Source organism: Apium graveolens, chromosome 10 (assembly GCF_009905375.1).
Source record: "Apium graveolens cultivar Ventura chromosome 10, ASM990537v1, whole genome shotgun sequence".
In the NCBI taxonomy this organism is placed as follows: domain Eukaryota; kingdom Viridiplantae; phylum Streptophyta; class Magnoliopsida; order Apiales; family Apiaceae; genus Apium; species Apium graveolens.
Genome location: NC_133656.1, coordinates 54256388 through 54328476, shown reverse-complemented (window position 1 = coordinate 54328476; position 72089 = coordinate 54256388). Strand labels below are relative to the sequence as shown.

General features: G+C 37.7%; 3 protein-coding genes across 3 annotated transcripts; all 3 read left to right on the top strand.

Moving 5' to 3' along the window:
• The first annotated feature begins 42429 nt into the window (after positions 1–42429).
• Positions 42430–55823, top strand: LOC141690592 (uncharacterized). The gene is made up of 4 exons (XM_074495379.1): positions 42430–42461; positions 43195–43412; positions 43491–43779; positions 55562–55823. The coding sequence occupies exons 1-4, from the start codon at positions 42430–42432 to the stop codon at positions 55821–55823; spliced, it is 801 nt and encodes a 266-aa protein (XP_074351480.1).
• An 11904-nt stretch (positions 55824–67727) lies between these two features.
• LOC141690591 (uncharacterized) lies at positions 67728–68192 on the top strand. Its single transcript, XM_074495378.1, has one exon. It carries the CDS (start codon positions 67728–67730, stop codon positions 68190–68192), a length of 465 nt encoding a protein of 154 aa, XP_074351479.1.
• A 740-nt stretch (positions 68193–68932) lies between these two features.
• Positions 68933–69472, top strand: LOC141690590 (uncharacterized). The gene has a single exon (XM_074495377.1). The coding sequence runs from the start codon at positions 68933–68935 to the stop codon at positions 69470–69472; it is 540 nt and encodes a 179-aa protein (XP_074351478.1).
• The last annotated feature ends 2617 nt before the right edge of the window (positions 69473–72089 follow it).

Here is a 72089-nt window from a genome sequence, read left to right as displayed (position 1 = left end):
AATTTTCAGCTGAAAATTTTCCATAAAATATTATTATTATTAACCCTTTAATTGATTATTCTTATTAACCAATTAACTAATAATTAAAACACCTTTTAATCATTAATCCCTTTTCTAAACACTTTAGAAAAATAATTCTCTCACTTGATTTAATTTCCAAAATTAAATTCTTAATTAATAATATTAAGAATTAATTAAATCTCATTTAATCAATTATTAAATCTGCTAATTAATTATTTATTTCACAAATAAATAATTACCAGCCATTATTAATTAATTCCTCCACCATTAAATCATTCTCTTTTATGGTGTGACCCTGTAGGTTCAATATTAAGCCAGTAGTAGAAATAAATAATAATAAAACTATTTTATCATTATTTATATAAATTCTCTAATTCATTAAATATGATTAATGAATAAATTAATCATATTTATTCTACATCGTGAGGGATACTTTGAAAGAGATATGTCCTAAGTCCAATCATGTATGAGGATTTAGGAATAACTTTTATGTAATCTGTTTTGATTTCATTGATATTAATAAAAGACTTGTTTTGTTTTTATTGCGGGCTCTATCTATTTAAATGTTTAAATAAGATATACCACAGTTTAGAGTAAAGCTTTTTATGGATTGTGATGAGATCATAATAATGAGATCTAAAAGATGATAACTCTAAACTTAAATAGTTCCTGATCGTAGGATTACTAACTGGTAATTAATAATCCGCAAAGATCGGTACATACTATGCTTGCATCATTATTAAAGATGTTTGTTCTCATAGACATTTGTGTGGTGACACTATAGCTAGTATGTAGGTGCTTATTATAGAATAAGTTCACTGAACATGACTTACACAGCTGAACAACTGATGGAGTTCACTCACGTGTCAGCAGTTGTTCACATAGTGATAGTTGTACATGTATCCTTAGACTTGAGGTCATCATAGTCATCTTGTGTACACTGAACTATGATTTGGTTTAGTTCTTAGTCTCAAGGGACAATTATAAGGGCTCTACTGGGTATAGAAATTTGTACACGAAGATACTGTATGATCAATAAAGGATCTACCCCTTCCAGTGAAGGAAGAGAATGTTCAATGCTGATCCACTTATGCTAGTTCAGGAATCTCTGGCCAGAGTGAATGAAATTAGAAAGGAGTTTCTAATTTACATTAAATAGAACTAAGCATAGTGAATGGGAAAGCAAGTGATTAAATAAGATAGGCTTGACACAAGTTCCATGCCTTGTATTTAATCGTGACATTGCGGGGCAGAAGGAATTAATTATACGGTAACTACTCACTGAATATGTTCTTGTTATTCTAAGCAGTGAATTCGTATTATCCGGATAGTCGCGATATGCTGAGAAGTATCCCTCACGATGTAGAATAAATATGATTAATTAATTAATCATATTTAATGAATTAGAGAATTGATATAAATAATGATAAAATAGTTTTATTATTATTTATTTCTACTACCGGCTTAATATTGAACCTACAGGGTCACACCATAAAAGAGAATGATTTAATGGTGGACGAATTAATTAATAATGGCTGATAATTATTTATTTATGAAATAAATAATTAATTGGCAAATTTAATAATTGATTAAATGAGATTTAATTGATTATAAATTAATTAAAAAAAGGTTCTTAATATTAATAATTAAGAATTTAATTTTTGGAAATTAAATCAAGTGAGAGAATTATTTCTAAAGAGTTTATAAAAAGGATTAATAATTAAAAGGTGTTTTAATTATTAGTGAGAATAATAAAGGGTTAATAATAATAATATTTGAAAATTTTGCCTATAAATATACTATTATAAACCCTCTTTTTGCCTCAACCAAAAAGATTTACAAAACCCTAATTCTCTCCATCTCCTCCTTCTTCATTACATCATTTTCTTGGTGGATACCGGTGGAGTGCTTCACACTTGAGGAGCAGCTACTAAGGATCTCCGTTCATCGTTTTTGGATCGCCATTAAAGACCTCCATCTTTCCATTAACGTAAAGCTTCTTAAGGTAAACATACTGAACTATGAATTAAATATTTTTTTTCGCATGGATCCTGCGGAGGGTTTCGATTTTTTTTTAAGATTTAAATTTACGTTTTCGCTGCGTTTATGTGCTAAAAACCCTTCAATGGCATCAGAGCTACTTGCGAAAAGTTTTTAATTCATTTATGGGTTTAACTATTTTCGATATATGAGCATGTACGTGATTCGCCATGATTTGATGTTGATATAATATGCTTATATATGTATGGTTTTGAATATATGATATTCATTGAGTTGTATAATCATAAGATGTTTATGTAATCTGTATATATACTGATATATACATGATTTATGTTTGTTCTAATTATGAGAATCATATTAGATACGGATTCTGAATTGGCTGTTACAGATTTGCTGAAATCTGGGTCTAGTGTCCGATTTACGCAAACGAATACCCTGTTCCATAGGTAAACGAGCGTCTGAACAAAACTGATAGCAAAAGCTATCAACGACTCATCTGTAAGGCGTTTAACGTCGTATACTGCCTGTAAACAGTGATTCTTGTTTTTCTAATTTGATTCTGATTTTTCTGATTTTTGTCATTTTTTTATGATTAGACCATGGATAATATGATATGTTAAGATCATATTATGTATTTTAACATGCTTTTATGTGTTGTATGAGCATGGTGGATGGTTATGGCCTTTCGACCTTAGTGTAATGGTTTTGGTTTTGGTTTTAAATACGACTTGCATGTCGTCAATCTTTGTAATCATAAATCTCGAATGTAACTCGAGTTATTCTTGTAAGTTCATTAGATTAGTTTTACTTTCAATCATGTAATGTAATTGAAGACTCAAGAAGGCTATCCAATGGAGGTGATACAAAGAAGAAGATGAGGCATACAAGAAGTCTAAACAAAGAAGAAGACTTATATAATAAGTAGTTGTATTTATTTCCATCACCATATTAGATTGACCTTGATCTTTATCATGAGCTTGATAAAGATCACATAGGATGGGGCCATAACCAAACACATTTACTTTATTTCACTTCACATTTACTTGTTTATTTAATTTTATATATGAGATATATGCCAATGTTTACCATGCGATGATAGATTTAGGTGAACTTAAATCAATATAAGGCGTGCTCTAGAAAATCTAGAATAGGAATCGTTTCTTGCCTTAACAATAAATATTATGAATACGATCATGAGATTCTTGTGTTTATGAAACATGTAATTGAATATGAATTTTCAATATTGAGAGAAAGGATGATTCTGTCAACAACAGATTTCTATCTGTAAGAAAGGGTTATTAAGTGACGCCTCTTGAAAATGCTCCACCCGATCTGGGAATCATCTGATTATCGATTATTAATTTGAAATATTTAATTTAAAAGGAAGAATATCTTTATAATATGATTATGATTGTAATGTAATATAATCCCTCTAAAATTAAATAATATCAAGTAGTAATTGGCCAATGACACAACGGGCTTGTGTCGGTCATAGCCTTCCAACATGGTAGAAAGTGGTTCTTATTTTTAAATCATTGGCGTTTCGTGCTACAACCGAGGGCTTTGATTTCAAAATAAGAAATACTTGTCTATTACATAGAGATGTGTACATTGAATTAGAATCTAAAGGTCGGTACGTGGTACAGCCGTGGGCCGTTGGAGACTGATTCAATTGTACGAAATGTTGGGTTAGACTTGACTTATAATATTGAGTTTGTCGTGCCACAGCCGTGACTCAATTATTCAAGAGGCTAAACTTATATTAGGGAATAACATAAGATATAATTGACAAGAGTTGTCTGCCTATTGAACATCACATGACGTTTCGTGCCACAACCGAGGTTGTGTGATGGAATGTAGGATCCCTATTCCCACTAGCATTATGAATGCTTAATTTTCACTTAGGGGGTTGAAAAAAATTAGATAAACTAGTGGGAGACACTTATGAATAAAGACCCGATTCATATAGTGTTTTGAAATGAAATTGAATATTTGCTAAGTGTTGTTATGTGTTTATCATTTACAGATTTACTATATTCTATCATGTCTTCTGCACTATCACTCCGGAGCATACTAGATGCTCACAAGTTGACTGATCCTAATTTAGCTGTTTGTTTTCACTGTAACAAGATGGGGCACTGGAAGAGGAACTGCAAGGTTTACCTTGCAGAATTGAAGAAGAAGGGCAGTGAGACTACCGCTTCTGATTCAGGCATGTTCATGATCAAAGTTAATATGTCACTAGGTCAAATTTCTACTTGGGTATTAGATACCGCCTGTGGTTCTCATATTTGCAATTCGTTGCAAGGACTAAAGGGAAGTAGGACTCTTGAAAAAGATGAGGTGATCTTACGTATGGGCAATGGAGCAAGGGTTGCGGCCATATTTGTAGGATCATTTAGTTTACATATCCCACGGGCAAGACTATTATTTTGAATAATTATTATTACGTTCCCTCTATTGCGAGGAATATTATTTCTATTCCTATGTTGGATGTGGATGGTTTTTCATTTATTATTAAGAATAATGAATGTTCTATCCTTAGAGATAATGTTCTTTTTCGACGTGGCATTATAAATAATGGTCTGTATGTATGTGACGTAGAGCATGATTTACTTCAGATTGAACAAACTAATAAAAGAAAATGAGATGATGAAAACCTGACCTATTTATGGCACTGTAGGCTAGGTCATATTAGTGAAAATAGACTGCGTACATTGCATAAGGATGGGTTACTTGACCCCTTTGATTTTGAATCATATCCTATATGCGAGTCTTGTCTATTGGGTAAAATGACCAAATCTCCATTTAGTGGACATGGAGAGAGGGCTGCAGATTTGCTATGATTGGTACACACAGATGTATGTGGACCAATGTCTATGCAAGCCATGGGTGGATTTTCGTACTTCATTACTTTCATACATGATAGATCTAGATTCGGATATGTGTATTTGATGAAACACAAGTCTGAAGCCTTTGAAAAGTTCAAAGAATATAAACATGAAGTGGAGAAACAAACCAAACACAGTATTATAACTCTTCAATCAGATCGAGGTGGTGAATACTTGAATGGAGAGTTTCTAGATTATCTCAAAGAAAATGGTATAGTCTCCCAGTGGACTCCTCCATATACTCCACAGTTAAATGGGGTATCTGAAAGGAGAAATCGAACTTTGTTAGACATGGTTCGGTCCATGATGAGCTATGCGAATCTTCCAGTATTCCTATGGGGTTATGCATTGGAAACCTCAGCATATTTACTGAATAAGGTGCCTTCCAAATCTGTTCCTCAAACACCATATGAGATATGGAAAGAAAGGAAACCGAGTCTTAAACACGTTAAGATTTGGGGATGTCCAGCTTATGTCAAGAAAGTTGACCCAGGTAAGCTGAAATCTCGATCCGTAAAATGTAATTTTGTGGGATATCCTAAAGAGACTTTGGGGTATTACTTTTACACCGATCATCGGGTGTTTGTCTCCAGACATGCTACCTTTTTGGAAAAGAGTTTATCCTTGAAGGAAACAGTGGGACCAAAATTGAACTCGATGAAGTTCAAGAAGCACAAACTACTACGGATCAAGTGGAAACACCTGTTCAGACTGAACAACCTTCTGTGGAACAGCCCATTCGTAGGACAGGGAGAGTGTCTCGCCAACCTGAGAGGTATTATGGCCTTGTCATTGAGAATGACAATGAGTTGTCAATCATTGATGATGACGACCCTGTGACCTATAATGAGGCTATGAGTAGTGTTGACTCAGAGAAATGGCAGTGCCATGAAATTCGAAATGGAATCTATGTATACCAACCAAGTATGGACTCTGGTTGAGGCGCCTGAAGGTGTTAAGCCTATTGGGTGGAAGTGGGTATACAAAAGAAAGATTGAAGCAGATGGCCAGGTGGAGACCTATAAGGCCAGGCTCGTGGCAAAAGAATTCAAACAAAGGCAAGGGATTGACTTTGATGAAACTTTTTCGCCTGTAGCCCTGCTAAAATCAATTCGGATTTTGCTTGCGATTGCTGCTTACTATGACTATGAGATCTGTCAAATGGATGTGAAAACGGCCTTCCTCAATGGGGAACTTGAGGAGGAAGTGTATATGACACAGCCAGAGGGTTTTCTTTCCAAGGGAAATGAACACCTAGTGTGTAAGCTGCTGCGAACCATATATGGTTTAAGGCAAGCTTCTCGTAGATGGAACATCCATTTTGATGAGACAATCAAAGAGTTTGGTTTCATCAAAAACATAGATGAACTGTGTGTCTACAAGAAGGTTAGTGGGAGCGCGGTAACATTTCTTATATTGTATGTGGATGACATACTTCTTATAGGAAATGATATACCGATGCTACAATCAGTCAAAGTATGGCTATCAAAGAACTTCACCATGAAGGACTTGGGAGAAGCATCCTACATTCTCGGTATGAAGATCTATAGAGATAGATCTAGAAGAATGATAGGTCTTACCCAGGGTACATACATCCAGAAAGTGCTTAAAAGGTTTAGCATGGAAAACTCCAAAAGAGGTCTCATACCGATGAGCCATGGAGTGTCCCTTTCCGAAAAAATGTCTCCTAAGACACCTGAGGAAAGAGAGCGTATGAGTAAGACTCCTTATGCTTCATCAATAGGATTTATCATGTACGCGATGTTGTGTACAAGGCATGATGTTGCTTATTCAATTAGTGTGACGAGCAGATATCAGTCCAATCCAGGTGAAGACCACTGGAAAGCAGTGAAAAACATCCTTAAGTACTTGCGAAGGACTCAGGACATTTTTCTTGTTTTTGGGGGTGAATCTGAGTTGAAAATAGAGGGTTATACTGACTCTAGTTTTCAATTAGAAAGTGATAGTAAATCCATGTCAGGGTACGTGTTTACTCTGAATGGTGGTGCGATTAGTTGGAAGAGTTCCAAATAGTCTACAACGGCTAACTCCACAGCGGAAGCAGAATATATAGCTGCAAGTGAGGCTGCAAAAGAAGCCATTTGGATGAGGAAATTTGTTGCTGAGTTGGGAGTTGTTCCTAGTGTTGAAGAGCCTATTGTGTTGTATTGTGATAACAACGCCGCAATAGCACAAGCCAAGGAACCTAGGTCTCATAGAAATTCCAAACATGTCCTGCGGCGCTTTTATCTGATTAAGGAGATTGTTGAAAGAGGAGATGTCAACGTCGAGAGAGTTGACACACATAACAACGTAGCAGACCCAGTCATAAAGCCACTTTCTCAGAGTCACTTTGATCATCATAAAGACAAGATGGGTATTAGATACCAGAGTGATTGGCTTTAGTACAAGTGGGAGATTGAAAGAGATATGTCCTAAGTCCAATCATGTATGAGGATTTAGGAATAACTTTTATGTAATCTGTTTTGATTTCATTGATATTATTAAAAGACTTATTTTGTTTTTATTGCGGGCTCTATTTATTTAAATGTTTAAATAAGATATACCACAGTTTAGAGTAAAGCTTTTTATAGATTGTGATGAGATCATAATAATGAGACCTAAAAGATGATAACTCTAAACTTAAATAGTTCCTGGTCGTAGGATTACAAACTGGTAATTAATAATCCGCAAAGATCGGTACATACTATGCTTGCTTCATTATGAAGGATGTCTGTTCTCATAGACATTTGTGTGGTGACACTATAGCTAGTATGTAGGTGCTTATTATAGAATAAGTTCACTGACCATGACTCACACAGCTGAACAAATGATGGAGTTCACTCACGTGTCAGCAGTTGTTCACATAGTGATAGTTGTACAAGTATCCTTAGACTTGAGGTCATCATAGTCATCTTGTGTACACTGAACTATGCTTTGTTTTAGTTCTTAGTCTCAAGGGATAATTATAAGGGCTCTACTGGGTATAGGAATTTGTACACGAAGATAGTGTATGATCAATAAAGGATCTACCCCTTCCAGTGAAGGAAGAGAATGTTCAATGCCGATCCACTTATACTAGTTCAGGAATTTCTGGCCAGAATGAATGAAATTAGAAAGGAGTTTCTAATTTACATTAAATAGAACTAAGCATAGTGAATGGGAAAGCAATTGATTAAATAAGATAGGCTTGACACAAGTTCCATGCCTTGTATTTAATCGTCACATTGCAGGGTAGAAGGAATTAATTGTACGGTAACTACTCACTGAATAGGTTCTTGGTATTCTAAGCAGTGAATTCGTATTATCCGGATAGTCGCGATATGCTGAGAAGTATCCCGCACGATGTAGAATAAATATGATTAATTAATTAATCATATTTAATGAATTAGAGAATTTATATAAATAATGATAAAATAGTTTTATTATTATTTATTTATACTACCGGCTTAATATTGAACCTACAGGGTCACACCATAAAAGAGAATGATTTAATGGTGGAGGAAATAATTAATAATGGCTGATAATTATTTATTTATGAAATAAATAATTAATTGGAAAATTTAATAATTGATTAAATAAGGTTTAATTGATTATAAATTAATTAAGAAAAGGTTCTTAATATTATTAACTAAGAATTTAATTTTTGGAAATTAAATCAAGTGAGAGAATTATTTCTAAAGAGTTTAGAAAAAGGATTAATAATTAAAAGGTGTTTTAATTATTAGTGAGAATAATAAAGGGTTAATAATAATAATATTTTATGGGAAAATTTTCAGCTGAAAATTTTGCCTATAAATTTACTATTATAAACCCTATTTTTGCCTCAACCAAAAAGATTTACAAAACCCTAATTCTCTCCATATCCTCATCCTCCATTACAGCGTTTTCTTGGTGGATACCGGTGGAGTGCTTCACACTTGAGGAGCAACTGCTAAGGATCTCCGTTCATCATTTTTGGATCACCATTAAAGACCTCCATCTTTCCATTAACGTAAAGCTTCTTAAGGTAAACATACTGAACTACGAATTAAATATTATTTTTCGCATGGATCCTGCGGAGGGTTTCGGTTTTTTTTTAAGATTTAAATTTACGTTTTCGCTGCGTTTATGTGCTAAAAACCCTTCATACTTCTCAGCATATCGCGACTATCCGGATAATACGAATTCTCTGCTTAGAATACCAAGAACCTATTCAGTGAGTAGTTACCGTACAATCAATTCCTTCTACCATGCAATGTCATGATTAAATACAAGGCATGGAACTTGTGTCAAGCCTATCTTATTTAATCATTTGCTTTCCCATTCACTATGCTTAGTTCTATTTAATGTAAATTAGAAACTTTTTTCTAATTTCATTCACTCTGGCCAGAGATTCCTGAACTAGCATAAGTGGATCAGCATTGAACATTCTCTTCCTTCACTGGAAGGGGTAGATCCTTTATTGATCATACACTATCTTCGTGTACAAATTCCTATACCCAGTAGAGCCCTTATAATTGTCCCTGGAGACTAAGAACTAAACCAAAGCATAGTTCAGTGTACACAAGATGACTATGATGATCTCAAGTCTAAGGATACTTGTACAACTATCACTATGTGAACAATTGCTGACACGTGAGTGAACTCCATCAGTTGTTCAGCTGTGTGAGTCATGTTCAGTGAACTTATTCTATAATAAGCACCTACATACTAGCTATAGTGTCACTACACAAATGTCTATGAGAACAGACATCCTTCATAATGAAGCAAGCATAGTATGTACCGATCTTTGCAGATTACTAATTACCAGTTAGTAATCCTACGACCAGGAAATATTTAAGTTTAGAGTTATCATCTTTTAGGTCTCTTTATTATCATCTCATCATAATCCATAAAAAGCTTTACTCTAAACTATGGTATATCTTATTTAAACACTTAAATAGATAAAGCCCGCAATAAAATCACCACAAGTCTTTTATTAATATCAATGAAATCAAAATAGATTACATTAAAGTTATTCCTAAATCATCATACATTATTGGACTTAGGACATATCTCTTTCAATCTCCCAGTTGTACTAAAGCCAATCACTCTGGTATCTAATACCCATCTTGTCTTTATAACGATCAAAGTGACTTTGAGAAAGTGGCTTTGTGAGTGGGTCTGCTACGTTGTTATGTGTGTCAACTCTCTTGACGTCTCCTCTTTCAATATAATACAAGAAATGTTACCGCGCTCCCACTAACCTTTTTGTAGACACATGGTTCATCTATGTTTTTTGATAAAACCAAACTCTTTGATTGTCTCATCAAAACGGATGTTCCATCTACGAGAAGCTTGCTTTAAACCATATATGGTTCGCAGTAGCTTACACACTAGGTGTTCATTTCCCTTAGAAAGAAAACCCTCTGGATGTGTCATATACACTTCCTCTTCAAGTTTCCCATTGAGGAAGGCCGTTTTCACGTCCATTTGTTAGATCTTATAGTCGTAGTAAGCAACAATCACAAGCAAAATCCGAATTGATTTTAACAGGGCTACAGGAAAAAAAGTTTCATCAAATTCAATCCCTTGCCTTTGTCTGAATCCTTTTACCACGAGCCTGGCCTTATAGGTCTCTACCTGCCCATCTGCTCCAGTCTTTCTTTTGTATACCCACTTGCACCCAATAGGCTTAACACCTTCAGGCGCCTCAACCAGAGTCCATACTTGGTTGGTATACATAGATTCCATTTCAGATTTCATGGCACTATGCCATTTCTCTGAGTCACCACTACTCATAGCCTCATTATAGGTCACAGGGTCGTCATCATCTATGATTGACAACTCATTGTCATTCTCAATGACAAGGCCATAATACCTCTCAGGTTAGCGAGACACTCTTCCTGACCTACGAATGGGCTGTTCCACAGATGGTTGTTCAGTCTGAACAGGTGTTTCCACTTGATCCGTAGTAGTATGTGCTTCTTGAACTTCATCAAGTTCAATTTTGCTCCCACTATTTCCTTCAAGGATAAACTGCTTTTCCAAGAAGGTAGCATGTCTGGAGACAAACACCCGATGATCGGTGTAAAAGTAATACCCTAAAGTCTTTTTAGGATATCCCGCAAAATTACATTTTACAGATCGAGATTCCAGCTTATCTTGGTCAACTTTCTTGACATAAGCTTGACATCCCCAAATCTTAACGTATTTAAGACTCAGTTTCCTTTCTTTCCATATCTCATATGGAGTTTGAGGAACAGATTTGGAAGGCACCTTATTCAGTAAATATGCTGAGGTTTCCAATGCATAACCCCACAAGAATACTGGAAAATTTGCATAGCTCATCATGGACCGAACCATGTCTAACAAAGTTCGATTTCTCCTTTCAGATACCTCATTCAACTGTGGAGTATATGGAGGAGTCCACTGGGAGACTATACCATTTTCTTTGAGATAAGCTAGAAACTTTCCATTCAAGTATTCATCACCTCGATCAGATCGAAGAGTTATAATACTATGTTTGGTTTGTTTCTCCACTTCATACTTATATTCTTTGAACTTTTCAAAGGCTTCAGACTTGTGTTTCATCAAATACACATATCTGAATCTAGATCGATCATCTATGAAAGCAATGAAGTATGAAAATCCACCCATGACTTGCGTAGACATTGGTACACATACATCTGTGTGTACCTGTAATAACCCCAATTTTTGGAAATTTTTGAAACCCTTATGAATAGTATTTTTGCTGAATGAGAAAACTTTTCATGCCACACTATGTAGGGGTTCTGATATGGATATTCTGAGATTTTATTAGTACTTTATATGGGATATAAGTGTATGTAAAGATCGTCAGAATCCGAATCCGAACACTTTGATTTTTCCCGGAAATCCAATAGATACGGAAAGAATTGAGTATAAGGTAACAGGATAAAAATGATTTAAATTAAAGGATTATAAGAGAGGATCATAAAAGGAATACAATATATTGAGAAAGGTTAAGGGAACCTAAGTAATAAGATCCCGGGTATGATCCCTCAAACGATAAACGAGAACGAAAGATAAGCGAACCGTAAAACAAATAAGTGACCAAGAGACAAGCTTGTACAAGAAGCCAGGGATTGTGACATCATCAAACCACAAGGTGTGGACAAGTGGGAGCATTATGACATGTGCAAGGTGACACAAGCATGACATGGTAAGGAAGGAGATGTGGTGGCTTTTTAACCACACAAAATCAAGGGCAACTAGGTAATTTACTAAAACAAACACAAAAATCAAACCAACCAAGCCAAGCAAATCATTTTTCATCAAAATCAAAAAGAAACCAAGGCATTGTTCTTCATGCTCTCGGCCAAAACAGAACCAGAACACTAAAACTGCTGTATCTCCTTCATTTCTCACTCAAATATTGTGTTCTATAGCTCATTGGAAAGGTATTGAGATGGCCTACAACTCTTGTTCACAAGTCTCGTCCAAATAATCATGGTAAGACCCTCATTTTTACAGTTCTTTAAATCGGACTTTTAGAAACTTCAAAGCCTAACTTTGTGTTCTTGATTTCTTTGGAAAGATCAAGCTTGTAGGAGGCTCCCTAAGGATTCCTAGCAACTTAACACCTCCCAAGGAAGGTATAAACTTCAAACCCTAGCCTTTACTTTATTTGTTAGTAAGTTTAATGGTTGGTGTTGTGAAATGAGAAGCATGGATTGTGATTATTAGTAGTTTGGTTTGATTTGGAAGTGTTTTGGTAATTGAAGCTTGATTATAGTTCATAGATCTTGATTGTGGTTTTTTGAGTTGAAAACCTTGGAGATTATGGACTGATGTGGTATGGTATAGGTGAAGTTTTGTTGTATTGATGGTTATGAGTTGGTTGGTGGTTAATTGGAGTAGTTTAAACATTGGTAATCGCGTAAACATAGCCGTCGTAACGTCCGATTTTCTTTGGACTGTTTTTGTGCATAACATTAGGATCCGAGAACCCCCTGCTAGATTATGACCACTGCCATTTTTAGATAGCTCATGTTACGAGCTTCGTTTTGATATGTAGTTCGTTCGATTCCGATGCACGGTTTAGGAGAAACGACCATTTCAAGTAACGGCGTTTCGCGAACGAAACTTTTCCCCTCGCCTTACTTTGAAACATAGGTTAAAGACCAAAAAGGGTTAATTAATGTATGAAACATTTATGGTAAGTGTGTTAGGAAGTTGGTAAGACACTCGCGAAGGAATCGCTTTAAAACTCGTAAAGGTTAAATTATTAAAAATGGTGGAGCCGAGGGTACCCGAGTGACTTAAGCGAATCAGTGAGCGCAAAACAAGCGTTAGAGTCTAAGTTAGTTAAAGTATAGATTTACAAGTGATTTTGGTTTAATTCCAACTTACTTGTTGTTTATAGGTTACCAGACTCGTCCCGAGCCTTTTATCACCCCAAGTCGCTCAGGCAAGTTTTCTACCCGTTATAACTGTTGTTGTGATGTATATGTGTATATGCATGATCTTGCGATAAATGCATATTTGTTATTAGCAAATTCTTGCGATATATTGTAGCATGTGATATGGTATATATGCATGCCTGTTTCGTATTCTTTTCATATATATATATATATCTGTTGATTCAGTTGATAATGCCTATGCTAGAGGATAGCGGTAATTTGCATATACCCTTGGTATAGGGACCCAAAGGTGAAAACATTTTCTAAAACCGGGAGTCGAGGATCCCGAGTAGATTTTGTATATATGTATATAAATATAAATATATACTTATATATATATATATGGTTATAGTTTTCAAAACTATTAATCGAATAAGGGTTATTCGATAACTTTATATTATTTATTGAATATTATTTCGAATATTATTCGAGGGCTTATGACTCCTATATATTATTATTGAATATTACTTGGATATTCATTTGAGGATGTATGACTCCTTTATTTTATTTAATGAATATTATTTATAATATTCATTCGAGGTATTATGACTCCGATTATTACTGAAATATATTCTTTATTTTATTAAAGAATAAGGTGTTAATAATCAAACTTATTTTCGATTATTCAAATAAAGATAATACTTTCATATAAGTATATCTTTGGTTATTTAATGTTTATTTCAAGTATAAGTTTTAATACTTCTACTTCAATTATTTTTATAAAGATTATTCTTTATGGGAATATTATTTAAATAATAATATTCAGATATTTTCTAATATATGGGGACTGATTTACTTCATTAAATCAGCTTTACTCCAAACACTCTTTAAAGTGTTTTCGAGTCTTCAAAATGATTTTTAAAAGTCAGAGCGGATCCCAAAACTCATTTTTATATTTAAGATCTTCCTTTTTAAGGGGATTTAAATACTCGCTCAAAACCTGGGGAATCCGGCTCTGTGGTGTATTTTATATTCGCAACGAGGTTGCAGTTTTGGTAAATGAATTGATTACTTGCCCAATGTTCGGGAAGTAAGCCCATCTAATTGAGTCGGCATAAGCGACAGGCCGGGGTACGGTCTATGAAAGTGTAAGTGGCTGGGTGGCAGTCCATCAACGCGTGAGGGGCCGGGTAACGGTCTAGCGCGAGGTCCTAATGCGGCCAGGGTGATGACCGGTGAGGAATTCATCCATCTACAGTAGAAAAGGTTACTTATTGGTATCTTTGCCTGATCAGCAAGATATCTGGTTTATGCCAAAATTCTTTTCCTTTCCAAAATTCATTGGATGTTTCAAACTCTGTTCATACTTTACATAACAGAGGTTCCAGGAAATGTTTAAGAGATATATATATATGTGGATATATATATATATCGGGACTAAATAAAGTATCTCGTAACTTTATTTCATTCAATAATATTTCAAAGATTGAATCTATTCAAATCTTGTCTTGTAGTCTCATCTATGTGATGAACTTTTGAAACTGATTATAACTTGAACGGTGGTAGTTCAAGTAGTATTGGGAAAGATATAAGTATATTGGGGTATTTGGTAACCTCATATTTTAAACTTATATCTAATTAATAATTGTCTTATGAATGACAAAGATTTTCAGAAAAACGTTGAGACAAGGTTAGATATATGAGATCACCTTGCAACGATATTTTTTATACAGTTATACACTGGGACTTTGTGTATATTATGCATGGAAGAGGACTTCCATTATTTTGAAAAGTATATATGTATATATACTGAATATTTTGCGACTTCATCGCATTAAGATATCAAACTTGGTTCATTTCTTTTGACCAAGACTTTCGTGAGTATTATGAGTAGGCTCATATACTATTAATCATTATACATATTATTTTGGTGGGCTTGCTGCTCACCCTTGCTTTCTTCTTTCATCACACAACAACAGATAGAAAAGATGAACAGAACCAAGCTCCTGATTCGCAAGCGATTAGGAGACGTTCCGCAGTTTTCTAGAAGCATTGATGCCGCCGTAGCTGAGGTAGGAACTACCAATAGGCTAGGCTTTCAACTTTTGATGGACCAGATTTATTTATATTTATGAATTGTAATAATGGCAAAGAAATGTAAATTTATTCAGAAAACCTTTTAAGGTGTATTGGCAGATAATTATGGAATAAAATGACTTGTGGTTATTTTTGGATGTTCATCTCTGAGACTATAACGTGTGGTGTGTGTGTTTATTGTGGGGTCACAGTACAGAGTAGTTGAGTAATTATTAAGATTGGGTGTTATTAAGGGAAATGGAACTCGTGACGACCCGGATCCCCGACCCCGGATCTGGGGGTGTTACAGAAATGGTATCAGAGCCAAGCGTTATAAACCTCAGAGATGATGGGACGTTAAGATAATAAGTTCACTAAGATAATAAGAACTCTTGCCAAGTTCATAGTCGGACTACCTAACGTAGTACTGACAGTTAAAACCCTTATGGGAACCCTTATAAATGTAGCGATAGAAGCGTAGTTCGTTATCGTATATGGTAGCGGGACTCCGAACCCTGAAGTTGAGGAACATCAACGCGATGATGTTTTATTACTAATTGGAGATCAGATTGTGGATCCAATAGAGCGTCCTAACGCAGGACCGGATGGTGTTGATATTGAGGATGTAGCGGTTGAGGATGTTGTCCTAGAAGGGATAGTTGCTGAGGAGGATCCCATGGAGGATCCTGACGAGATTGGATAAAGGACCACTGATGAATTGATGACCCTGGTTGGGTCGACTACCAGAGGTAGGATTGGCCCGTCACTACCAGAGGTTCGTTCAAGTTTGTAAAGATAGTAGCCCCTTTAACGCGGCTTACTCGTAAGACTGAGAAGTTCGAATGGACAGAGAAATACGAGAACAACTTTTAAGAACCGAAGCAAAGGTTGGTGACGTTCCCTATGTTGGCGTTGCCGGATGGAAAATGAGATTTTGTGAAATGTAGTGACGCTTCGCATAAGGAATTAGGGTGCTTCTTATACAGCACAGCAAGGTAATCGCGTACGCGTTAAGATAATTAAGGGAATATAAAATTCGATATCCCCACCCATGAGCTTGGGCTCGTGGCAATAGTTTTTCCCTAAAGATTGGAGGCACTACTGGTATGGAGAGAAGTGCAAGATTTACACAAACCATAGGAGCTCTAGTACATTTTTGCGTAGAAAGAGCTCAACATACGCCAGAGGAGGCGGTTAGAGCTAATCAAGAATTATGATTGGGAGATTCTTTATCATTCGGGGAAAGCCAATGTGGTGGCTGATGCCCTTAGTAAAAAGGAGAGACTCAAGATGATAATGACTCTGGGAGGGTTGATAAGAGATTTTGAAAAAAAAAATGGAAATAGATATGAAGGTAACCGGAGCCGGTACCGAAAAGTTGTTTGAGATTGCTATACAGCCCGAATTATTGGAAAGGAACATATTGTGCCAGAAAAAGTGATGAATGAAGGCAGAGAGCCAACAAATAGATATGAGATTAATACCGAGAGAGATGATAAGGGAATAATGAGGTATTCCTATAGAATTTGGGTTCCAAATGTTTAAGAGCTTAAAGATGAAATCTTAGATGAAAGCTAGTTTGAGGAATAAGAGTTAGGGCAAACCCTGAACGTGATAGTCAGGGAGGTCACCATCAAGATACAAGGAACCCATAACATAATGAAGTGGAAAATGAGAATTTAAAATGTATAAGATAACCCCAAGTATGGGAGAAGGATGAAACATTTCATACTAAGGAAACAGAAAGTCGAGTAAGGAAAGGAGACCCGAGACGGCACTCCTATACGGCAATTCATGGACCTGTCTAAAAAGGACTTAGACTATTATCCCCAACCACCACCCTGAGGAAATAATGCGGTGAGAAATTCTTTCAGGACCTTTAAGTCGCTAAGCTCTCAGAGTTCCAAGGAACAGGTTGACCCAGTCGAGGCAAGAGCCTGGCTAAAGGAAATATAGGAATTATTTGAGATTCTAAATGATTGACGAATCACAAAAGACTATTTTTATCACTTACCCTCCTAAGAGAGAGACCACCCGCTGGTGAAAGACCAAGGAAGGCACGGAGCAAGAGATTATAATAAACTGATTTAAGTTCAGTCAATTGTTTTCAGGAAAGTACTTCCCAAGGTTATGGAGATAGTGTAAAAGCTTTAGAGCCAGAACAAAGGCAGACGAGTATGATGAATTATGAATCTAAGTTGTAAAAGTTGTCAAGATTCGTTCTAAGGACACGAATCCAGAATGACGGGATGTTTGAAATCAATGCTTATGTTGTGTTGGTTCATGAAATAATGATAAGAGAAAGGGAAATAAAAAGGAACTGAAGTGGAAAGGGATATAAAGGCAAAAGAGTTTGAGGTATGATAAGGGAGTCGGGTATGAGGAAACCCTAAAGACTCATAGCAATAGAAATAGAAAAGTATGTAATCGTCAGGATGATGATGATCCACCATGAGTTAAAATTGATGGTTGAAGGCATAAGAGATACATATATTGTACCCCCTTTAAGTTGGGAGGATTCGAGGAAACCTTGAGATAATTCGAAGGATAAATAATGAGACGCGGATAGACTAAGGAGACAAGGAAGTAAGAAATTAGGAAAATTGGATAAAGGAAGTGACCTTCAAGAATGTGAAGTGTAAGACCGGTGGCTTGATACCCAGAAAGGGAGACGCCAGGTATGAGAGATATCCCAACATTGAGATGACTGTTGAGATAAACAACAAAAGTAAATAAGGAATTATTAAGAAGAAGTTCACGTTGAACACGACCAATATCTTCCAGAACATCCTTGTTATCGTTACCAAATTAGGCAAGACAAGCGGATAACCGTTGTTATCTTTTGGAGGCCATATTGATTGACCCCATTTTGAATACAGATGTTATTGTGAAATTAGACATGTACTATCGAGGTGGGAATGATTGAGTAAGACACCCTTATCAGGGATATATGACTTGATTTATCCATGGAAGGATGCAGGTACCTTTTAAAGGTGGAATTAAGGATAGAACATCGGTAACTTAAAATGAATCCTAGGGGAATGCATAAAGGTTGGCATTTCACCCTTAATAGGGATAGTGTGAGTTTTGACAGTATGAATTGGAAATGATTAAGGTAATAACAACCTTTAAGAATCAGTGGAGAAATTTTTCAGAAGTATATAGACAATGATTCTGGTATTATTAAATGGTATCTTGATATGCCCTGTATCTAGGGAATACAGGAGGAACGATTGAAGGATAACCTTAGAGGTTTTACAAGGAAAAAGGAAATATTCGAAATTCTCAAGAATAAAAAATATTGATAAAGGAAATATGACGTAATTAGAATGATGCCAAGTAGGGCACGTGTTAAACCACGAGAAGGTATGGATCGAACCAGTAATGGTCGAAATTGTTCAGGGCAATTAGGACTTAAGATAAAAGATGTTCTAAGTATGATTGAGAGTCAGTCTTGACAGTGATTAGCCTCTAAAGGCTGAGGCAATAACTTATGGAAAAATGGTGATATTTTTTTCCCATCTGATTTTAAGGAAAACATCTTCACTCAAGCAGTGATCGGAAATAAGGTAGAAAATTTATTTGGAAGTGGTTAATGTGACATTGACTGTAAGGAAATTTTACTATCAGGAAAGGCCAAAGAGGTGGCCGACACTTTAAAGGTAAGAGGATAATTATAGGTGCTTGTGCCAAAAGAATACAGTAATGATGGTTAAAACTGTGAAGGTTGTATTATGGTTTGGAAGATTGACATTCCTTCTGATGACTGTGCAATACCCAACCGTAATAGTAGTTGGTAAAATTTAATTCGTGTAATCGCCATGAACGGGCTATCTATCTTAGGAGGTCCTATCTTGGGATAAGCCAGGACCATGTTTCCAAAAGGACTAGACGAACCTTTGAGTTAAGTCTCCTATTAAAGGCATATGATTAAGAATGGTATTAACCTGCTATCGTTGCTTTGATTGAAACTCTTCTGCAATTTTATCTGCTTCATGTCATGAAAGTACGTCAGAGTTTGGAGTGTTCTTCATGAATTGTGATTGGTGGTTATGTTAACTCCTTAGGAGAATTAGATATGATATGAATGGACTCCGTATGGTTAGCTATTAAAACTTCATGGAAAACGAATGACTACAGTGGGTCAGTGGTGGACCATAGTAAGGCAGCAATGATTTTGCGAGTAACGAGCTGATTACAACCGTGAGAGTTGTATTGGAATGGATGTTGAGATTGAGTACCACTAATCGGGTCGTGGTAGTGTATAAGTTATCATTGATAGACTAATTAAGTAGAGTATCTACCTAGTGAATATTTATTCTTTCTTATCAATAGAGAGTCGTATTATTATACGAAGAAGGTTGCGGTATAGAAATGGGTTCTAGTAACGATGAGGTCTAGAATGAGATCCCAGATTCGATTTTCGATGTCGAGGGAGTTTCAAAGGTGATTGTGTATAAGCTCGAGGAAGAGCATGGGTCCATAGAATGATGAACGGAATAGAAATATTTAGGCATGGGAAATACGATGTTATAATACTTGATGCTGATATAAATACGTTTATGTTTTGTTCTCCTATGACAAACCTCTATAATTCAGAGGTAGGTTCCAAGCCAGATATTTTGTGGCAGTATATTTTTTTTATATATACAATTCTCTTCAGTTCGTTCTTTTCTCTTCTTTTCATTTCATGTAATCTGAGAAGAACAACCCTTCCAGAAAGGGGAGGTATTGCCGAATGACTATCTATATGTGTGATAGAAGCCTAGTAGGATACCATCTATTGTTTAATTGCTTGTCAAGTACTAAAGGCTGGCCACCTTCTGTACTAACTATGCGATATAACAAGTGTTCATGATCATAGTGATCTCTCAATAAATTCTTTTACTTCTATATGAAGGATTAAGCTTTCGAAAATAGAAACAGCTGAAAAAGGAGTAATAAAGTTGTGGTAGTATTCGGAATGGAAACACATTCGTGATACTAAGGTTGGCGTGGTTATTAAAAGGTTATAGAACGCTAACGAGCAAAAGTATAACCAGTATAATATTAGGAACGGAAGGTAATAACGATTACGAACTGGAAAAGAATGGGTATTAAGAAGCAAAAGCTATAATGCTAGAAGCTATAATGAGAGTCTGTGCAATAGACTTGAAAGAAATTGGAATGATCACTTAATTCGGATTGAGTTATCTTACGACAATAGATCATATGTCATTATCGAGATGTCGCCTTATGAGATCCTTGAGGGAAGACAATGTCGATCTCCCTTATGTTAGGATGAAGTTGTAGAGCGCAAGATGCTCGGACCAGCAGTGGTCTAAAGGACCAAGGATATAATAGATCTAATCAGAGGACGGCTGGTAGTAACCCAAGGTGGACATAAGAAGTATGTTGAATTGACACGAAAGGACAAAGAATAGGAAGTAGGGGACCTAGTGTTGTTAAAGGTATCCCCTTGGAAACCCTTGGAAAGGATTGATGAGATTCGGAAAGAAAGGAAAGCTAAGTCCACAATTTGTCGGACCCTTGGATATATTAAGAAGCATTGGGAAGTTAGCGTATGAGCTAGCCTTACCCCAGGACATGTAGCAGGTCATAACGTGTTTCACGTATCAATGTTAAGGAAGTGTAGTTCGTGTAATAACCCCAATTTTTGGAAATTTTTGAAACCCTTATGAATAGTGTTTTTGCTGAATGAGAAAACTTTTCATGCCACGCTATGTAGGGGTTCTGTTATTGATCTTATGGGATATTATTAGTACTCTATGTGGTATATAAGTGTATGTAAAGATCGTCAGAATCCAATTCCGAACACTTTGATTTTCCCGGAAATCCACAATATACCGAGAGAATTGAGTATAAGGTAACAGGATAAAAAGGATTTAAATTAAAGGATTATAAGAGAGGATCATAAAAGGAATACAATGTATTGAGAAAGGTTAAGGGGACCTAAGTAATAAGATCCCGGGTATGATCCTTCAAACGATAAATGAAAGCGAAAGTTAAGCGAACCGTATAACAGATCAGCGGTCATTAGGCAACGATTAGGAAGTTAATCAAAGGGATTAATGGGAATGATGTCATCCAACCAATAGAAAGAAGACAAGGAAGGAAGGATGACATCATGAGGATGAGGTAAGCATGACATGGGAAGGAAGGAGGTGTGGTTGAATAAGAACCACACAAATTTAAGGGCAAGGTAGTAATTTGCTAAATCAAATACAAATCAAGTCAACCAAGCCAAGTAAAAATCATTTCCATCAAAAAATCAAAACAACCAAGGCATGAGTTCATCTTGCTCACGGCTTTTTAGCATTTTCAAGGCATAGATTTTTCAAAATCAAAGATCAAAGCTTCCTAAATTGGTAAGAAAATTCCCTAATCATCTTCATGCTTAGTTATGGCTATATCATGAGTTTAAGCCATTAATTCTTTCTCTAACTTCTTCATTTAATCAATGAAGAAGACAATGAATAGTGTTTTCAAGATTTTTAACTTGAAGTTTGTCTTGTTTTCTTGAAGATCCAAGCTTTCTTAAAACTTCTCCAAGCTTCTTAAGGCTTCCTAGCTCCACCCACCACTTCAAGGAAGGTATACCATTTCCAAACCCTAGGTTCATATATATTATAAGGTGATTTTGATGAGTAGGATGTTATTGTAGCTTGTTGTTATGATTTAGAGTTTGAGATTTGGTATGGTAGTGAAATGGAATGGTAATTGTTGTGGTTTTGATTTAAAAGAACTTAAGCATGATTAAAGTTAAGTTTAAGCATAAGTATAAATGATTAAATTGGATTGGTTGGGGTTGTTATGATGTGATAAGGATGGATGTTGGTTGTATGTTGGATTTGAGGTTGATTTGGGTTGATTGTGGATGGTTTAAAAAATTGGAAATCGCGTAAACATAGCCGTCGTAACGTCCGATTTTCTTTGGACTGTTTTTGTGCATAGCATTAGGACCCGAGAACCCCCTGCTAGATTATGACCACTGCCATGTTTAGATAGCTCATGTTACGAGCTTCGTTTTGATATGTAGTTCGTTCGATTCCGATGCACGGTTTAGGAGAAACGACCGTTTCAAGTAACGGCGTTTCGCGAACGAAACTTTTCCCCCCGCCTTACTTTGAAATGTAGGTTAAAGACCACAAAGGGTTAATTAATGCATGAAACATTTATGGTAAGTGTTTTAGGCAGTTGGTAAGTCACTCGAGAAGGAATCGCTTTAAAACTCGTAAAGGTTAAATTATTAAAAATGGTGGAGCCGAGGGTACCCGAGTGACTTAAGCGAATCAGTGAGCGCAAAACAAGCGTTAGAGTCTAAGTTAGTTAAAGTATAGATTTACAAGTGACTTTGGTTTAATTCCAACTTACTTGTTGTTTATAGGTTACCAGACTCGTCCCGAGCCATTCGTAACCCCCAGTCGCTCAGGCAAGTATTCTATCCGTTATACTGTTGTTGTGATGAATACACTTGTATATGCATTATCTTGCGATAGATGCATGTTGGTTATTTAGCAAATTCTTGCGATATATTGTAGCATGTGATATGGTATATATGCATGCCTGTTTCATATTCTTGAAATATATATCTGTTGGTTCAGTTGATAATACCTATGCTAGAGGATAGCGGTAACTTGCATATACCCTTAGTATAGGGACCCAAAAGGTGAAAATATTTTCTAAAACCGGGAGTCGAGGATCCCGAGTAATCTTGTATATATGGATAAGGATATATATATATATTTATATATATATATATGGTTATAGTTTTCCAAACTATAAATCGAATAAGGTTTATTCGATAACTTTAACTTTATTTTATTATTGAATATTATTTCGAATATTATTCGAAGGCGTATGACTTTTTATTTTATTTATTGAATATTATTTGAATATTCATTTGAGGATGTATGACTCCTTTATTTTATTTAATGAATATTATTTATAATATTCATTCGAGGTATTATGACTCAGCTTATTTTATTTATTGAATATTATTTGAATATTCATTTGAGGATCTATGACTCCGATTATTTGCTGAGATATATTCTTTATTTTATTAAAGAATAAGGTGTAAATAATCAAACTTATTTTCGATTATTCAAATAAAGATAATACTTTCATATAAGTATATCTTTGGTTATTTAATACTCGTTTCAAGTATAAATTTTAATACTTCTACTTCAATTATTTTTTTATAAAGATTATTCTTTATGGGAATATTATTTAATTAATAATATTCAGATATTTTCTAATATTCTGGGGACTGATTTACTTCATTAAATCAGCTTTACTCCAAACACTCTTTAAAGTGTTTTCGAGTCTTCAAAATGATTTTTAAAAGTCAGAGCGGATCCCAAAACTCATTTTTATATTTAAGATCTTCCTTTTAAAGGGGATTTAAATACTCGCTCAAAACCTGGGGAATCCGGCTCTGTGGTGTATTTTATATTCGCAACGAGGTTGCAGATTTGGTAAATGAATTGATTACTTGCCCAACGTTCGGGAAGTAAGCCCATCTCATTGAGTCGGCATAAGCGACAGGCCGGGGTACGGTCTATTATTGTGTAAGTGGCTGGGTGGCAGTCCATCAACGCGTGAGGGACCGGGGTACGGTCGAGCGCGAGGTCCTAATGCGGCCAGGGTGATGACCGGTGAGGAATTCATCCATCTACAGTAGAAAAGGTTACTTATTGGTATCTTTGCCTGATCAGCGAGATATCGGGTTTATGCCAAAATTCTTTTCCTTTCCAAAATTCATTGGATGTTTCAAACTCTGTTCATACTTTGCATAACAGAGATTCCAGGAAATGTTTAAAGGGATATATATATGTGGATATATATATATCGGGACTAAATAAAGTATCTCATAACTTTTTCATTCAATAATATTTCAAAGATTGAATCTATTCAAGTCTTATCTTGTGGTCTCATCAGTGGGATGAACTTTTGAAACTGATTATAACTTGAATGGTGGTAGTTCAAGTAGTATTGGGAAAGATATAAGTATATTGGGGTATTTGGTAACCTCATCTTTTAAACTTATATCTAATTAATAATTGTCTTATGAATGACAAAGATTTTCAGAAAAACGTTGAGACAAGGTTAGATATATGAGATCACCTTGCAACGATATTTTTATACAGTTATACACTGGGATTTTGTGTATATTATGCATGGAAGAGGACTTCCAATATTTTGAAAAGTATATATGTATATATACTGAATATTTTGCGACTTCATCGCATTAAGATATCAAACTTGGTTCATTTCTTTTGACCAAGACTTTCATGAGTACTATGAGAAGGCTCATATACTAGTAAGTATATACTAGTAATTATCTTACACACGATAAAAGATTCTAGTAAGTATCCATTTAGATACTTATATTATTGTTATCACTATATATTATCTTGCGAGCTGTAAGGCTCACTCTTGCTTTATTTCTTCATCACACAACAACAGTTAGGAAAGATGGCCAGACTCCAGCAGACCCAGCGCAAGCGCGTGGGAAGCGTCCCGCGTCTTCCCGATGATGTTGTGGCTGCTATAGCTGCAGAGGTAGATCTATTGGTAGATCAGGCATTCTATTTTTGAGAATCAATTATGTATAATTATAACTTGTGGCAGATAATGGCAATTAACTGTAAATTTATCAACTAATCATTTTGGGTTGTAATAATTTAAATTGTGGATTCAAAGACTTGTACTTATTTCAATTTCATCTCTGAGACTATAACGGGTTGTGGTGTGTGTTAGTGTGGGGTCACAGCATAAGGTTATTATTATTAATTAAGTGAAGTGATATTGTGGAAAGAAAGACCGTGACGACCCGGATCCCCGACCCCGGATCTGGGGGTGTTACAGAAATGGTATCAGAGCTAAGCGTTATAAACCTCAGAGATGATGGGACGTTAAGATAATAAGTTAACTAAGATAATAAGAACTATTGCCAAGTTCATAGTCGGGCTACCTAACGTAGCACTGACAGTTAAAACCCTTATGGGAACCCTAATAAATAGCGTGATAGGAGCGTAGTTCGTTATCGTATATGGTAGCGGGACTCCGAACCCTGAGGTTGAGGAGCAACATCGTGATGATATTTATTACTAATTGGAGATCGGATTGTGGATCCGATAGAGTGTCCTAATGTAGGACCGGATGATGTTGATATTGAGGATGTTGTCCTAGTAGGGATAGTTGTTGAGGAGGACCCCATGCAGGATCCTGACAGGATTGGATAAAGGACCACTGATGAATTGATGACCATGGTTTGGTCGACTACCAGAGGTAGGATTGGCCGGTCACTACCGGAGGTTCGTTCAAGTTTGTAAAGATAGTAACCCCTTTAACGCGGCTTACTCGTAAGACTGAGAAGTTCGAATGGACAGAGAAATGCGAGAACAGCTTTCAAGAACTGAAGCAGAGGTTGGTGATGGCCCTTATGCTGGCGTTGCCGGATGGAAAAAGAGATTTTGTGAAGTATAGTGACGCTTCGCACAAGGGCTTAGGGTGCGTACTTATGCAGCACGGTAAGGTAATCGCGTACATGTCAAGACAATTAAGGTAATATGAAATTCGATATCCCCGCTCATGAGCTTAGGCTCGTGGCAATAGTTTTACCCTAAGGATTGGAGGCACTACTTGTATGGAGAGAAGTGCAAGAATTACCTAAGCCATAAGTGCTCTAGTACATTTTCACGTAGAAAGAGCTCAACATATGCCAGAGGAGGCAGTTAGAGCTAATCAAGAATAATGATTGGGAGATTCTTTATCATTCGGGGAAAGCCAATATGGTGGCTGATGCCCTTAGTAAAAAGGAGAGACTCAAGATGATAATGTCTTTTGGAGAGTTTATAAGAGATTTTGAGAAAATGGAAATAGAAGTGAAGGTAACCGGAGCCGGTACCAAAAAGCTGTTTAAGATTGCAATACAGCCCGAATTATTGGAAAAGATCATATTGTGCCAGAAAAAGTTATGAATGAAGGCAGGGAGCCAACAATTAGATAAAAGATTAATATCGAGAAAGATGATAAGGGAATAATGAGGTATTCCTATAGAATTTGGGTTCCAAAAGTTCAAGAGCGTAAGGATGAGAACTTAGATGAGAGCCATAGTTTGAGGAATAAGATTTAGAGCAAACCCTGAACGTGATAGTCAGGGAGGTCGCCATCAAGATAGAAGGAACCCATGACATAATGGAGTGGAAAATGAGGATTTTAAATTAAAAGATGACCCCAATTATGGGGAGTAGGATGAAACATTTCATACTAAGGAAACAGAAAGTCGAGTAAGGAAAGGAGACCCGAGACGGTACTCCTATACGGCAATTCATGGACCTGTCTAAAAAGAACTTAGACTATTATCCCCAACCACCACCCTGAGGAGACAGTGCGGTGAGAAATTCTTTCAGGACCTTTAAATCGCTAAGCTCTCAGAGTTCTAAGGAACAAGCTGACCCAGTCGAGGCAAGAGCCTGGCTAAAGGAAATATAGGAATCATTTGAGATTCTAAATGATTGACGAATCACAAAAGACTGTTTTTATCACTTACCCTCCTAAGAGAGAGACCACCCGACGGTAAAAGGCCAAGGAAGGCACGGAGCAAGAGATTATAATAAACTGATTTAAGTTCAGTCAATTGTTTTCGGGAAAGTAATTCCCAAAGATAAGGAGATAGTGTAAAAGCTTTAGAGCCAGAACAAAGGCAGACGAGTATGATAAATTATGAATCTAAGTTGTAAAAGTTATCAAGATTCGTTCTGAGGACACGAATCCAGAATGACGGGATGTTTGAAATCAATGCTTATGTTGTGTTGGTTCATGAAATAATGATAAGAGAAAGGAAAATAAAAAGAAATTGAAGTGGAAAGGAATATAACGGCAATAGAGTTTGAGGTATGATAAGGGAGTTGGGTATGAGGAAACCCTAACGACTCGTAGCAATAGAAATAGAAAAGTATGCATTCGTCAGGATGAGGGTGATTCACCATAAGTTAAAATTGATGGTTGAGGGCATAAGAGATACATATAGTTTATCCCCTGTAAGTTGGGAGGATTCGAGGAAACCTTGAGATAATTCGAAGGATAAATAATGAGACGCGGATAGACTAAGGGGATAAGGAAGTAAGAAATTAGGAAAAATTGGATGAAGGAAGTGACCTTCAAGAAGGAAATGTAAGACCGGTGGCTTGATACCCAGAAAGGGAGACGCCAGGTATAAAGATATCCCAACATTGAGGTGACTGTTGAGATAAACAACAGAAGTAAATAAGGAATTATTAAGAAGAAGTTCACGTTGAACACGACCAATATCTTCCAGAACATCCTTGTTATCGTTACCAAATTAGGCAAGACAAGCGGATAACCGTTGTTATCTTTTGGAGGCCATATGGATTGACCTCAATTTGAATAAGGATGCTATTATGAAGTTAGGTATAGACTATCGAGGTGGGAATGATGAATATGATAATCTATCAAGGAAATATGACTTGATTTATTCGTGGAAGGATGCAGGTACCTTTTAAAGGTGGAATTAAGGATAGAACATTGGTAACTTAAAATGAATCCTAGGGGACTGCATAAAGGTTGGCATGTCACCCTTAATAGGGACAGTATGAGTTTTGACAGTATGATTGGGAAAGGGTTAAGGTAACAACAACCTTTAAGAATCAGTGGAGAAATTTTGCAGAAGTATATAGACAATGGTTCTACTATTAGTAAATGGTATTGTGATATGCCCTGTATCTAGGGAATACAGGAGGAACGATTGAAGGATAACCTTAGAGGTTTTATAAGGAAAAAGGTAATATTCAAAATTCTCAAGAATAGAAATGTGGATAAAGGAAATATGACGTAATTATAATGATGCCAAGTGGGGCACGTGTTAAACCACGAGAAAGTATGGATCGAACCAGTAATGGTCGAAATTGTTCAGGGCAATTAGGACTTAAGAAAAAAAAAATGTTCTAAGTATGATTGAGAGTCAGTCTTGACAGTGATTAGCCTCTAAAGACTGAGGCAATAACTTATGGAAAAATGGTGATATTTTTTTTCCCATCTGATTTTAAGGAAAACATCTTCACTCAAGCAGTGATCGGAAATAAGGTAGAAAATTTATTTGGAGGTGGTTAAAATGACATTGACTGTAAGGAAATTTTACTATCAGGAAAGGCCAAAGAGGTGGCCGACACTTTAAGGGTAAGAGGATAATTATAGGCGCGTGTGCCAAAAGAATACAGTGATGATGGTTAAAAATGTGAAGGTTGAATTATGGTTTGGAAGATTGACATTCCTTCTGATGACTGTGCAATACCCAACCGTAATAGTAGTTGGTAAAGGTTTAATTCGTGTAATCGCCATGAACGGGCTATCTATCTTAGAAGGTCCTATCTTGAGATAATCCAGGACCATGTTTCAAAAAGGACTAGATGAACCCTTGAGTTAATTCTTCTATTTAGGGCGTATGATTAAGAATAGTATTAACCTGCTATCGTTGCTTTGATTGAAACTCTTCTGCACTTTTATCTGCTTCATGTCATGTATGTATGTCAGGATCAGGAGTGTTCTTCATGAATCAGAAATGGTGATTATGTTACCTCCTTAGAAGGATTTGATACGACATGTATGGACTCCGTATGGTTAGCTAATAAGATTTCATGGAAAGTGAATGATGACAGTGGGTCAGTGGTGGACCATAGTAAGGCAGCAATGATTCTGCGAGTAGTGAGCTGATTACAATCGTGAGAGTTGTATTGGAATGGGTGTTGAGATTGAGTACCACTAATCGGGTCGTGGTAGTGTATAAGTTATCATTGATAGACTAATTAAGTAGAGTATCTACCTGGTGAATAATTATTCTTTCTTATCAATAGAGAGTCGTATTATTATACGAGGAAGGTTGCGGTGCAAGCATAGAATTATAGTAACGATGATGTATAAAATGAGATCCCAGATTCGATTTTCGATGTCGAGGGAGTTTCAAAGGTGATTATGTATAAGCTCGAGGAAGAGTGTGGGTCCATGGAATGATGGACGGAATAGAAATATTTAGGCATGGGAAATACGATGCTATAATACTTGATGCTGATATAAATACGTTTATGTTTTGTTCTCCTATGACAAACCTCTATAATTCAGAGGTAGGTTCCAAGCCAGATATTTTGTGGCAGTATATATATATTTTTTTATATATACAATTCTCTTCAGTTCGTTCTTTTCTCTTCTTTTCATTTCATGTAATCTGAGAAGAACAACCCTTCCAGAAGGGGAGGTATTGCCGAATGACTATCTATCTGTGTGATAGAAGCCTAGTAGGATACCATCTATTGTTTAATTGCTTGTCAAGTACTAAAGGCTGGCCACCTTCTATACTAACTATGCAATATAACAAGTGTTCATGATCATAGTGATCTCTCAACAAATTCCTTTACTTCTATTTGATTGATCAAATTTCGGAAAATAGAAACAACTGAAAAAGGAGTAATAAAGTGGTGGTAGTATGCGGAATGGGAACACATTCGTGATACTAAGGTTGACGTGGTTATTAAAAGGTTATAGAACGCTAACGAGCAAAAGTATAACCAGTATAATATTAGGAACGGAAGGTGATAGCGATTACGAACTGGAAAAGAATGGGTATTGAGAAGCAAAAGCTCTAATGCTAAACGCTATAATGAGAGTCTGTGCAGTAGACTTGAAAGAATTTGGAATGATCACTTAACACGGATTGAGTTTTCTTACGACAATAGATCATATGTCATTATCGAGGTGTCACCTTATGAAATCCTTGAGGGAAGACAATGTCGATCTCCCTTATGTTAGGATGAAGTTGTAGAGCGCAAGATGCTCGGACCCGCAGTAGTCCAAAGGACCAAGGATATGATAGATCTATTCAGAGGACGGCTGGTAGTAGCCCAAGATGGACATGATAAGTATGTTGATTTCACACGAAAGGATAAAGAGTATGAAATAGGGGACCTAGTAATGTTATAGGTATCCCTTAGAAAGGATTGATGAGGTTCGGAAAGAAAGGAAAGCTAAGTCTACAATTTGTTGGACCCTTGGATATATTAAGATGTTTGGGAAGTTAGCATATGAGCTAGCCCTAACCCCGAACATGTAGCAGGTCGTAACGTGTTTCACGTATCAATGTTAAGGAAGTGTAATTCAGATGCCAGATAAATAGAGGCATATGAGCGCATAGATATGCAACCCGACGTAACCTATATGGAGCAACCAGGAAGGGTTATAGAGTGAAAAAGGAACAAGTGCTTAGGAGAAGGATTATCAAACTAGGCAGAGTTTGGTGGTAGAACCACAATGTGGGAAAATTGACTCGAGAGTTAGAAAGTGTAATGCTAAGCAAGTATTCCCATTTGTTTTCTATCTGATTCCGGGACGGAATCCTTTTAAGGAGGGGAGACTGTAATAACCCCAATTTTTGGAAATTTTTGAAACCCTTATGAATAGTGTTTTTGCTGAATGAGAAAACTTTTCATGCCACGCTATGTAGGGGTTCTGTTATTGATCTTATGGGATATTATTAGTACTCTATGTGGTATATAAGTGTATGTAAAGATCGTCAGAATCCAATTCCGAACACTTTGATTTTCCCGGAAATCCACAATATACCGAGAGAATTGAGTATAAGGTAACAGGATAAAAAGGATTTAAATTAAAGGATTATAAGAGAGGATCATAAAAGGAATACAATGTATTGAGAAAGGTTAAGGGGACCTAAGTAATAAGATCCCGGGTATGATCCTTCAAACGATAAATGAAAGCGAAAGTTAAGCGAACCGTATAACAGATCAGCGGTCATTAGGCAATGATTAGGAAGTTAATCAAAGGGATTAATGGGAATGATGTCATCCAACCAATAGAAAGAAGACAAGGAAGGAAGGATGACATCATGAGGATGAGGTAAGCATGACATGGGAAGGAAGGAGGTGTGGTTGAATAAGAACCACACAAATTTAAGGGCAAGGTAGTAATTTGCTAAATCAAATACAAATCAAGTCAACCAAGCCAAGTAAAAATCATTTCCATCAAAAAATCAAAACAACCAAGGCATGAGTTCATCTTGCTCACGGCTTTTTAGCATTTTCAAGGCATAGATTTTTCAAAATCAAAGATCAAAGCTTCCTAAATTGGTAAGAAAATTCCCTAATCATCTTCATGCTTAGTTATGGCTATATCATGAGTTTAAGCCATTAATTCTTTCTCTAACTTCTTCATTTAATCAATGAAGAAGACAATGAATAGTGTTTTCAAGATTTTTAACTTGAAGTTTGTCTTGTTTTCTTGAAGATCCAAGCTTTCTTAAAACTTCTCCAAGCTTCTTAAGGCTTCCTAGCTCCACCCACCACTTCAAGGAAGGTATACCATTTCCAAACCCTAGGTTCATATATATTATAAGGTGATTTTGATGAGTAGGATGTTATTGTAGCTTGTTGTTATGATTTAGAGTTTGAGATTTGGTATGGTAGTGAAATGGAATGGTAATTGTTGTGGTTTTGATTTAAAAGAACTTAAGCATGATTAAAGTTAAGTTTAAGCATAAGTATAAATGATTAAATTGGATTGGTTGGGGTTGTTATGATGTGATAAGGATGGATGTTGGTTGTATGTTGGATTTGAGGTTGATTTGGGTTGATTGTGGATGGTTTAAAAAATTGGAAATCGCGTAAACATAGCCGTCGTAACGTCCGATTTTCTTTGGACTGTTTTTGTGCATAGCATTAGGACCCGAGAACCCCCTGCTAGATTATGACCACTGCCATGTTTAGATAGCTCATGTTACGAGCTTCGTTTTGATATGTAGTTCGTTCGATTCCGATGCACGGTTTAGGAGAAACGACCGTTTCAAGTAACGGCGTTTCGCGAACGAAACTTTTCCCCCCGCCTTACTTTGAAATGTAGGTTAAAGACCACAAAGGGTTAATTAATGCATGAAACATTTATGGTAAGTGTTTTAGGCAGTTGGTAAGTCACTCGAGAAGGAATCGCTTTAAAACTCGTAAAGGTTAAATTATTAAAAATGGTGGAGCCGAGGGTACCCGAGTGACTTAAGCGAATCAGTGAGCGCAAAACAAGCGTTAGAGTCTAAGTTAGTTAAAGTATAGATTTACAAGTGACTTTGGTTTAATTCCAACTTACTTGTTGTTTATAGGTTACCAGACTCGTCCCGAGCCATTCGTAACCCCCAGTCGCTCAGGCAAGTATTCTATCCGTTATACTGTTGTTGTGATGAATACACTTGTATATGCATTATCTTGCGATAGATGCATGTTGGTTATTTAGCAAATTCTTGCGATATATTGTAGCATGTGATATGGTATATATGCATGCCTGTTTCATATTCTTGAAATATATATCTGTTGGTTCAGTTGATAATACCTATGCTAGAGGATAGCGGTAACTTGCATATACCCTTAGTATAGGGACCCAAAAGGTGAAAATATTTTCTAAAACCGGGAGTCGAGGATCCCGAGTAATCTTGTATATATGGATAAGGATATATATATATATTTATATATATATATATGGTTATAGTTTTCCAAACTATAAATCGAATAAGGTTTATTCGATAACTTTAACTTTATTTTATTATTGAATATTATTTCGAATATTATTCGAAGGCGTATGACTTTTTATTTTATTTATTGAATATTATTTGAATATTCATTTGAGGATGTATGACTCCTTTATTTTATTTAATGAATATTATTTATAATATTCATTCGAGGTATTATGACTCAGCTTATTTTATTTATTGAATATTATTTGAATATTCATTTGAGGATCTATGACTCCGATTATTTGCTGAGATATATTCTTTATTTTATTAAAGAATAAGGTGTAAATAATCAAACTTATTTTCGATTATTCAAATAAAGATAATACTTTCATATAAGTATATCTTTGGTTATTTAATACTCGTTTCAAGTATAAATTTTAATACTTCTACTTCAATTATTTTTTTATAAAGATTATTCTTTATGGGAATATTATTTAATTAATAATATTCAGATATTTTCTAATATTCTGGGGACTGATTTACTTCATTAAATCAGCTTTACTCCAAACACTCTTTAAAGTGTTTTCGAGTCTTCAAAATGATTTTTAAAAGTCAGAGCGGATCCCAAAACTCATTTTTATATTTAAGATCTTCCTTTTAAAGGGGATTTAAATACTCGCTCAAAACCTGGGGAATCCGGCTCTGTGGTGTATTTTATATTCGCAACGAGGTTGCAGATTTGGTAAATGAATTGATTACTTGCCCAACGTTCGGGAAGTAAGCCCATCTCATTGAGTCGGCATAAGCGACAGGCCGGGGTACGGTCTATTATTGTGTAAGTGGCTGGGTGGCAGTCCATCAACGCGTGAGGGACCGGGGTACGGTCGAGCGCGAGGTCCTAATGCGGCCAGGGTGATGACCGGTGAGGAATTCATCCATCTACAGTAGAAAAGGTTACTTATTGGTATCTTTGCCTGATCAGCGAGATATCGGGTTTATGCCAAAATTCTTTTCCTTTCCAAAATTCATTGGATGTTTCAAACTCTGTTCATACTTTGCATAACAGAGATTCCAGGAAATGTTTAAAGGGATATATATATGTGGATATATATATATCGGGACTAAATAAAGTATCTCATAACTTTTTCATTCAATAATATTTCAAAGATTGAATCTATTCAAGTCTTATCTTGTGGTCTCATCAGTGGGATGAACTTTTGAAACTGATTATAACTTGAATGGTGGTAGTTCAAGTAGTATTGGGAAAGATATAAGTATATTGGGGTATTTGGTAACCTCATCTTTTAAACTTATATCTAATTAATAATTGTCTTATGAATGACAAAGATTTTCAGAAAAACGTTGAGACAAGGTTAGATATATGAGATCACCTTGCAACGATATTTTTATACAGTTATACACTGGGATTTTGTGTATATTATGCATGGAAGAGGACTTCCAATATTTTGAAAAGTATATATGTATATATACTGAATATTTTGCGACTTCATCGCATTAAGATATCAAACTTGGTTCATTTCTTTTGACCAAGACTTTCATGAGTACTATGAGAAGGCTCATATACTAGTAAGTATATACTAGTAATTATCTTACACACGATAAAAGATTCTAGTAAGTATCCATTTAGATACTTATATTATTGTTATCACTATATATTATCTTGCGAGCTGTAAGGCTCACTCTTGCTTTATTTCTTCATCACACAACAACAGTTAGGAAAGATGGCCAGACTCCAGCAGACCCAGCGCAAGCGCGTGGGAAGCGTCCCGCGTCTTCCCGATGATGTTGTGGCTGCTATAGCTGCAGAGGTAGATCTATTGGTAGATCAGGCATTCTATTTTTGAGAATCAATTATGTATAATTATAACTTGTGGCAGATAATGGCAATTAACTGTAAATTTATCAACTAATCATTTTGGGTTGTAATAATTTTAAATTGTGGATTCAAAGACTTGTACTTATTTCAATTTCATCTCTGAGACTATAACGGGTTGTGGTGTGTGTTAGTGTGGGGTCACAGCATAAGGTTATTATTATTAATTAAGTGAAGTGATATTGTGGAAAGAAAGACCGTGACGACCCGGATCCCCGACCCCGGATCTGGGGGTGTTACAGTTCGGGTGCCAGATAATTAGGGGCGTATGAGCGCATAGACATGCAACCAGAAGTAACCTATATGGAGCAACCAGAAAGGGTTATAGATCGAAAAGGGACAAGTGCTTAGGAGAAGGGTTATCAAACTAGTCAGAGTTTGATGGTAGAACCACAATGTGGGAAAATTGACTTGAGAGTTAGAAAGTGCAATGATAAGAGAGTATCCCTATTCATTTTCTATCTGATTCCGGGACGGAATCCTTTTAAGGAGGGGAGACTGTAATAACCCCAATTTTTGGAAATTTTTGAAACCCTTATGAATAGTGTTTTTGCTGAATGAGAAAACTTTTCATGCCACACTATGTAGGGGTTCTGATATGGATATTCTGAGATTTTATTAGTACTTTATATGGGATATAAGTGTATGTAAAGATCGTCAGAATCCAAATCCGAACACTTTGATTTTTCCCGGAAATCCAATAGATACGGAAAGAATTGAGTATAAGGTAACAGGATAAAAAGGATTTAAATTAAAGGATTATAAGAGAGGATCATAAAAGGAATACAATATATTGAGAAAGGTTAAGGGAACCTAAGTAATAAGATCCCGGGTATGATCCCTCAAACGATAAACGAGAACGAAAGATAAGCGAACCGTAAAACAAATAAGTGACCAAGAGACAAGCTTGTACAAGAAGCCAGGGATTGTGACATCATCAAACCACAAGGTGTGGACAAGTGGGAGCATTATGACATGTGCAAGGTGACACAAGCATGACATGGGAAGGAAGGAGATGTGGTGGCTTTTTAACCACACAAAATCAAGGGCAACTAGGTAATTTACTAAAACAAACACAAAAATCAAACCAACCAAGCCAAGCAAATCATTTTTCATCAAAATCAAAAAGAAACCAAGGCATTGTTCTTCATGCTCTCGGCCAAAACAGAACCAGAACACTAAAACTGCTGTATCTCCTTCATTTCTCACTCAAATATTGTGTTCTATAGCTCATTGGAAAGGTATTGAGATGGCCTACAACTCTTGTTCACAAGTCTCGTCCAAATAATCATGGTAAGACCCTCATGTTTACAGTTCTTTAAATCGGACTTTTAGAAACTTCAAAGCCTAACTTTGTGTTCTTGATTTCTTTGGAAAGATCAAGCTTGTAGGAGGCTCCCTAAGGATTCCTAGCAACTTAACACCTCCCAAGGAAGGTATAAACTTCAAACCCTAGCCTTTACTTTATTTGTTAGTAAGTTTAATGGTTGGTGTTGTGAAATGAGAAGCATGGATTGTGATTATTAGTAGTTTGGTTTGATTTGGAAGTGTTTTGGTAATTGAAGCTTGATTATAGTTCATAGATCTTGATTGTGGTTTTTTGAGTTGAAAACCTTGGAGATTATGGACTGATGTGGTATGGTATAGGTGAAGTTTTGTTGTATTGATGGTTATGAGTTGGTTGGTGGTTAATTGGAGTAGTTTAAACATTGGTAATCGCGTAAACATAGCCGTCGTAACGTCCGATTTTCTTTGGACTGTTTTTGTGCATAACATTAGGATCCGAGAACCCCCTGCTAGATTATGACCACTGCCATGTTTAGATAGCTCATGTTACGAGCTTCGTTTTGATATGTAGTTCGTTCGATTCCGATGCACGGTTTAGGAGAAACGACCATTTCAAGTAACGGCGTTTCGCGAACGAAACTTTTCCCCTCGCCTTACTTTGAAACATAGGTTAAAGACCAAAAAGGGTTAATTAATGTATGAAACATTTATGGTAAGTGTGTTAGGAAGTTGGTAAGACACTCGCGAAGGAATCGCTTTAAAACTCGTAAAGGTTAAATTATTAAAAATGGTGGAGCCGAGGGTACCCGAGTGACTTAAGCGAATCAGTGAGCGCAAAACAAGCGTTAGAGTCTAAGTTAGTTAAAGTATAGATTTACAAGTGATTTTGGTTTAATTCCAACTTACTTGTTGTTTATAGGTTACCAGACTCGTCCCGAGCCTTTTATCACCCCAAGTCGCTCAGGCAAGTTTTCTACCCGTTATAACTGTTGTTGTGATGTATATGTGTATATGCATGATCTTGCGATAAATGCATATTTGTTATTAGCAAATTCTTGCGATATATTGTAGCATGTGATATGGTATATATGCATGCCTATTTCGTATTCTTTTCATATATATATATATATATATATCTGTTGATTCAGTTGATAATGCCTATGCTAGAGGATAGCGGTAATTTGCATATACCCTTGGTATAGGGACCCAAAGGTGAAAACATTTTCTAAAACCGGGAGTCGAGGATCCCGAGTATATTTTGTATATATGTATATAAATATAAATATATACTTATATATATATATGGTTATAGTTTTCAAAACTATTAATCGAATAAGGGTTATTCGATAACTTTATATTATTTATTAAATATTATTTCGAATATTATTCGAGGGCTTATGACTCCTATATATTATTATTGAATATTACTTGGATATTCATTTGAGGATGTATGACTCCTTTATTTTATTTAATGAATATTATTTATAATATTCATTCGAGGTATTATGACTCCGATTATTACTGAAATATATTCTTTATTTTATTAAAGAATAAGGTGTTAATAATCAAACTTGTTTTCGATTATTCAAATAAAGATAATACTTTCATATAAGTATATCTTTGGTTATTTAATGTTTATTTCAAGTATAAGTTTTAATACTTCTACTTCAATTATTTTTATAAAGATTATTCTTTATGGGAATATTATTTAAATAATAATATTCAGATATTTTCTAATATATGGGGACTGATTTACTTCATTAAATCAGCTTTACTCCAAACACTCTTTAAAGTGTTTTCGAGTCTTCAAAATGATTTTTAAAAGTCAGAGCGGATCCCAAAACTCATTTTTATATTTAAGATCTTCCTTTTTAAGGGGATTTAAATACTCGCTCAAAACCTGGGGAATCCGGCTCTGTGGTGTATTTTATATTCGCAACGAGGTTGCAGTTTTGGTAAATGAATTGATTACTTGCTCAATGTTCGGGAAGTAAGCCCATCTAATTGAGTCGGCATAAGCGACAGGCCGGGGTACGGTCTATGAAAGTGTAAGTGGCTGGGTGGCAGTCCATCAACGCGTTAGGGGCCGGGTAACGGTCTAGCGCGAGGTCCTAATGCGGCCAGGGTGATGACCGGTGAGGAATTCATCCATCTACAGTAGAAAAGGTTACTTATTGGTATCTTTGCCTGATCAGCAAGATATCTGGTTTATGCCAAAATTCTTTTCCTTTCCAAAATTCATTGGATGTTTCAAACTCTGTTCATACTTTACATAACAGAGGTTCCAGGAAATGTTTAAGAGATATATATATATATGTGGATATATATATATCGGGACTAAATAAAGTATCTCGTAACTTTATTTCATTCAATAATATTTCAAAGATTGAATCTATTCAAATCTTGTCTTGTAGTCTCATCTATGTGATGAACTTTTGAAACTGATTATAACTTGAACGGTGGTAGTTCAAGTAGTATTGGGAAAGATATAAGTATATTGGGGTATTTGGTAACCTCATCTTTTAAACTTATATCTAATTAATAATTGTCTTATGAATGACAAAGATTTTCAGAAAAACGTTGAGACAAGGTTAGATATATGAGATCACCTTGCAACGATATTTTTTATACAGTTATACACTGGGACTTTGTGTATATTATGCATGGAAGAGGACTTCCATTATTTTGAAAAGTATATATGTATATATACTGAATATTTTGCGACTTCATCGCATTAAGATATCAAACTTGGTTCATTTCTTTTGACCAAGACTTTCATGAGTATTATGAGTAGGCTCATATACTATTAATCATTATACATATTATTTTGGTGGGCTTGCTGCTCACCCTTGCTTTCTTCTTTCATCACACAACAACAGATAGAAAAGATGAACAGAACCAAGCTCCTGATTCGCAAGCGATTAGGAGACGTTCCGCAGTTTTCTAGAAGCATTGATGCCGCCGTAGCTGAGGTAGGAACTACCAATAGGCTAGGCTTTCAACTTTTGATGGACCAGATTTATTTATATTTATGAATTGTAATAATGGCAAAGAAATGTAAATTTATTCAGAAAACCTTTTAAGGTGTATTGGCAGATAATTATGGAATAAAATGACTTGTGGTTATTTTTGGATGTTCATCTCTGAGACTATAACGTGTGGTGTGTGTGTTTATTGTGGGGTCACAGTACAGAGTAGTTGAGTAATTATTAAGATTGGGTGTTATTAAGGGAAATGGAACTCGTGACGACCCGGATCCCCGACCCCGGATCTGGGGGTGTTACAGTACCAATCCTAGCAAATCTGCAGCCCTCTCTCCATGTCCACTAAATGGAGATTTGGTCATCTTAATCAATAGACAAGACTTGCATGTAGGTTATGATTCAAAATCAAAGGGGTCAAGTAACCCTTCCTTATGCAATGTCCGCAGTCTATTTTCACTAATATGACCAAGTCAGCAGTGTCACAAGAAATTGATATTTTCATCATCCCTTTTTCTTTTATTAGTATGTTCAATTTGTAGTAAATTATGCTCTACGTCACATACATACAGACCATTGTTTAAAATACCACTTCCATAAAGAACGTTATCTCTAAGTATTGAACATTTATTATTCTGAATAACAAACGAAAATCCAGCCAAGTCTAACATGGAACAGAAATAATATTCCTCACAATCAAGGGAACAAAATAAAAATTATTTAGAACAATAGTCTTGCCCGTAGGCATATGTAAATGAAATGATCATACAGCGTCAGCAGCAACTCTTGCTCCATTTCCCATCCTTAGAATCGCCTCCTCTTCTTCAAGAGTCCTACTTCTCCTTAGTCCTTGCAACGAATTGCAAATATAAGAACCACAGGAGGTATCTAATACCCAAGTAGAAATTTGACTTAGTGATATATTAACTTCGATCATGAACATACCTAAATCAGAAGCGGTAGTCTCACTACCCTTCTTTTTCTTCAATTCTGCAAGGTAAACCTTGCAGTTCCTCTTCCAGTGTCCCACCTTGTTACAGTGAAAGCTAACAGCTTTGCTCTTGGTGTCTTCAGCTTTTGGTGGAATTGGCTTTTTCTCACCTACTTTCTTCTTCTTGGAAGGGTTCTTCTTCCTTTTTTTAGGATTGGAACCTTCACCAATTAGAAGAACAGAACTCTTCTTAGGGGAAAATTCGATTTCGCAATCTTCAACATGTTGTGGAGTTCAGGCAGGCTGACATACAGCTTATTCATGTGAAAGTTCACAACAAACTGCGAGAACGAACTTGGAAGTGATTGCAAGACAAAGTCTTGGCTTAGCTCCCCATCCATGGCAAAACCAAGTTGTCCAAGACTGTTATGGATTAAAACTAGTGTATATAATTGCTGTATTTAGTACCAAGGAGCGTGAGCTTCAAGGCTCGATTTGACTGTTCTTGTATTTCGTGACTCAATCTGCCTTAACAAGATGCCTACGTACCTTGCTGATTGCCAAGGATCAAGTCAGAAAACTTAGTTCTGATCTGTGGGGTGAGACCCCTTATATAGATGTTAGGAGTCCTTGAATTGGACTTAGTGTAGGAGACTTGATGGGCAAGTCTCATAATTAGAATGGACTTTGGAGTCCTAGATAGTAGGAAACTGATTCCTTATCCTTTTAGGTCCCCTTGAGGCTAATCTATAAGGATTTATATCCTTATCGGGACTCTTCTCTATAGCTGATTTTTTCCTTATTAATTAATTACGAAATTAATTAATAATCAGGGCTTTTGGGTCTTCTTTATTCCATCAGGCCTGATCTGGTCCATCAGGCTTAACCTTTCCGGTCTGAGTATCATATATCTTTTTATTGGGCCTAGCAGCCCATACCTTGCAGTATTTAATTATACTATCATAATTTATTTATCCCTATCATTTGCCCCCCAACTTTTGGGAAACATTGATTAGGTTTCGCAGAAGTTAAATCTATTCGTTCCCTTACAGGGTTTCGTTTTTGCGTAAAGTGTGGAGCGACCTACACATTTACAATGAATCTTCCTTTTATTCAGGAATTATCTTAATTTCCAGGAATTTTTCCCTAATTTTCTGGGATTTTCCCTAATTTTCTGGATTTTTCCCTAATTTTCTGGATTTTTCCCTAATTTTCTGGATTTTCCCCTAATTTTCTGGATTTTTCCCTAATTTTCTGGATTTTTCCCTAATTTCCTGGGATTTATCCTTAATTTCTGGATTTTTCCCTAATTTTCTGGATTTATCCTTAATTTCCTGGGATTTATCCTTAATTTTCTAGGATTTATCCTTAATTTCTGGATTTTTCCCTAATTTCCTGGGATTTATCCTTAATTTCTGGATTTTTCCCTAATTTTCTGGGATTTATCCTTAATTTCTGGATTTTCCCTAATTTTCTGGGATTTATCCTTAATTTCTGGATTTTTCCCTAATTTTCTGGGATTTATCCTTTATTTTCTGGATTTATTCCTTATTCCTGAAAATATTAGTATTTTTCAGAAATTATTTAAGGAATTTCCTTATTTTTCTGTAATTTTCCAGGAATTTTTCCCTCCCTTTTTCTTCTTTTTTCTTCATTTTCTCTCTTTTTTTTTCTTTATACAGATTTCGACCAGGAATCCATTCGACCAGGATCCTGGTCGAATTAACCTTCATATTGCCCTGGTCGACAGGATTTCGGGTAGGATGGTTTTGATCAGGAATCCTGGTCGAATTTCGGCCAGGATTTTTCCCTCTTTTTGTTTTTTTTTTGTTTTTTTTATATTTCGAGCAGAATTTTTCGACCAGGATTTCATTTCGGTCAGGATTTCATGTTTTTTGACCGAATTAGCCATCTTTCTTGCCTTGGTCGAAGCAATTTCGAGCAGGATTGTTTCGACCAGGATTTTCATTTGATTTCTAGTCGAATGAGTTTAAATTCTGGTCGATTTATGCTTAGTTTTCAGCCTTGATCGACAGGGTTTTGACCTCAAGTTATTCGACCAAGATTTCCTCACGTTTTCTGGTCGAATGGGTCAGGAACAATTATTTTTATATCTTTTTACCTTGAAGTTGGGCCATGCGTCTGGGCTGGACTCTTTTGGGTCCTTGATTTGGGCCTGGATTTCTTGGGCCACCCTCTTAATGGGTCTTCATCCAGGGCCCATTTCTTAAATCTGGGCTTTGTTTGTCAACTAATTGGGCCCTCTTTCTGGGCTTTCTTGGACTGGGCCTTCTCTATATATTTTTTATCATGCTTTAATATCCAAAGCCCATTCAAACTTGGGTTGGGCTTGGACTCTTAAGCCTGACTTCCAGAACATTCTGGAATTTCTTATATCATTCCAGATTTTTCCATAATTTTCTAAGATTTTTCTAAAATAATCTGGAACATTCCAGATTCTTCCATTTTTGGGCCCAAATGGGCTTTTTGAGGCCCAATTTAGCTTTCAGGTGCCTATATATAGGTGGGGGGAGTGTGCATTCACTTCACACTCTTGACTCTTCACTCTTCCTTTCATCTCAAACCTTCTAACCTTCTCCTCTCTCAAATCCCCTCCTTTAGCTCTCCAAGCCTTTTCCAGCTTTACTAAATGGCTGATAAGAGTTCCGAGAGGGCGGCCAAGATAGCCTCGGCTTCAAAACGAGGTAAGGATATCGAGATCCGTTCTTCGTACATGTCTTTAATTGATATGATTAACACTAGGGGGGATGAATATCCCTCCACTACACATCTCGACTCTTTTAATCATTGTAATACTTGGCACAACATAGATTTCAATAAACTAAATGCTCGTTATAACGTCCTTCCTCCTCTTAGATTAGTTCCAGTCTCTGGTGGTGACCGTACTTGCCACTGGAGACCCGACACTCTCTTCATTTACACAGATGCCCTTAATGCTGGGCTTAGGTTTCCTTTCCATCCTTTTATTCCTCATCTTTTGGCTGATTTACAAATCAACCCGTGTCAGCTTCCTCCAAACGCCTGGAGGAACATTCTATGTTTTATGGTCTGCTGTCTTAGGGAGGGCTTTCCTCTTTCTGTAGCTGTTTTTAGGAAGGTCTTTCAGTGTTATAATAGTTCTTCCAGTATCTGTGGTTGGGTCTATGTCAAGCAAAGGCCCAAAAGCAAACATATCTTTAACAACGCCTCTATTCCTGATAATAATCAAAATTGGAGGAATAGTTTCGTTGGGTTACGTTGGGAGAATGGTGACTGGGGCACACTTTTTCGATCTTCCTTCGGGAAGGTCAGTGATGGTAGCCTCAAATCCATTCACTTAACTCCTGAAGAAACTATTATTTATAATGGGCTTACTCAGGATGATGGCACTACCACCAGCTGGACTCTCTTAGAGGAGTTTTCCCTGATTCATGTGGGACTATCCTCTGTTTCTCAACAGGGTATTTTTCTTCCCTTCTCAACTTTATTTCATTTCATGCATTATTAAATCACTTATTTTGTCCTTTGCTTTGTTTCAGCTGCTAAGGAGATTAACGAGGACAATGTTCCTCTGGTTGAGGAGACAGCTAGGATGAAGAAAGCTCGGCTCGCAGGCCTAGACACCCGGGGAAAGGCCACGGAGCCTAGCTTTTTGAAAAAGCACAAAGAGCCTATAGGGGAGGCTTCAACTGAAGGAGTTGGGGGCCATAGTGCTCCTATCACTACTGCTGCCCCTACTGCTGCTGCTGCTACAGGCGCCTTCCAGCCTCTCTGGGGATTTCGCCGAGGGGACACCGTGGTTGGATCCACGAAGCATGCATGGGATTGGTCCTACCATAGCGTGACTCCCATGGACTTTACTGATGTGGTGGCCACCCCTGATCTTGAGAGGATTAAGCTCATGGGAGCTCAGTCTCTAGCTTCGGTATGCCTTCTCTTTTTTGAACTTATCTTTCGTTCTTATAGCATTTTCTTGCCTTATACTTTGTTAATTGCTTTGTTTCAGTCTAACGCCTACTTTCAAGGCGCTGTGAGGCAAGCTGAGTCATGGAAGCGGGCTTCTGATAAGGCGGATAATGCCCTCAGGAGGCAACAGAAGAAGTATGCTACCCTGGAGAAGAAGCTCAAGCGCAAGGAGGAAGAACTCGGAGAGTCTAACGCCGAGCTGGTGGTACTTCGGGCGGAGAAGGATAAAGCTATAGACAACTATCTGGACTCGGAGGAATTTGTCCAATCCATGAGGATTAGGGATGATTCAGTCTTTCCCGGGTTTTTTAGGACTGGTTGGGACACGGCCCTTGGGATCGTGAACGAGGCTGGTCCTGATATTAACCCGGCGGACTATGTCTGCCCTGATGACGAGGCTTTGCTGCAGAGGTTTCGTACCCGAGTAGTTGTCTCGGGTCATGTTCCTCAGGATCCACTCCTTCCTCCTCCCGAGTCTTCTTTCAGACCTGCTGATGACGACAGCTCTTCCTCCTCCTCCGAGACGACAGAGACATCCAGCGAGAGCGGAGAGGACGATGATATGGATGCCGAGGGTACTTCAGCTCCTTAGAGCTTTTTCAGCCCTGCGTGGCTTGTTGTTTTTTTTATCCTATTTTCGAGACTTTATTTATCGAACTTTTGTAATATCTATCAGATTTATTTCATTTATCACCTTCTATGCTTGCATCCATGCATTTGATTTTTATTTATTAGGCCACAAACATACTTTGAAGAACTCATGAATTTCGTAAAATTGTCTGGGATTCGTCCCTTACACAAGTAATAATAAACTTCGTAATGAAACTAAAACATATAAATCCTAAGCAAGCAAAGCTTCAAGGTGCTTTTCAACCTACTCGCCATCCTGACGAGTGAGAATCATATCCGGCTGCCCTACACATAGTAAACCTTCAGGTTTTGTGCATGCCAAGTTCTCGGGACTTCAAAACCATCCATAGTCTCTAGCTTGTAGGTTCCTCTACCTTGAACACTCTTGACTCTGTATGGCCCTTCCCAATTCGGGGCAAGCTTCCCTTTTTGTCCTACACCAGATGCTTCTATCTTCCTCAAGACTAGATCGCCTTGTTTAAAAAACCTTTCTTTAACCCTTAGGTTGTAGTAGAATGAAGCCTTTTTCTGATATTCTACTATCTTTGCATGTGCCTTATCTCGCACTTCATCGATTAAATCCAGGGCTAACCTCTGCCCTTCCTCATTTTCTTCCTCATCGAAAGCCTGAATCCTTGGAGAGGAATGTGATATCTCTACTGGAACTACTGCTTCTGCCCCATATGCCAACATGAAGGGAGTTGCTCCTGTCATGACTCTACAGGTAGTCCTGTAGGCCCATAATATTGGAAGTATTTCATCCACCCAATTATTTCTTGACTTCTCGATCCTCTTCTTTAGTCCATCCAGGATTATTCAATTTGCTACTTCTGCTTGCCCATTAGCTTGTGGGTGAGCCACAGAGGTGAACCGTAACTCAATTTCATTTTCTTCACAATACTTCTTGAATTCCTCGTTGTTGAATTGTGTTCCATTGTCAGTGACGAGGATACGGGGAATTCCATATCGGCACATAATGTTTTCCCACAGGAATTGTGCAACCTGCTTAGTTGTGATTTTGGCCAAGGGTTTGGCTTCAATCCACTTGGTGAAATAATCAATGGCTACAATTAGAAACTTCCTTTGTGTTGTGGCCATAGGGAAAGGCCCTAGAATGTCCATCCCCCACATAGCAAAGGGAATAGGCGAGTTGATAGAGGTCAGCATCTCGGGGGGTTTTCTAACAACTGGTGCATGCTTCTGATAGCGATCACACTTCTTCACATATTCTTTGGCATCAGCCATCATTTCTGGCCAATAGAAGCCTAAACGGGTTATCTTATGAGCCAAGGCCCTGCCCCCCAAGTGTTGTCCACAAATACCTTCATGCACTTCTTCAAGAGCCAAGCGTGCCTCATCGGGCCTGAGACACCTCAAGTAGGGAACCACGAAAGATCTTTTGTAAAGAATCCCATCTATCAAAGAGTACCTTAGTGCCCGAACAGTTAACTTCCGTGCTTCAGTTGCATCGCTTGGCAACCAACCGGTCTGAATGTGAGCCTTGATGGGATCAATCCATGACGTCCCCAAGCCTATGGGAGCCACTAGCTTAACATCTATGCTTCGTGTCTTCAAAACACGGAAGTACACACTTCCTGAACTTTCTTCAATCTCAGACGAAGCGAACTTTGATAGCGCATCTGCCTTAACATTTTCTTCCCTTGGAATGTGTTCAACATGGCATTCATTAAATTGGGTCATCACAGCCCTTACTAGGCGGACATACTTAGCCATCGTATCATCCCTTGCCTCAAATTCTCCCTTTACCTGGGATATGATCAGCTTCGAGTCTCCACGGACCTTTAAGTTTTTGACTCTAAGTGTCCCAGCTAGACCAAGGCCAGCTATCAGGGCTTCATACTCTGCCTCATTGTTTGTGGTTGGAAAGTCTAGCTTCATAGCATACTCAATTAAGAACCCATCAGGGCTTTGCAAAACCAATCCTGCTCCACTGGAGTTTGTTTTTGATGCCCCATCAAAATAGAGAACCCAATATTCTTTATCATCCTTCTCTTTGCCCCCATCATCGACTTTCTTGTCTTGAGGTACGGCATCTTCCTGCCCCCCGGCTTCTTGGTTGGGTATGGTACATTCCACCACGAAGTCAGCTAGTGCCTGGGCTTTTATTGCCGTACGTGGCTTATACTTGAGATCGAACTCTCCCAGCTCTATTGCCCACTAAATCAATCTCCCACTTGCCTTGGGACTGTGAATGATATTTCTCAGGGGCTGATTTGTTAGCACCTCAATCTGGTGAGCCTGAAAATAAGGACGCAGTTTTCTCGAAGCCATTACTAAGGCTAAAGCGAATTTCTCAATAGCTGAATAATTCAACTCAGCACCATGCAGAATTTTGCGGACATAGTATACGGGTTTCTGGACTTTCAGTTCCTCCTTAACCAACACCGCGCTCAAGGCGCTCTTTGAAACAGCCAAGTACAAGAATAAAACTTCATTTAGAACTGGCTTGGCCAACAACGGGGCCTGGCCCATATACTTCTTTAACTCTTCAAATGCCTTCTGATTTTCCTCACTCCATACAAAGCCTTTGATGTTCTTTAGTGACTTGAAGAATGACAAGCACTTGTCTCCTGACTTGGAGATGAATCGTCCTAGCGCAGCAACCCTTCCTGTGAGCTTCTGAACATCCTTGATAGTTTTTGGTGGTTCCATGTCCAGGTGCGCCTTGATTTTATTGGGGTTAGCCTCAATTCCCCTTTTTGAGACCATCAATCCTAAGAATTTTCCAGATCCTACTCCGAAAGCACACTTCGTAGGATTCAACATCATCTTGTGGTACCTCAGGACCTCAAAAACTTCCCTCAAATGGGTTATGTGATCAGTCTTTACTAGACTCTTGACTAACATGTCATCAACATAGACTTCCATAGTCTTACCAATAAGATCCTTAAAAATTTTGTTTACCAACCTTTGATAGGTGGCTCCTGCATTTTTGAGACCAAACGCCATAACAAGATAACAATAAACACCAAAGTCAGTGATGAATGATACCTTTGGAATGTCATCCTTATGCATTTTGATCTGGTTGTATCCGCTAAATCCATCCATGAAACTCAGCATCTCATGTCCAGCAGTGGCATCAATCAAAGTATCAATCCTCAGCAACGGAAAACAGTCTTTAGGGCATGCATCATTCAGGTCAGTAAAGTCTATACACATCCTCCACTTTCCATTAGCCTTCTTCACCATTACCGGGTTTGCTAACCATTCCGGGAATTGAATCTCCTCAATAAAACCAGCCTCTAAGAGCTTTTCTACCTCCTGTCTTATAGCTTCTTGTCTTTCCGGGGCAAAATTTCTTTTCTTTTGTTTCACGGTTTTCCGGCTTGGATCCACGTTTAACTTGTGAGTAATCAGCTCCGGGTCTATGCCTGGCATATCAGCTGCAGACCATGCGAACACATCACTGTTTTCTTGCAAAAATTTCATCAACTTCCCTCTAAGGGGCTCCTCTAATGTGGCTCCAATGAAAGTCATCCTCTCAGGATTCTTGGGGTCTAAAGGAATCGAAACCAAATCTTCTACTGGCTTTCCTCTCTTCTCGTCATTTTCTCTGACATCCATATCTTCAATAGGAAGAACCTGCCCCCCGACTCCATCTGCCCTCAAAGAGGCCACATAACAGCTTCTAGCCATTTTTTGATCTCCTCTCTCTTCTCCAATCCCGTTTCGGGTGGGAAACTTCATGACTGAATGGTAGGAAGAGGGGACTGCCTTGAAGGCATGTATCCCTGTTCTCCCCATGATAGCATTATAAGTTGAACTAGCCTTTACCACCATGAAATCCAGCATCTGCGTTGCTTACCTTGGCTCCGTACCTATGGTGGTCGGCAATTTAATTATCCCTTCCACAGGACATTCTACTCCAGCAAATCCATATATCGGCATGTCGGTTGGTGTCAACTGGGAGTCGTTATACCCCATCCTTAGAAAGGTATCGTGAAGCAAGATATCCACAGAAGCACCATTATCCACAAGGACCCTCTTAACCGGGCTATTTCCTATTATCGGTGTTATGACCAGCGGGTCGTCATGGGGAAACTTCACACCCTCTAGGTCGGAATCATCAAAAGCCAATGTTACTCCTGTCCTGGCCCTCTTCGGGGCTTCGCCAACAATATGCATAACCTCCCTGGTGTATGCCTTTCTGGAATTTTTGGACAATCCTGCAGCAGTTGGACCTCCAAAGATCTTGTTTATCACAGGTCCTCGAGGGCATCGTGGCCCTCCAAAAATTACATTTATAATCGGTCCTCTAGGTTGGGGATTCCGCCCCTGATCGTCCTGGTCCCTCCTACGATCTTCAAAGTTCTTCCTTCCATTATTATTTCTGTCCCCTCCATCTCCAGTATACTTGTTCAACCTTCCTTTTCGAATCAAAAACTCAATTTCATCTTTCAATTGCCTACACTCATCGCTGTCATGGCCCACATCCTTGTGAAACCTGCAATACTTGTTCTTATCTAGCTTGGCGGGATCAGCCTTCAAGGGCTTAGGCCAGCGAATATCTCTATCTTTCTCAATCTCCATCAAAATCTGACTTCTAGGAGCACTCAGCTTAGCGTATTCAGTGAACTTTTGCCCAGGTCCTCCCTTCTTGGGGGTTGAATCAGGGTTTTGTTCGGTTCTAGGATATTTTTCCTTTGCAATATATTCTAAATCAGTTTTCCGCTTCTTGCCTCCAGTGGGCTCATTACTTACTACGGTCTTCCTCATACTTTCTTCAACCTTGATATACTTCTATGCCCTCTCTTGGAGCTGCAACATGCTTTCAGGGGGATGTTTGGCCAAGGACATCTTAAAAAACTCGTCCCTAGTTCCTTGTTGTAGTGCTATCATGGCTACCTTATCATCAAGGTCCGGGACTTTTAAAGCCTCCTTTGTGAAACGATTCAGGTAATCTCTCAAGGATTCCTTAGCTCCCTGCACAAGACTCATAAGAGATGCTGAACTTTTCTCATGGACTCTTCCACTGATAAATTGCTTAATAAAAGCCTGACTTAATTCTCTGAACGATCCAATAGAATTTGGGGGCAGGCGACTGTACCATCTTTGAGCCATACCCGACAGGGTTTGAGGGAAGGCCCGACACTTTATAGCATCATTCACGGGTTGCAGCAGCAGTGCATTAGAGAATGTCCTAACATGATTAGCGGGGTCTCCCGTGCCATCATAGGCTTTGATAGTGGGCATCTTGAATTTCCTTGAGATATGGGCATTCATTATCTCTTCTGTGAAGGGTGGAGTTGGATCATCAGGATCTCCAAGGGGAAGGAGATTGCTTGGATCAGTTCTTGGGACAGCAGCCCTTCTTCGTACCGGACCATCCAGGTCTATGACAGGAGGAGGATTTCTCCCCCTAGGAGGTATCTGGGGTCTGGTGGCCTAGTGAGCCTCCAAATCACGCCTCAGCCTTTGGATTTCAGCCTCATGAGCCCTGATCCTTTCCTGCACTTCTTGGGGATTCGCCCCTGGGGTGCTTTGGGGGCGTTGCCTTCCATCGGCCATTGGCTCTTTTCCAGGACGCCTCCTTCTCGGGGCCACTTCATCATCCGAAGATTCGGAGTCTCTCTCAGTGTAAGGACCAGAAAATTCCCGATCCTCAGGGATAGGACCCAAACCTCGTATATAGGGGGGCGACTGCCCTCATGCTTCGCCCAGCATATCCGCTTCCTCCAACCTCAGGGTGAAGGGGCATCCCATAAGGGGGGTTAGTAGTAACAATAGTTGAATATTCATACCCGACGGGTCGAGAATTCACAGGTATATGTACTTGTTGAACTTGAGGATTCGTACCTTGAATAGTTGGGGGAGTTGTCCCTTGTGGCTGAGGTTGAGTTGCCCCTATCTGGGCTTCCCCCTGAGTAGATGCATAAGTCGAATGGGGAGGAACCTCCACGGTGGACGAAATCACCTGGGTTGTCTCTGATGGTGTTCCTTCCTCTAGAGCTCCAATTGTTCTCCGTGTTCTCGCCATGGTTGTTGTTTTCCCACAGACGGCGCCAAATGTTATGGATTAAAACTAGTGTATATAATTGTTGTATTTAGTACCAAGGAGCGTGAGCTTCAAGGCTCGATTTGACTGTTCTTGTATTTCGTGACTCAATCTGCCTTAACAAGATGCCTACGTACCTTGCTGATTGCCAAGGATCAAGTCAAAAAACGTAGTTCTAATCTGTGGGGTGAGACCCCTTATATAGATGTTAGGAGTCCTTGAATTGGACTTAGTGTAGGAGACTTGATGGGCAAGTCTCATAATTAGAATGGACTTTGGAGTCCTAGATAGTAGGAAACTGATTCCTTATCCTTTTAGGTCCCCTTGAGGCTAATCTATAAGGATTTATATCCTTATCGGGACTCTTCTCTATAGATGATTTTTCCCTTATTAATTAATTACGAAATTAATTAATAATCAGGGCTTTTGGGCCTTCTTTATTCCATCAGGCCTGATCTGGTCCATCAGGCTTAACCTTTCCGGTCTGAGTATCATATATCTTTTTATTGGGCCTAGCAGCCCATACCTTGCAGTATTTAATTATACTATCATAATTTATTTATCCCTATCAAAGACATTCAATCAAATTGATCATCTTAAGTACATGGTCATTCACAGATGATCCCTCAGACATCCTACAACCGAACAGTTCCTTCGATATCTCATATCGAGCTGTCCTCCCTGCCACATCATACAACTCTTGTAGATGCATAAGGATAGTGTGAGCATCCATATGCTCATGTTGCTTCTGTAGCTCAATGTTCATGGAAGCTAGCATGATGCATTGAGCAACATTTGCATCATCTATGCACTTACGATACACAACATGTTCATCATTATGTGCATCGCTAGCAGGTTCAGTAGGCTTAGGTGAGTCAAGCACATATTCCAGCTTCTCAACCTTGAGAACATTTCTCAAGTTTCGAAGGCAGTCAGCAAAATTAGGACCAGTCAACTTGTGAGCATCTAATATACTCTGGAGTGATAGTGCAGAAGACATAACGAATATAGTAAATCTGTAAATGATGAACACATAACAACACTTAGCAAATATTCAAATTCATTTAAAGACACTATATGAATCGGGTCTTTATTCATAAGTGGCTCCCACTAGTTTATCTAATTTATACAACCCCTAAGTGAAAATTAAGCATTCATAATGCTAGTGGGAATAGGGATCCTACATTCCATCACACAACCTCGGCTGTAGCCCGAAACGTCATGTGATGTTCAATAGGCAGACAACTCTTGTCAATTACATCTTATGTTATTCCATAATAAAACTTTAGCCTCTTGAATAATTGAGTCACGGTTGTAGCACGACAAACTCAATATTCCAAGTCAAGTCTAACCCAACATTTCGTACAATTGAATCAGTCTCCAACGGCCCACGGCTGTAGCACGTAATGACCTTTAGATTCTAATTCAATGTACACATCTCTATGTAATAGACAAGTATTTCTTATTTCAAAATCAAAGCCCTCGGCTGTAGCACGAAACGACAATGATTTAAAAATAAGAACCACTTTCTACCATGTTGGAAGGCTATGACCGACACAAGCCCGTTGTGTAATTGGCCAATTACTACTTGATATTATTTAACTTTAGAGGAATTATATTATATTACAATCATAATCATATTATAAAGAGATTCTTCCTTTTAAATTAAATATTTCAAATTAATAATCGATAATCAGATGATTCCCAGATCGGGGGGAGCATTGTCAAGAGGCGTCACTTAATACCCCTTTCTTACAGATAGAAATCTGCTTTTGACAGAATCATCCTTTCTCTCAATATTCAAAATTCATATTTAATTACATGTTTCATAAACATAATAATCTCATGATTGTATTCATAATATTATTGTTAAGGCAAGAAGCGATTCCTATTCTAGATTTTCTAGAGCACGCCTTATATTGATTTAAGTTCACCTAAATCTATCATCGCATGGTAAACATAGGCATATATCTCATATATAAAATTAAATAAACAAGTAAATGTAAAGTGCAATAAAGTAAATGTGTTTGGTTATGGCCCCATCCTATGTGATCTTTATCAAGCTCATGATAAAGATCAAGGTCAATCTAATATGGTGATGGAAATAAATACAACTACTTATTACATAAGTCTTCTTCTTTGTATCACCTCCATTGGATAGCCTTCTTGAGTCTTCAATTATATTACATGATTGAAAGTAAAACTAATCTAATGAACTTACAAGAATAACTCGAGTTACATTCGAGATTTATGATTATAAAGATTAACGACATGCAAGTCGTATTTAAAACCAAAACCAAAACCATTACACTAAGGTCGAAAGGCCATAACCATCCACATTGCTCATAAAACACATAAAAGCATGTTAAAACACATAATCTGATCTTAACATATCATATTATCCATGATCTAATCATAAAAAAAATATGACAAAAATCAGAAAAATCAGAATCAAATCAAAAAAACAAGAATCACTGTTTACAGGCAGTAAACGGCGTCAAACGCCTTACAGACGAGTCGTTGATAGCATTAGCTATCAGTTTTGTTCAAACGCTCATTTAACTTTGGAATAGGGTATTCGTTTGCGTAAATCGGACACCATACCCAGATTTCAGCAAATCTGCAGTAGCCAATTCAGAATCCATATCTAATATGATTCTCATAATTAGAACAAACATAAATCATGTATATATCAGTATATATACAGATTACATAATCATCTTATAATTATACAACTCACATGAATATCATATATTCAAAACCATACATATATAAGCATATTATATCAACATCAAATCATGGCGAATCACGTACATGCTCATATATCGAAAACAGTTAAACACATAAATGAATTAAAAACTTTTCGCAAGTAGCTCTGATACCATTGAAGGGTTTTTAGCACATAAACGCAACGAAAACGTAAATTTAAATCTTAAAAAAAACCGAAACCCTCCGCAGGATCCATGCGAAAAATAATATTTAATTCGTAGTTCAGTATGTTTACCTTAAGAAGCTTTACGTTAATGGAAAGATGGAGGTCTTTAATAGCGATCCAAGAACGATGAACGGAAATCCCTAGCAGCTGCTCCTCAAGTGTGAAGTACTCCACCGGTATCCACCAAGAGTACAATGTGATGGAGCAGGAAGAGGTTGAGAGAATTAGTTGCCTCCCTCTTGTTCTACTTTAGAATTAGGGTTAATTATTTTGGTTGAGGCTAATAGGGTTTATAATAGTATATTTATAGGCAAAATTTTCAGCTGAAATTTTTTCATAAAATATTATTATTATTAACCCATTAATTGATTATTCTTATTAACCAATTAACTAATAATTAAAACACCTTTTAATCATTAATCTCTTTTCTAAACACTTTAGAAAAATAATTCTCTCACTTGATTTAATTTCCAAAATTAAATTCTTAATTAATAATATTAAGAATTAATAAAATCTCATTTAATCAATTATTAAATCTGCTAATTAATTATTTATTTCACAAATAAATAATTACCAGCCATTATTAATTAATTCCTCCACCATTAAATCATTCTCTTTTATGGTGTGACCCTGTAGGTTCAATATTAAGCCGGTAGTAGAAATAAATAATAATAAAACTATTTTATCATTATTTATATAAATTCTCTAATTCATTAAATATGTTTAGTTAATAAATTAATCATATTTATTCTACATCGTGAGGGATACTTCTCAGCATATCGCGACTATCCGGATGATATGAATTCACTGCTTAGAATACCAAGAACCTATTCAGTGAGTAGTTACCGTACAATCAATTCCTTCTACCCTGCAATGTCACGATTAAATACAAGAAATGGAACTTGTGTCAAGCCTATCTTATTTAATTATTTGCTTTCCCATTCACTATGCTTAGTTCTATTTAATGTAAATTAGAAACTCTTTTCTAATTTCATTCACTCTGGCCAGAGATTCCTGAACTAGCATAAGTGGATCAGCATTGAACACTCTCTTCCTTCACTGGAAGGGGTAGATCCTTTATTGATCATACACTATCTTCGTGTACAAATTCCTATACCTAGTAGAGCCCTTATAATTGTCCCTGGAGACTAAGAACTAAACCAAAGCATAGTTCAGTGTACACAAGATGACTATGATGACTTCAAGTCTAAGGATACTTGTACAACTATCACTATGTGAACAACTGCTGATACGTGAGTGAACTCCATCAGTTGTTCAGCTGTGTGAGTCATGTTCAGTGAACTTATTCTATAATAAGCACCTACATACTAGCTATAGTGTCACCACACAAATATCTATGAGAACAGACATTCTTCATAATGAAGCAAGCATAATATGTACCGATCTTTGCGGATTACTAATTACCAGTTAGTAATCCTACGACCATAAAATATTTAAGTTTAGAGTTATCATCTTTTTGGTCTCATTATTATGATCTCATCATAATCCATAAAAAGCTTTACTCTAAACTGTGGTATATCTTATTTAAACACTTAAATAGATAAAGCCCGCAATAAAACCAAAACAAGTCTTTTATTAATATCAATGAAATCAAAATAGATTACATAAAAGTTATTCCTAAATCATCATACATGATTGGACTTAGGACACATCTCTTTCACTACCAACCTGGATCCATCCCAGTCCCAAGATCACCCAGATAGAGTAGACCCGAGGGGGGCCCTACAAGCACATGGACGCCCCACAACCTGCCAAGGAGGGGTACGTGGGCACGTGACAATGACAGATATCAACAACCAACATATCAGACAAATGCGACACATACCGTTAGGACACCCTGAAGGTGGTCCTCGCCAGGACACGTGTACGCAATCTACCAAAGTCAGGCGTCTTCCGCCTCCAGCAACCGACGACCCTGATCTAGAGGTATCAACCCCTAAACCCTACCTTTGGGCTATATACCCCCCCAAAGATAAAGGGTTTAGAGGTTAGACACATTTTCATTATAAGCACTCACTTACACACATATTATACACACACAGCCACCCTTATGCTCTTTATCTTCATCTTCCCCAACCAGACTCTTATTCTTGCATCGGAGGCGCCGCAAAAAAAAAAACCCCCTTCGATGTTGTTTTGCAGATACCTAACAGCAACTACACCTCATCCACACCCAGAAGGTCCAGGCACGGCGTCGGAAGGAGCCTCCCCACTCACCGGAGTTATCATTTGGCGCTAAATGGAGGGGCGCTCCATCTTTGGGTCTCGGTGCCCCTGGATTCACTTTCATCAGCAAACTCTTAAGAGAGTTCACATCTTAAACCTGTAAGAACACAAGCAACCATACCCTCTCTTGAATATGAATGCTATTTATTTAATCCACGTTTGTGTGAGCCCGTTCTCGTTCTTTAGTTTTGATTGTTTTAGGTTTGACAGTTTTGATAGTCTTAAAGCCTTGGCTCTGATAATTTTGATAGTTTTAAAACCCAGATTTACTTTAGTTTGCATACTGTCTTTGTGCTTTGGAGCCTGCTGTTCTTGTTCAGTAATATTGTTAGCAAAACCCAGAAAGTTTGTTTTGTGTTATTCTGGAATTTTTTTGCTATCTTTAAAAAAGCAACATTAGATCCACATTTTTAGCCTCAAATCTTGGTCAGTTGTTTGTACAATTGTGGTAATGGCAAGAGCAGGAAATAGTATGGCAGGTAGGCCCTTAGCTAGTACCCAGTTCCAGGATCAGGAACACTCTCAAGCTCAAGAACCTGGGGGAGACCGTGAGACCCTCCAGGAGCAACTATTGACATAGCATACCCCGGTCCTGGAAAGGATAGTAATGCCCTGGGATGCAAGGAACCTCATTGAGCTGAATCAATACAAATACACCAATGTTCCAGTGGCAGAGCATCATATGGCCAATTTAACAAGCCACGAACTAGCTGAAGCAAACAGGCTCTACAGAGAGGAGCAAGCCCGGGCTCAGATAGAATATGAGCAAGACGATGATCAAGAAGAGTCAGGGGACTCTCAACAATCTAGGAGATCTGTCTTCGACCGAATCGGAGCTAAGGCGAAAAAAAATCAGAAAGACCCTAGTAAGAAAGAGACAGAAGCAACCAGAAAGAAGAAGTTGGAAGAAATGAGGGAACAAATATGAAGAGAAGAAGAGGCAAAGCTTGAGCTAAAGATTCAGAAAAGAATGAAGCTGGAAGAGGAGAGGCTCATAGCTAAGACCAAAGGCAAAAGGGCCCGGAGGGACCCTACCCCCGAGGTCATTTCTAATGACGATGAGGAGGGCCAGAAGGATCTGAAAGATATGATTTATGAGCTCCAATGAAAGATGGAAACAGATTCTGGATTGGAAGTTTGGGAAGCTCTGACACCCTTCAGTCACTCCCTAGAAGCTATCCCTCGACAGAAAAATCTCAAACATTACAACTTTGATTCTTTTGATGGACTAGGGGATCTGGAAGAGCACCTCAATTATTTCGAACAAATCGCCCAAATATACTACTACAATGACTTAACAAAGTCCAGATTCTTTGCGTCGACCCTCAAAGGGGGGCTCAAAGGTGGTTCAGCAGGATCCCCTCACGAAGTATCCACTCCTGGAAAGTGTTCAGAGGAGCCTTCCTTAGAAGATTCAGAGCCAATAAGACATATGAAATGCATATGTGTCACCTGGAAACCATCCGCCAATACGACAACGAATCACTCTCAACCTATATGCGGAGGTTCCAGGAAGCAATCAACAAAGTCTCGAATCATGATGAGCGGGAGGCACTGAGCATATTTCGAAGGAACCTGGATCTGGAACACAATGAGAGATACATTATAGAGCTGATAAACAAAGAACCACAAAGCCTAGCCGCTGCCTAATCTATGGAAGCCAGATTCATAAAGGAAACAGATGTCCTCCAGGCCATGAGGATGACCCAAAATGGAGGATCCCGGAGCAAAACCTCTGATGACCGACCGAAAGGGGGTTACCATCAGGAAAAGAAGTTCAAGCAAATCCAACAAGCCCAGCAGACCAATGTGGTGCAAAACATTCCAATATTTTAAAGACTGGGTCCTAAAACGGAATCTAAAAGCAATCCCGGTCCAATTAGGCAACCCAGGAAGCCTAGGCAAGAAATAGGCTGGACACCACTGAGCAGGACCCGAGAAGAGATACTAAAGGAGATCAAGGGAAAGCCATTCTATTACCCACCGAAGCCCATGCAGACCCCCCAAGAGCAGGCCTTACAACAGACAATGTGACTATCATGAAACTCACGGGCACAAAACTGAAAATTGTCTCTCTCTCTCTCAAGTATTTCATTGAAGACCAAGTCAAGAAGGGTAACCTGAATAAGTATGTCTTCCGGGAGACAAATCAGAAGGAAGAAAGACCAAAGAGAGGGAAAAATATAGTGAATGTGGTCCTAGGGGGGTTCCACTCCCCCTAGGAGCCCAAGCTTAGGAGATGAAGTATTCTCCATCCAATCCTACCCGGAGATGGTAATCTCATTCAGCAGCAAGGATTATGTAGGGGTCAACCCGAATCACAATGAAGCTTTGGTGGTAACACTTGATATTTTTGATAATGAGGTCAAGAAAATGTTGATAGACAATGGCTCTTTAGTAAACATACTCTTCAATCATACTATAGACCGGATGAAGCTAGGGAGCGTGTGAAAGGAATATGTCCTAAGTCCAATCATGTATTAGGATTTAGGAATAACTTTTATGTAATCTGTTTTAATTTCATTGATATTAATAAAAGACTTTTTTTGTTTTTATTACGGGCTCTATCTATTTAAGTGTTTAAATAAGATATACCGTAGTTTAGAGTAAAGCTTTTATGGATTATGATGAGATCATAATAGTGAGACCTAAAAGATGATAACTCTAAACTTAAATAGTTCCTGGTCATAGGATTACTAACTGGTAATTAATAATCAGCAAAGATCGGTACATACTATGCTTGCTTCATTTTGAAGGATGTCTGTTCTCATAGATATTTGTGTGGTGACACTATAGCTAGTATGTAGGTGCTTATTATAGAATAAGTTCACTGAACATGACTCGCACAGCTGAACAACTGATGGAGTTCACTCATGTGTCAGCAGTTGTTCACATAGTGATAGTTGTACAAGTATCCTTAGACTTGAGGTCATCATAGTCATCTTGTGTACACTGAACTATGCTTTGGTTTAGTTCTTAGTCTCTAGGGACAATTATTAGGGCTCTACTGGGTATAGGAATTTGTACACGAAGATAGTGTATGATCAATAAAGGATCTACTCCTTCCAGTGAAGGAAACGAATGTTCAAGGCTGATCCACTTATGCTAGTTCAGGAATCTCTGGCCAGAGTGAATGAAATTAGAAAGGAGTTTCTAATTTTCATAGAACTAAGCATAGTAAATGGTAAGCAAGTGATTAAATTAGATAGGCTTGACACAAGATCCATGCCTTGTATTTAATCAGGACATTATAGGGTAGAAGGAGTTTATTGTACGGTAACTATTCACTGAATAGGTTCTTGGTATTCTAAGCAGTGAATTCGTATTATCCGGATAGTCGTGATATGCTGAGAAGTATCCCTCACGATGTAGAATAAATATGATTAATTAATTAATCATATTTAATAAATTAGAGAATTTATATAAATAATGATAAAATAGTTTTATTATTATTTATTTCTACTACCGGCTTAATATTAAACCTACAGGGTCACACCATAAAAAGAGAATGATTTAATGGTGGAGGAATTAATTAATAATGGCTGATAATTATTTATTTATGAAATAAATAATTAATTGGCAAATTTAATAATTGATTAAATGAGATTTAATTGATTATAAATTAATTAAGAAAAGTTCTTAATTTTATTAATTAAGAATTTAATTTTTGGAAATTAAATCAAGAGAGAGAATTATTTCTAAAGTGTTTAGAAAAAGGATTAATAATTAAAAGGTGTTTTAATTATTAATGAGAATAATAAATGGGTTAATAATAATAATATTTTATGGGAAAATTTCAGCTGAAAATTTTGCCTATAAATATACTATTATAAACCCTATTTTTATGACAACCCAAAAGTTTTTAGAAAACCTAATTCTCTCCACCTCCTCCTCCTCCTTAACGTCGTTTTCTTGGTGGATACCGGTGGAGTGCTTCACGTTTGAGGAGCAGCTGCTAAGGATCTCCGATCGTTGCTTTTGGATCGTTATTAAAGGTTAGTAATCGATTCATATGTTTTAATCATGATTTATATGCTTTTATTTGGATTTTATATGTGTAAAACTGTTTTACCATGCCTCCGCTGCGATTAAAATCCATCAATGGTATCAGAGCATAGGTTGTATGCATATAGATCTGTGGTAAAAATTTCAGAATTTTATGTGCTTGTATGAATTAATTATGATTTTTACAAGTTATATCATGGATTAATTTTGTTTGATGAGAAATCGTTTTTCAGAATAATTTTGAATGTTGATCTGGGTTCTACAAGTGTTGTAGATCGTCTGGGTATTTTTTCATAATTTTATGATGTATAGATTTTTTATTATGAATTTTTGAAGATCTTGCAATTAAATTCATAATTAATTAATCATGTATATATATATAAATTGTTAGTATGTATGTATATATCTGCATCTGTTGAATGTGCTGCTGTTGAAAAGAAAGGCACATGTGATGTGCTGTTGTGTTAGGTACGGCGCACGGAATTCCGTGCGAGAATAGTGGGCGACGGCTGCTGCAGGCGCGTGTGGCGCACGCGCGCGCGGGTGGGTGTCGCGCATTCCGGGAATGCGTTACACCCTGTGGTGCATTCACGGAATGCGTTACACCTTTTAATGGCTTAAAAGGGTTGTAACGCATCACCGGAATGCGTTACAGAGCTAGTAACGCGTTTCTGTAATGCGTTACAGCCCGTCTGACCACAGTAAATTTGATTTTTTGGGAGTTTCGTAACTCCGTTTTGGGCGTGCAATATATCGTTGGATTCGTTTTTCCGAGACGGATCTAATGGAGTGATCAAATTTTAGTTTATATAAAAGTTTTGAACTGTTTATATTTCCGAAAATGTTTTAAAGCTGTTTTTGACTGTTTTAATAGCTTTTAAATGCTTCATGTAATACATAGAGATGTATAACGCTTAGATCAATATGCTAGATGATGTAACATGCCTACCTTGATATTTATTCATGTTGATATATGTGATATATGCTTAGTTTATCATGCGATGATAGATTTAGGTGAACTTAAATGAACATAAGGCGTTTGTTAGACAACCTAGTATAGTGAAATTGTTTCATAACCTTAATAATAATATTATGAATACAATCATGAGATTCTTGTGTTTATGAAACACGTAATTGAATATGAATTTTCGATATGAGAGAAAGGATGATTCTGTCAACAACAGATTTCTATCTGTAAGAAAGGGTTATTAAGTGACGCCTCTTGACAATGCTCCACCCGATCTGGGAATCATCTGATTATTGATTATTGATTTGAAATATTTAATTTAAAAGGAAGAATCTCTTTATAATATGATTATGATTGTAACGTAATATAATCCCTCTAAAATTAAATAATATCAAGTAGTAATTGGCCAATGACACAACGGGCTTGTGTCGGTCATAGCCTTCCAACATGATAGAAAAGTAGTTCTTATTTTTAAATCATTGTGGGTTCGTGCTACAGCCGAGGGCTTTGATTTCGAAATAAGAAATACTTGTCTATTACATAGAGATGTGTACATTGAATAAGAATCTAAAGGTCGGTACGTGCCACAGCCATGGGCCTTTGGGGACTCATTCAATTGTACGGAATGTTGGGTTAGACTTGACTTAGAATATTGAGTTTGTCGTGCCACAGCCATGACTCAATTATTCAAGAGGCTAAAGTTTGATTAGGGAATAACATAAGATGTAATTGACAAGAGTTGTCTGCCTATTGAACATTACATGGCGGTTCGTGCTACAGCCGGGGTTGTGTAATGGAATATAGGATCCCTATTCCCACTAGCATTATGAATGCTTAATTTTTCACGTAGGGGTTGAATAAATTAGATAAACTAGTGGGAGCCACTTATGAATAAAGACCCGATTCATATAGTGTTTTTAAAAATGAAATCGAATATTTGCTAAGTGTTGTTATGTGTTTATCATTTACAGATTTACTATATACATTATGTCTTCTGCACTATCACTCAGGAGCATACTAGATGCTCACAAGTTGACTGGTCCTAATTATGTTGACTGGCTTCGAAACTTGAGAATTGTTCTCAGGATTGAGAAGCTGGAATACGTGATTGACTCACCTAAGCCTACTGAACCTGCTAGTGATGCACATAATGATGAACATGTTGTGTATCGTAAGTGGGTAGATGATGCAAATGTTGCTCAATGCATCATGCTAGCTTCCATGAACATTGAGCTACAGAAGCAACATGAGCATATGGATGCTCACACTATCCTCATGCATCTACAAGGGTTGTATGATGTGGCAGGGAGGACAACTCGATATGAGATATCGAAGGAGCTGTTCGGTTGTAGGATATCTGAGGGATCATCTGTGAATGACCATGTACTTAAGATGATCAATTTGATTGAACGTCTTGGAAAACTTGGTTTTGCCATGGATGGGGAGCTGAGCCAAGACTTGGTCTTGCAATCGCTTCCGAGTTCGTTCTCGCAGTTTGTTGTGAACTTTCACATGAATAAGTTGGATGTCAGCCTGCCTGAACTCCACAACATGTTGAAGACTGCGGAATCGAATTTTCCCCCTAAGAAGAGTTCTGTTCTTTTAATTGGTGAAGGTTCCAATCTTAAGAAAAGGAAGAGGAACCCTTCCAAGAAGAAGAAAGTAGGTGAGAAAACGCCGGTTCCACCAAAAGCTGAAGACCCCAAGAGCAAAGTTGTTTGCTTTCACTGTAACAAGGTGGGGCACTGGAAGAGAAACTGCAAGGTTTACCTTGCAGAATTGAAGAAGAAGAAGAAGGGTAGTGAGACTACCGCTTCTGATTCAGGTATGTTCATGATAGAAGTGAATATGTCATTAAATCAAATTTCTACTTGGGTATTAGATACCGCCTGTGGTTCTCATATCTGCAATTTGTTGCAGGGACTAAGGAGAAGTAGGACTCTTGAGGAAGAGGAGGTGATTCTACTGATGGGAAATGGAGCAAGAGTTGTTGCTGAAGATGTAGAATCATTTCATTTACATATGCCTACGGGCAAGACTATTATTTTAAATAATTGTTATTTTGTTCCCTCGATTGTGAGGAATATTATTTCTATTCCCATGTTAGACTTGGCTGGATTTTCATTTATTATTGAGAATAATGAATGTTCTATTCTTAGAGATAATATTCTTTATGGGCGTGGTACTTTAAATAATGGCCTGTATAAATGTGACATAATTTACTTCAGATTGAACAAACTAATAAAAGAAAAGGGATGATGAAAATCTCACTTCATTGTGGCACTACAGTCTCCATCTAGTAGACATGGAGAGAGGGCTGCAAATTTGCTAGGAATGGTACACGCAGATGTATGTGGACCAATGTCTACGCAAGCCATAAGTGGATTTTTCGTACTTCATTACTTTCATAGATGATAGATCTAGATTCGGATATGTGTTTGATGAAACACAAGTCTGAAGCCTTTGAAAAGTTCAAATAGTATAAGTATGAAGTGGAGAAACAAACCAAACATAGTATTATAATTCTTTGATTAGATCGAGGTGGTGAATACTTGAATGGAGAGTTTCTGGATTATCTCAAAGTAAATGGTATAGTCTCCCAGTGGACGCCTCCAGATTGGTATCTGAAAGGAGAAATAATGAAAATTGGATTCATGGAATTGTCTCCAGACATGCTACCTTCTTGGAAAAGGAGTTTATCCTTGAACGAAACAGTGGGAGCAAAATTGAACTTGATGAAGTTCAAGAAGCACAAACTACTACGGATCAAGTGGAAACACCTATTCTGACTGAACAACCTTCTGTGGAACAGCCCATTCATAGGTCAGGGAGAGTGTCTCACCAACCTGAGAGGTAATATGGCCTTGTCATTGAGAATGACAATGAGTTGTCGATCATTGATGATGACGACCCTGTGACCTATAATGAGGCTATGAGTAGTGTTGACTCAGAGAAATGGCATAGTGCCATGAAATCCGGAATGAAATCTATGTATACGGGATACAAAAGAATGATTAGTGCAGATGGCCAGGTGGAGACCTTTAAGGCCATTCTTTTGGGAAAAGGATTCAAACAAAGGCAATGGATTGACTTTGATGAAACCTTTTACCTGTAGCCCTGTTAAAATCAGTTCAGATTTTGCTTGCAATTGCTGCTTACTACGACTATGAGATCTGGCAATTAGCCAGATGGTTTTCTTTCTAAGAGAAATGAAAACCTAGTGTGTAAGCTGATGCGAACCATATGTGGTTTAAAACAAGCTTCTCGTAGATGGAACATCCGTTTTGATGAGACAATCAAAGAGTTTGGTTTTACGAAAAATGTAGATGAACCATGTGTCTACAAAAGGGTTAGTGGGAGTGCGATAACATTTCTTGTGTTGTATTGAATTAGAGTTGACACACATAACAACATAGCAGACCCACTCACAAAGCTACTTTATGAAAGTCACTTTGATCGTCATAAAGACAAGATGAGTATTAGATACCAGAGTAATTGGCTTTAGTACAAGTGGGAGATTGAAAGGAATATGTCCTAAGTCCAATCATGTATTAGGATTTAGGAATAACTTTTATGTAATTTGTTTTAATTTCATTGATATTAATAAAAGACTTGTTTTGTTTTTATTACGGGCTCTATCTATTTAAGTGTTTAAATAAGATATACCATAGTTTAGAGTAAAGCTTTTATGGATTATGATGAGATCATAATAGTGAGACCTAAAAGATGATAACTCTAAACTTAAATAGTTCCTGGTCATAGATATTTTGAAGGATGTCTGTTCTCATAGATATTTGTGTGGTGACACTATAGCTAGTATGTAGGTGCTTATTATAGAATAAGTTCACGGAACATGACTCGCACAGTTGAACAACTGATGGAGTTCACTCACGTGTCAGCAGTTGTTCACATAGTGATAGTTGTACAAGTATCCTTAGACTTGAGGTCATCATAGTCATCTTGTGTACACTGAACTACGTTTTGGTTTAGTTCTTAGTCTCCAGGGACAATTATTAGGGCTCTACTGGGTATAGGAATTTGTACACGAAGATAGGAGTTTCTAATTTGCATAGAACTAAGCATAGTAAATGGTAAGCAAGTGATTAAATTAGATAGGCTTGACACGAGATCCATGCTTGTATTTAATCAGGACATTGTAGGATAGAAGGAGTTTATTGTACAGTAACTATTCACTGAATAGGTTCTTGGTATTCTAAGCAGTGAATTCGTATTATCCGGATAGTCGCGATATGCTGAGAAGTATCCCTCATGATGTAGAATAAATATGATTAATTAATTAATCATATTTAATAAATTAGAGAATTTATATAAATAATAATAAAATAGTTTTATTATTATTTATTTCTACTACCGGCTTAATATTGAACCTACAGGGTCACACCATAAAAAGAGAATGATTTAATGGTGGAGGAATTAATTAATAATGGCTGATAATTATTTATTTATGAAATAAATAATTAATTGGCAAATTTAATAATTGATTAAATGAGATTTAATTGATTATAAATTAATTAAGAAAAGTTCTTAATATTATTAATTAAGAATTTAATTTTTGGAAACTAAATCAAGAGAGAGAATTATTTCTAAAGTGTTTAGAAAAAGGATTAATAATTAAAAGGTGTTTTAATTATTAATGAGAATAATAAATGGGTTAATAATAATATTTTTGGAGTGCTTCACGTTTGAGGAGCAGCTGCTAAGAATCTCCGATCGTTGCTTTTGGATCGCTATTAAAGGTTAGTAATCGATTTATATATTTTAATCACGATTTATATGCTTTTATTTGGATTTTATATGTGTAAAAGTGTTTTACCATGCCTCCGCTGCGATTAAAATCCATCAGCGTGCACTCAAATGAATGCCGAGAGGACCCCCTCTATGGGTTCGGGAATAACTTGGTCTCGATCCAGGGAACTTTATACTTGTCAGTGATATTTGGGTCAGCTCCAAACCAAGTCACCCATGTCATAAAATTCTATGTGATCAACACCCCCTCATCCTACAATGGCATAATTGGCCGCTCAGCTCTGACCAAGATACAAGCAATCACCTCCATATCACACTTGAAAATCAAATTTCCAACTCCAACGGGAATAAGAGAAGTTAAGGGAGACTATGAGGTCACTGAAAGATGCTATAGCCAGGTCCTGGTCATGGCTGAAACTCACCAAGACAACAAGAGGAAGGCCATAGTCCTTCACAAATAGCAAAGCATTAAGAAACATCGCCCCCACTCAAGAGATGATGTGAGAAAAGAAATCCAGGTTATAGAATCATTCCCGGATCCAAAAGCAACCAAGTACAGCTCGAAAGAGCAACAAAGCAACCGAGTCACAGCGGAAATTGAATTGAGCCCAGGCCTTGGCCAGGACAACCCTACTGTGCAAGCAACCAACCCTAAAATAAGTGAAGTAAGGGAAGGCAACCAAAAAGAAATGACAACCCAGGGTCAAATCTATATGAAGAAGAAGACAGAAGCTCGGATCCAGCAATTGATATCAAACATGGATCAATCCAAGATCGAGGCTGCAGTGGAAATAGAAACAATTATGATTGATCAAAGCAATCCTTCCAAGAAGGTAAAAATAGGATCCGGACTCAGAACTACTTTCAGAAAATACCTGGTATCATTGCTCCGAGGGTACTCTGACATATTTTCCTGGAGCCCAAGAGACATGCCCGGATGGGACGAATCCATAGCAGTTCATAGCTTGGACGTCAACCCCGAGAGGAAAACAGTCAAGCAGAAAAGAAGAAATTTTACCCCAGAGGGGCAGAAAGCAATAGATGAAGAGGTTGAGAAAATACTCAAAGCTAGGATCATATGCGAGGTCAAGTACCCGGAATGGTTGGCTAATGTTGTTATGGTAAAAAAGGCAAACGGGAAATGGAGAATGTGTGTCGACTACACCGACTTGAATAGCGCATGCCCCAAAGATCCTTATCCATTGCCAAATATTGATCAATTAATTGACGCCACATCCAGGCATATCATGCTAAGTTTCATGGACGCCTACTCGGGGTACAATCAGATCAAAATGAATCTGAAATACATCCTGAAGACAGCCTTCATCACCCACAAGGCGGTCTATGCCTATGTAATGCTGCCTTTCGGATTGATAAATGCAGGGACAACCTACCAGAGAGCAATGAATAAAATCTTCAAAAATCAGCTTGGAAGGAACTTGGAGTCCTATGTTGATGATATGATCGCAAAGTCCACAAGTATCCCAGGTCACATAGAAGACCTAAAAGAATTCTTTGACAACTTAAGAAAATACTCGCTGAAGCTGAATCCGGAAAAATGCACATTTGGAGTGGGGGTAGGAAAATTCCTATGATTCATGATCAACAACCGGGGAATTGAAGCCAACCCAGAGAAGATAAAGGCGATCCAGGAGATGAAGCCTCTTAGAACCCAGAAGGATGTTTAGAAGCTAGCAGGGTCACTGGAAGCACTTAGAAGATTCATCTCAAAGTTAGCTGAGAGATGCCTACCCTTCTTTGACCTATTGAAAGGAGCAACCAACAAGAGGGAAGTGAATTGGAGTCCAGAATTCCAGAACGCATTTGAAGAAATAAAAAGATATCTCTCCCAGCCACCAATCTTAACCAAAGTACAACCCGGGGAGCCCCTGTTCCTCTACCTATCAGCAGGAGCCCTGGCGGTTGCTGCAGCACTGATCAGGGAAGAGAATGGCAAACAACAACCAGTTTACTATGTAAGCCAAGTACTAAAAGACGCAGAGACCCGATATCCAAGGCTAGAAAAGTTTTCTTTCTCCTTGGTCACAGCATCAAGGAAGCTCAGACACTACTTCCAGGGAAGAGAGATCTGGGTTGTAACTAATCAACCCTTAAGGCTAGTAAACTAGGAAGTTGAGCTAAGCCAATTCAACTTGAGTTTCATTCGAAGAACATGAATCAAAGCTCAGGCACTGGCTAACTTCATCATAGAGTGCAACTTCCCAGAAAAAGAGCCTAGCCCCATGAGCATTGACCCTGAGAGCGACAATGATCAAGACCCAGGAGCCTGGGCTCTCAAAGTAGATTGTTCTTCAACAAATGAAAGGTCAGGAGTCGGGCTCATTCTAAAGAGCCCAGAAGGTTTTACAATTCAAACTGAAATCTCCTTCATCTTTTCAGCAACAAACAACCAGGAAGAGTATGAGGTCCTGATAGCAGGATTGAAGCTAGCCAAGACCCTCAGGATCCAGAACCTTAACATCTACAGCGACTCCCAGATTGTAGAGAAGCAAACAAACGGCGAGTACATAGCCAAGGATCCAGTTTTAGCTAAGTACCAGGCTCTAGTCCAAAGCTATATGTCCTTAATACCAAAAAGTCAAGTTCTACAGATCTCCCGAGGTGAAAATTCGGAAGCCGACACGCTATCCAAACTGGTTCAGAATTCATTTTACCTGGATTGCTCTATCTACTTCGAAGAACTATAGAAACCCAACATAGAATCTGAAGAAGTCATGGAGATAGACGATAGCCCGAATTGGATGACTCCGTTTATCAACTACTTGGAGAAGGGAGAGCTCCCTGAAGAAAAAGGGAAGGCTCAATGGTTGAAAGCCAAAGAAGCAAAATTCTTCATTAAAGAGGGGATACTCTATCGCCGGACCTTCTCATCACCCATCCTGAAGTGTATTGGCCCAGGGGAGGCAGAGTATTGCCTAATAGAAGTCCACAAAGGGATATACGGAGATCACATGTCCACAAAGGCCCTAGCTCATAAGATCATAAGACAAGGGTACTACTGGACAACTATTCACCAGAATGTATTAAAGTTCGTGAAAAAATGCAAGGAATGCCAATTCTTCAGCAATGTGTCCCAGATCAGCCCAGTCCTACCCTCCTCAGTCATGTCACCAATCCCATTTGTTGTATGGGGTATTGACATTATGGGACCCTTCCCCAGGGCCAAAGAACACCTCAGGTACTTGTTAGTCTCAATTGATTACATGACCAAATGGGTTGAAGCAAAGGCAATGCGGAAAATAAACCAGCAAGATTGCATAAATTTATGGACAACATATTGATGAGATTCTGAGTCCCAAAAGTACTTGTCTCGGATAATGGGCCACAGTTTATCGGATCAGAGTTTAAGTCCTACCTCCAGGAGTGAGGCATCCGACATAATAAATCATCAGTAGCCTACCCTCAAGGAAATGGCCAAGTTGAGGTGATGAACCGGATCATTCTCCGTGGGATCGAGAAGGGGCTCAAAGAAAGAAAAAGCAAATGGCCGGAAGAATTGTCAAATGTACTATGGGCCTACAGAACGAGTCCCCGCACAAGCACAAGCGAAATGCCCTTTAAAATGGCTTACGGGACTGAAGCAATGCTTCCCATCGAGGTAGGATCCCCCTCTCACCGGGCAATAAACTTTGACGAGGTAGCCAACGAGGAGGGGCTCAGTACAAACCTCGAGCTAATCGAAGAGGTCCAAGACCAGGCTGTTGCAAGGATGGAGAAGTACAAAGAAAAAACTAAGGAGCACTTCAGCAAGAAGTCCTGGGTCAAGAACTTCCAAGTTGGAGACCCGGTACTTCGAGACAAAGAAGCGTCAAATCCTACAAACACTGGAAAGCTGATGCCCAGGTGGGAAGGGCCTTACAAAATAAAAGAAGTTTTAAGGCCGGGAACCTATAAGCTGATGAACTTGGATGAATCCGAGATCCCAAACACCTGGCACAAACTCAGGCTTAGAAAATTCTATCAATAGAAAAAGCAGCAAAAAGCAACCAAAAAACTTGTAGCCTATGGCAAGCAACCAATATATGTTTCAATATTTTGTATGAAGAAAATTTCAAGTAAATGAAAAGAATTTTCCTTTTTCAACCAGTTCTTATTTTAACTTACAAACAAAGCAAACAAAAACCAATCCGGATATGGTGCCATACCCGGATCGGAAGCCAAAATTAAAAACAAACAACCCGGACAGATATCCAAATCCGGGTCAACAACAACCACTATTTAATTGGAATAATTTTCTAAGTACATAGAGCAAATAAAGTAATCATCAATCCGGATATGGTGTCATACCCGGATTGAAAACTAATAAAAAAGCAAATATCAATCCAGACATGGTGTCATACCCGGATTGAAAGCCAATATCAGAAGCAAAAATCAACCCGGATAGGCATCAAAATAGGTTGAAAGCAACTATTATGTACTTAGATTATTATATAAGTACATAAAAGAGCAAAAGCAAACATGAACCCGGACACGGTGTCATCCCCGGATTGAAAGCAAATATTAAAAGCAAAAATCAACCCGGATAGGCATCCAAATCTAGGTTGAAAGCAACTATTGTGTACTTAGATTATTCTCTAAGTACATAAAGAAGCAAAAGAAAAAAATCAATCTGAATACGGTGTCAGATCTGGATTAGAAGCCAATATTAAAAGCACAAACCAGCCCTGGTAGGCATCTAAACCCAGATTGCAACCCACCACTATGTACCCGAACTCAGCATGTATTAAACCGGGTAATGATTCACACCCGGATCCAGACCGACTATAAATCCATACCCGGTTTGGGGGCAACAACCATCTACTGGGAGCATTTCACAAGGACAAAAGCGAAAAGCAAACAGATCCGGGTAGGCTTTCACACGCGGATCAAAAATATGATCAAGCTACTTAAAATAATTTCTAGACAAAAAATAAATTAGCCAAGTAAAAAACTAAACATAAATTAGCAACCCGGATTGCCACTAATCCGGACAAAGTCGAATATTATAAATTATTCAGAATCAAAGTAAGAAAAGCAGGAGGAATACTAGAAAGAAGCAAATTACATGGGCAAGGCCCGAGAAGCTTGAAAAAGCTGGAACAAATCTAAAGGAAACTGGGGCGAGGACCATCATAAGGTTCCGGTTCACCTTGACCCTGCTCAAAAGCTGATTTGGTCGCTAGAAACTCCTGGATAAAGCTACCCCAGTTGGCCAGGGGATCAGTTTTGATGGCATGGCATATATAAAACAACGGTTTCTATAAAGTCTCTTTTGTGGGTTTTAAGTTTTACCCAATTTACACATGCAATCCTATTACTACATAATTCTCATATCAGTGTTGTGTTATCATGGCACAAAATAGGGTTTTATGAGCTTTAAACATGGTTATACGAAAATATGGTTATATTAAAACATGGTATTGAGAACAGTTTATGAGATAATTATGGTGCACAATGGAAAGCAAGACAATGGATTTATTTAAACAAAGGGTACATAAAGATAGTTCTGGCTATCACAGGTTCTGAAATAAGGTACAATAATATAGCAGGGTTAAACACAGGAAAAACTGGAAAATATCCCCCTATCTACCCCTAACTTCCAACAACTACTACTACGATACAGATATGAAATACAACAAAATAAATGAAAAAGGGATCCCGGCATCTGACCAAGTATCCCAAAGCCTACCGGCGCTGAAAAACAATAATCTACGGGCTCAACCAACAGTCCCGCCTAATCATCTAGAATCTCTCTCAACACAACCAACAATCCAGCGAATGATCTTATGCAGCCTCCGGGCCTCAGCATCAGCATCAATAGTGGATGGTCCCTCATCCAATCTCCTCCAGGTCACCTGTTCCACCAACTGAATCCTAGCTCTCCACTCCTCCAACACTACTGAAGTCCTCTTCCTAGAATCTCGAATCAACCTATCCACCAAAGCTCCCAACTCAGGAATGCAGGAGTACACAAAGTCTCGATCCTGGGCTAACTTGCCACCAACACTGACAGGAACAGTCTTAGGCATCTCGGACTCTGGCTCAGGGGCAGGGGTCTCTGAATCTGGCCTCAAGGGTGAAATCTGCATAGGGATCTCACTACTCTCAAAAGGGTCCTCCTCTGGGTCTGAACTAACATACACAGTCTCCTCTGGAGAGGTTAGAATAGGGTCCACAGGGGTACCAGTCAAACTAATCTCTGAGTCTGAGTCACTACCACTACTAGGATCCTGAGAAAAACTTAAAACAGCAACCAAGAAACAATGTTAGGGTTAAATAAAGCTTCCAGCTAACTCACACCCTAACTCTAGTTTCCACTTCACCAATAAACACTTTCCTTAGACTATACCTAATAGTCTAACTCAACTCTATATGAGTCGAACTCTCTCGCAATATACATATACCCAAAATACCCCTTTTTAATCCTAACTTGTCTCAGGGACTAGATCCTGTAGCTCTGATACCAACTTGTGACGCCCTCAATCTCGGGGTTAGGAAATGAGGACTCACACACCTCTAATCTAGTAATTAAATTAGCATAAACCCGGATTAACTACTAACATGATCAACAGGATAAAGTATGAGAAAAGATTACAACTGCTAAT

Bases quoted from the DNA above. Each gene is read 5' to 3' on its own strand.
- LOC141690591 (XM_074495378.1), top strand. From the start codon at position 67,728: ATGAGCATTGACCCTGAGAGCGACAATGATCAAGACCCAGGAGCCTGG.
- LOC141690592 (XM_074495379.1), top strand. From the start codon at position 42,430: ATGGGCTTTTTGAGGCCCAATTTAGCTTTCAG. The intron at 42,462-43,194 runs GTGCCTATATAT...TTGGAGGAATAG, and splicing joins AGGCCCAATTTAGCTTTCAG to TTTCGTTGGGTTACGTTGGG. The intron at 43,780-55,561 runs GTCCTACCATAG...ATACACACACAG, and splicing joins ACGAAGCATGCATGGGATTG to CCACCCTTATGCTCTTTATC.
- LOC141690590 (XM_074495377.1), top strand. From the start codon at position 68,933: ATGAACCGGATCATTCTCCGTGGGATCGAGAAGGGGCTCAAAGAAAGA.